The following is a 72,089-nucleotide window of genomic DNA, read 5'->3' on the forward strand; positions in this document are numbered from 1 at the left end:
AGAATCCCACAATCAGCCTAACATTCTCATTACCAGGATTTCCAAATGTGATTGGGGCACATGGAACTGATCAGAGTGGAGTTTGATCAAACATTATTTGGAAAATGTACCTCTCCTCCTGATGAATAATCAGACACAGTGTCTTCATCAAATATTTGACCTTCGTTAATATCTCGTTGGTCAGACACAGGTTCAAGGGATATGACATTCCCTGCAACTGACCCAACAAAAAAGAGGGCTATATGGAACATACCTATAGCACACATGGAGGACAAATATGCAATGACCATCCTTTACCTGAAATGAAGGGACCACTGCATCCTGCCACTGGTTCTGGGGAGGAGCTTCCCCCTGGAATGCCCTCAGAAACAGGGCGATGGGCATTTTGCTGGAGAGCCAACTCTTCTGCAGGAGTTAGGTCTGGACCGCGTGGACCTCCACCTGTTTTTTGCTTGTCTGCCTCCTTATTAGCTTTAAAATTAATGTTTTTTATATTATATATGATTCTTTATGTCAACAATTCTTTAAATAGTTATATACCAATATTTACCAGTTTGAAGTATATTCTTGTACTTCACTTTAACCTGTTCCCATGTTCTCCTTGTGCTCACGTTTGATCTGGAATTATGACATATTAAATAATAATTAATCTGACACATAGGAAATGAAACGCTGCATTCAGTAAGTACAATGTACACTACTTAGCGTTTAATTTTTTCGGCCACTTTTTGCCAGCCGTCTTTTCTGGTTTGGGCTGCTTTTGCGGTGTTACCCCTTGTGCATATTAAATCTTGAAATTCTTCGTGTCCTTCGAATAAAAGGTCTTGCGCCGCGTGTGTGAAAAAAGAATGCGCCCGTTCTTTCGTCATTTTGTTGCAGCCTATCAAAGACTTGCTGATCATGTTTTCTAGACTCAATATATATGGACTTTTCACTCAGCGCGGGCATTCATCTCGTATGATTAGATCCAGCTACACTAATCTAATACACAGCTGCGTTTGAAAAACCGACTTATCTGGATGAGTTTCACTGGCATTAACTCATTCAAGATGAGGCACCTGATCTCGGATGGTTTAAGCGACGTACGAAAAATACCCCCATAGTCTGCCAGCGAGCCCCTGTGCTCTGTCCGAGTGTCTTAGCAGCGTTCCCAGTGGACCGTCCCTTCTCCTGCCGAGAAGTTTAAATCTCCTTCACTCCCTGCCTAGATGAACAGGACGATGGATTAAACAATGACACATACCAAATTACCTGGGCTTAACAAATAATGTAAACACAGGTTAACAAAGTATTGTTGCCAACTATCAATGAGTACACATACGCTGATTAGAAACCAATATCCCCAGACTTATTCATTTCCAAGTCAGGTAAATACAAACATTTTCCAAGGAAGGAGCAGTTCTGTAATCACAATTTTGTAGTGTTTGTATGTTTAAGCAGTTCAAACGTCAAAGTGGGTGATTCTTTTGCAAGACAGCAAATCCCGATATCTTGTAGCAGCCATCACAATAATCAGTAATGGGATTAGCCAGGAAATTTGTCTTTCAACTCATCACCCCAGTCCGAACAATGGATGCCTATTGCCTCTTCATCTACTGTCTTTTAAATGTAATATTTACATGTTCCTTTGCCTAAGAGAGAAAAGAAGCCACCCAGTGTACACAAAATGTACCCCTCTGACAATCGTGCCCATCATTCACCGATGAAATGTTAAGATTACTTTCAATGCAAAATCGGTGATCATAGACAGTTATTGCAAGTGGCCTTCCCTGACTGTAGGCCGCTTCCTAAACATCACTATTTGGAGCACTATCCACGTCTAACAAAGTGACATCTGCATGTTTGGACCATGAGGTTTGAGGCTACACATCACTTTTTTTAAAAGAACAGTACAAGAAGGGCCCAACTTTAGAAACATTTTGAAGACACTTGCAGTTAGACATCAAAACTTGGCGGCGTTATCATCTTCATGCACCATCATTTTTCAAGCCAAAAATACAAACATTAAGTGTTGGGTCAGTTTTGGTATCATCACTACCCTAGTGACACAATCTACAGTACCAGAATAGTGACCACTGACGCCAGTGGAATGTTTGTATCTGCTGGATTTAGTGGGGGGTCTTCCAAAGTTGTTGAGAGCTACATAGTGAACCACATAATTTGTTTTCTTGGTCATGATTTTGACTTGTGGTATTCAGAACATCTTGCTTGCTATCAACGTCAGCCACACCCATAGGCCCTCTGAGCTCAATACTGTAGAACACTTTACACATTTATTTATACTGCACAATTAAAAAGACAAGTGTCAACCAAAGTGCTTCACAATAAAATCAACTAAAACAAACCAAACATTTAAACAAAAGAGTAAAAAAGTCATTTTAAAACAGATTAAGAAAGCAATGGAAGAAGAGAACAGCAATACAAAACACACCAAGACAGAACAGAGAGCTGAATACGTCTTTAAAATAACTCAAAAGCCTGTTTTTAAAATTGACTTAAAAATAATTAATGGGTTTGGGATGCCTTAATAAAAGATGGAAGACTATTCCAGAGTCCTGGGGCAGCCACAGAGAAGGCCCCATCATGTTTTTGAGGGCATGGAACAGTTAAAAACATCTGATCAGAGGACCACAGGGCTCGAGAGACAGAATGGAGGCTCAAAAGCTCAGGAGATATATTACAGCTATGCCGTGGAGGGCTTTAAAAAAAGAATCAAACCTTAAATTCGACTCTGGAGTTAACAGGCAGCCAATTGCAAGGAGTGATGCTCTCTCTTTTATTGGTAATAATAATTCATTACATTTATATAGCGCTTTTCTCAGTACTCAAAGCGCTATCCACACAGGGAGGAACCGGGAAGCGAACCCACAATCTTCCACAGTCTTCTTACTGCAAAGCAGCAGCACTACCACTGTGCCACCTTGGTATTGGTATTGGTACCAGTTAGAAGCCTCGCAGCTGCATTCTGGACCAAATGCAGGCATGATCAACGTCACTTACAGATAGCCAGGTAGTGAGAGAGTTACAATAGTCAAGACATGAGGAAATTAGAGCATGACTGACTATTTCCAGGTCCTTAAAAGGCATAATATGTTTGAGTTTTCATGCTGTACATTCCTAAGTTGAAAGAAGCTACCACGAACAACTGAGGTTACTTGTTTGTCGAATTTGCAAGTAGAGTCAAAAAAATAACAGCAAGGTTGTTTTTTTTTTTACATGTCTGTGTTCATTAGCTGACAACGAGCACATATCATTTGCTAAAACTCCGACAGAGTCAAGATTCCCAAATGTGATCATATCTGATTTGTCTTGGGTTAGTTTAAGAAAATTCTGTGATGTCCAACAATTTATGTCCCTTAAACAATTAAAAATGAGCTTCAGCTACCTGGCGTAAATGGAATGTATAACTATGTCATGTGCATAACAGTCACATATGTTTTATTTCTGATAAATGGACCCAAGAGGGAAAATGTACAAGGAGAACAGGACAGGGCCTAAGACTGAGCCTTGAGGTGTTCCCACATGGAATTGTTGCAGAGGTGGAGTGACCATTTCCCATTGTAACTGAAAATGTTCTGTTTTCCAAACAAGAGGCAGACACTTTAGATGAGTAGCCCGAAAGCCAACAAAACAGTGTGACAAACAGTGTGAAATGCTGCACTCCGATCCAAAAGAATTAAGATGGCACACTTTCTAGAGTCATGGCAATGCCATTTGTTCAACTGCCGTTTATTATAAAGAGAATGCTAGGAGCAGATGCCTGCAGCCCATCTCTGAGAAGTGGTGTGCGGATCACTTCCAAGGTGCACATGGTAGGCCTCATATGCAGTATTAAGTCAGTTAAGTAAGACATTGGCACAGGTTCAAACTGAATGTGGGAAAACAGAATAGACGGGTGAATCAAAATGATCATGGGACAAAGGTGGAATTTGTGCTCTAATACTATTAATTTTACCAATAAAAACAAACCTTCTGAAATCTTCACATGCCTGCGGTGATGCTGTGCAGTAGTACTATTTGTGTTAAACAGAACTTTTGGGCAACGTGAGTTTTTTGCAATAATTCTGGCAAAGTATTTTGCTCTTGGCACTTTGATGGTGGACTGCTGGTTAGGCATTCTCTTCAAATCTGGTAGGAGACATGAAGGTGATCTTTTTTCCATTTTCTGTTTGCATTCCTGTCCGAGAGCATGCATAACACTATTTAGCCTCGGTTTATTTTTTTTTTTACTTTGGGCCTTCTGCATTTCTGTGGAGCAGCTGAATCTATAATTTCAATACATGTTGAATTAAAAAGAGTAAGCAGCTCATCAGGATTACTGCACTGAGAGGGATCCTCAATGGTGAGGACTAGAGGAGGGGTACCATATGGAGAACGGACCAGCTGTCAGATGTGTTACAGTGTGTGTAGAACAGAAACTGACGGTGCTTGGGAGGTGAACATGAAAAAGTGATGTCCATCAGCATGGGTTTGTGATCTCCCACGTCTATACTGCACACTACAAACCTAAATGACAAAACAAGGTCTAGGGTGTGTCTGTGCGCATGCATAGGACCCTTTAACAGATTTAAATGAATCATGAAGTTGTAAAATTCCCCAACCACAGGTTTGGAAGGACAACAAATGTCCCTTCTTCTTTGATCCCTAGCTGGCACTTGGTTTAGGTCATTTCCTAAGCCTGTACACTGTTGTGGGTGCCAATGGTTGCTGGATTTCATTTATGAGGCATTTCCATGCCTTGCAGTCCATGGCCGCTGTTCTGGAATCATTAAAAGTGATTTGTCAATTCTTCTTTGATGTGTTTGATCAACGTTTTCTTTGGTGCCATTCGTTGGACTCTCCACTGTGTGGGTTGCTTTTGCCAGAGAAGTTGGTGTGGTAGCCATCTATTATAAATTCTACAAAACTGTCCGAACCATCGTAATCGTCATTTCTAAATTTACTCCCCAGTCACTGGCTGGTATTCACATCTGCGTCAAATATCCTCATGTTGAAGGCGGACGTAAAGCAAACTGGTGTAGGCAGCAAATTTGGAAGACCTCCAGTTTCGTCAGGCCTGATTTGAGTAGCGGCCAAGTTTCCATTCCATAGAGGAGGATCAGCAGGATTAGGGTCTGGAAGATGCGAGTCTTGGTTTTGGTGGAGATGTTGGTTCACTTCCACAGGCGCCACTTGAGAGAAGAGAATGCAACGGTTGCATAGTCAATTCAGGTGTGGGCCTCTGCTGTAGACGCTAATTTCTTCTCTTGTACTAATGAACTTGCTCGATTTGGACGCCATCGAGTTGAATGATAGCCAGCGTTCTGTCCATTGTCAGCATTGATACTGAGGCTGTATGGCTGGGTGACGCAGGCAATATCATAAAGGTTATTTGTGGCTTTGACATTGTTGTCGGCGAACATTAAATCTGTCATAAAATGGTCCTCATCCAACTGGACTACACGCCTGTTTTGGAATGCTTCCATCATAATATTAAAGAGCAGGCGGACTCCAGTTTGGATGTTAAATGCCTCTTAAAGCTCATTCTGGATCTGTACTTTGCAGGTCAGCAAACACGAATGTTAAAATCACGAAAAGTTTATCTGTGGTGGGTAAATTCACTTATGATAAAAAAAAAGAATTCATGGATAAATTCCGTTAATTTTCCTATACACTAGAGCACAGGTTGTGTTAATTTCATCATAACCAGCTATAATTCAAAACTTGTGTAATCTCTCCCAGTCAGCAATCGACATTTAAAAAGATCTCTAAAGATGGCTGCTAAGCCGCCCCAATGGCCAGAGGTCCTGGGTGTATTAAAGAAGTTACAGCTACCAGTAGACAACTCAACAAGGGGTCCTGAGTCACTGGTAGACAGCCAAGTTTCAGTCATAAAGGGAAAGTCCAGTCCATGACAGATGAAGAAGTCATTCAGTATTATTGTTACTCCCCACAGATCTAGCATTAAGTAGAGCTATTTTAAGTGGTGCAGGGTCCAAGCTTGATTGTGAAATATGGCCAGACAATGTGTCCAATGGTGTATATTCCAGCTGCTGGAGATTGCTTAAGTTGACACTCTGATATCGACCACTCAGCCTGGTTGGGAGACAACAAGGTGCTGACCAGACAGAAGGGATCAGTGGAAGGTGCTGACCAGACAGAAGGGATCAGTGGAAGATGCTCATCCACAGCAGTCCTTCCAGACACAAGCAGATTGCGACAAGGGTCTCAGTGAATGTAGCTTGGGCGTCGGTCTATTCCCATAGCAACGCAAAATGCTTGGGTCTGAGGCAGCAGCCAGGTCTGCACATTTAGCTGCAACAGTTCCAACTGTACATATTGGATCACTCCGCTGTTTATGTAAAGGTCCGAGAGGTACAGTTAGAAAAAGCCTTGTGATTTCTCCATTTCTACTCACAGCCAAATTAAAACCTCGTTAGCCAGCAAACCACTAGACCACCATTAAAACCCACAGTCTGGGAAAACAGTTACACCTACCTCCCAGACACCTTAAAAACCGGCAGCAACTTGAGGAAGTGGAGACTTAACTGAGTAGTGTTAGACAGCCAGGTAGAAGGGTCGAAAGGGGCCGTGGGGGCTCGTGTCAGGCTGGCGGCTTAAATCCAGAACAGGGAAACCAAATTTAAAATCCAGTAAAATTCCAAGTTTAAAAAAGGCCAATCCGTAGACCGTATACAGGTAAACTGTTCAAGTCTTAGATCTTCCATGCAATCTTAAAAACAGCATCAGTGGATCAGAAGAAAAAACATTCAAACAAATGCAAAGAGCAGCAGCAGAAAGACACGCCGGCATTCGCTCACCTGCACGTTGAAATATATACTGTATAATCATCTTCACATCCCCTGATCATAGCCACACTGATCTCGGTGTTCTTTCATAGGGTTTTAAAGACACTTTTCAAAGAAAAGCAGAAGTTAAGTTCATTTACAGCCTGGGATCACACATTTCTCCAGGTCTTAAAGACAAATGAACTTTTCCATCCCACCATTCAGCTTCTCTAATGGCAGCCTTTTCTCACCATCACTCACCTTTCTCTTTTAATCTGCCTTGGCTTTGTTTCTTCTTGTACACATTGCCTGCATTTTCCTTTGCAGTTGCACACCTGATGAATGCTGTACAGCTTAAACATTGTGTCTTTAACCTTTTCAGCATGGAAATAACCTTAAACCCGTTTTAAACATGCAATGATCTTAATAATAGCAGGAGATCCAAGGTTATAATGTCAGACTATTCTAGCGCTTGGAGGATTCACTTGAAGACTGGGGAAAATGTGCTGTGTATTTCAGGACAAACCATGAAAGGCAGAAACAGAACAGAGAACAGAGTCGAGATTTGCATTGAAGTTTGAATTGGGACTTTAAAAGCATTAAAAGAATGAAGACCAATTTAATGGCCATTGTAGACAAGGCTATGCATTCTCTCCCTGGCACACAAGCATTAAATGCTTTCATCCAACAAATTGTTCAGCAGAAGTGTGTCAAGAAATGCTACTGGGGCTCCTTTATACCAACAGCAAGATGTCTTTAAAATGACTTTGGCTGCTCATCTGATCTTTAGCCGTGTCAGATGTTTCAGTCTTTTTATTAATTCAGCTGTGTATCTCAGGTTTTTGGGGTTTGCTATAATTTTTTAAAATGAGGTTCTGTAAAAAAGCTAAATACTATAAAGTTCTATTTATCAAAAAGGTTAGTCATAGGTATATAAAAAATTAACACCATTCTTAAATCCACTTAAGCCAATTCAGGATTGCAAGGGCAGTCCCAGCACCTCTAGCCAAAAAGCAAGAAGCAACCCTGGATGGGGGGGTCAGTCCACCATCAGGTTTACTTACACACAGTACGAACAATGTTGCCAATTAACTTAACAAGCACGTCTTCTGGTATGGGAAAATATAAACATATTTATATGCAACACATGTAGTGCAAGTATTGTTGCATATTAGGCAGAGGACTAGGAGCACTTAGACAGCCTGGGCAAATGTGAATTTCAAAATGTTGGAACTATTTAAGTTCCCTTGCCTTTGAGTTGGGAATTACAAGATGAAGGACTAACACTAACAGTTCCTAGACAGCCAACACCATGTGTCCAGGAGCCATTTCAGCACAATTTGAACTGTCCTAGGACACACCTAATATAGGCACTGGACCAATCTAAATATGAATTAACGTATACTGTGGGGATGAAGAAGAAAATTACAATTTCCCCCAACCCAAAAACAAAAAAACAAACACAAAAACAACAATGACACCAGGACCAGGTATTACAGTCCCACAGCACTTCTCAACTTCTCACTTCACTAATGGGTTTCCAAAATCCAGGAAGATCGTAGTCTCAAATCAAGCACTAATCTTGCTTAATAAATGTGTAGAGAAACTGTCACCTTCAAATAAGTTAGCAAAGAGTAACCGTTTTCAAACGTGCCAAGTATAGTACCTTCGCATAACTCTGACTGCAAATGCACTCAAATCAATATTTAATGTGCTAAAGCTTGATTTCCAAATGATTTAGGAAACAATTAGAAATTAACAAAAACATATCTGAGTGGATATAGGAAAGACTGGTAAGCAAAACTGTCCTGAAAACAAACATTAGAAACAACTTTTAAAGACAAAAAAGCTTGAGACGTGTCAAATGCTGGACACATTTGAACTGAAGTTAGTGAAGGGCTGAATGAGCATGCAGCCACAAGAGAAAAAAGCACAGGGCTACTCTCAAGGTGAAAGAAAGAAGGGAAGGTTCTGATGAAGACTGCACACTCAAAACCTCTGTCTCTAACCTTTTTTTTCAGCATGGGAACAACTTTAACATTTTTACGAGGTTAAATTTGAAATATGTGAAACATGCTGTGTAAAACTGATTGTTCTTATCCTGGGAAACATGCACTATTAAAAAATGCGAGAAAATGGGATAATGATTTGCTCAAGCCAAGGAAATAGACATCTTTGGCAAAAGGGTTAATTAACTAATAAAAACACTGATTGGCTATATAAATAATACTGGGTCAAATATGACAACACAAAGTTAATTACTTGTCTACTCTTGTACTGACATTGTAAAACGTGTGTGCATATTTTTATACGGCATACAGATTTTGTCCTGTAACCAAAAATCAAAATAAGCAAAGTATGTTGTGTTGAGATATGAGAAATGATACGCAACGACAGAAACAGACTGCTCGGTGGTGGGAACACCCATCGGGGCTTACTTCTTCCTCTGACTTATCTTTATTTTTATACTCCAACTTGTTCTTATTGTTGGTCCATCCCAGTGTTCTTTAATTCCAACAAAGACAACTGTTTTTTTTTTCTTCAGAATTATAAGATAGAAAATAAACAGTAAATACCTATACACTTTAATAAGTAATATATTTAATTTTTAAGTATTTCTTTTGTTTACAAAATAAACATTTACAAATAAATATAAAATTAGAATATTGTGAAAAATGCTTGATTTTGCCAGGTGATCATGCATGATTTTTTTCCTATGAAAATGAGGAGTAAAACAGATTACCTACTTGGACAACTTTCAAAGCTCAGATGCACAGAAAGCACATCAATTGCAGTTATCCAAATTGATTTGAAAATGAATGCTTGGCAGGTTATTTTTTTTACAATATCCCACACAAATGCAGGAGAATATTTCAGTCTATTAAAGAGGAAAATAAATAGTTGTTATAGTGTATTTACTGCCCTCTAATTTAAATCTCTGTCTTCTGTTTGACTAGAATTTAAATCAAGATTTTCCTGTTATGCTTAACATTTCAGGAGTAACTAGGAAAAAAAATGGTTCCATCACTGAAGGATTCACACTGCTTCTGAAGCAGCCAAGTGCACACCATGTTACATTTATTTGTCAGCCACTCTGAAAGTTTAACTAATTCATTTTAACTTTGTTGTTCACAACGGAAATACTATTAATAAGAAGCAGATCTGAGCCCTTCTTTCTACCAGCTGTGGTTCAATAAGTGTCCAATTTCTCTACAGTACAAATAAATGAGCTAATTGGACCTTTTGTGAATGAAAATAAAAATATGAAAGATGTCAGACTGACACTAAACATACGCCAGTTACATAAGAGGTCTCCAGCCAATGCAGCAAGCAGTACAAACAAAATGATATTTCTACGAAATGGAAATAACCAATAAATGGTGTGTCTGGGTCTAAGGATTGCGCATTTATCTGTATAAACAGAGTGCTGGACATTTGTACATAAACATGTAGGAATCGCACAAAAGTCGCTCTACAAAACCATCTGCTTTTTCCAGATCACTTTTTCCAATACTACCCGCTGGCTTCGAAAGAAACTCTCCCACTTCAGGACAAGCTTTAATCTCTGGGATATTGTATCCATTCTCGCCCCCTGCAGAAAGAGAGAAAACAACCATGCTATCAAAACACACAAAGAAAAAATGCTTGTTATTGAAATAAAATAATAAAAATGTGCAAAATTACCACATCGGTCAGCCATGCTGTCAAAAAACAACCAGGAATTCTTCCCTGGCCCATACTTGACAAAGGAGACATAGTGACTGGTCTTTATGCACAACACTGCAAAGAGCTCCAATTTGTGTCTGCAAATTACGGCACTACTGGAGAAGTCGTTCATAAGGGGAAAGAAAATCTTTTGAGGGTGATGATGTTGCCTCTTCTTGTGAGAATGAACCTGATGCAGGAGAACATTTGTTATTAAACACACGTCTAAGCAAGTGAGGGCCACACTAACATCTTTAAAAGACACACACACTGAAAGAGGTACTGCCTGAACTCCTACTTGAAAGTGGTCTTCCATCCATCCATTTTCCAACCCACTGAATCCGAACATAGGGTCACGGGGGTCTGCTGGAGCCAATCCCAGACAACACAGGGCACAACGCAGGAACCAATCCCAGGCAGGGTGCCAACCCACCGCAGGATACACACAAACACACCCCCACACCAAGCACACACTACGGCCAATTTAGAATCGCCAATTAGTTTATTAGTCCTGGATTATCTTAAATACAACAGCCAGAAGATGGAAAGAAATGTTGCATTTTCTACTCTGCTTTTTGTACTGTATTAGTTTACATTGTTTGAAGCACTTCACATCACATTTGCTTATGAGTAAATCCAACATAGCAAATACCTTCTCTGCGTTTATTTACCCAAATATGACTGAAATCTTAAACTGTTTCGAATTGTCTGTAAGAATGAGATAAGAGTCTATACATTAAATTAAAATTCACTAAATTAAGAATTTGAATACAAAAGTGAATGCATTGAACACTTCTGCCTAAATAAGGAGTGACATACAGTTATTTATCCATGCACCATTTAATTTCTTTTAATAATTATGCCCTAGGGGCAACTACAACAAATTCTGATACCTGTTTGTCACACTTCTGGCAAAACTGCTTGATAACTCCCGGCATTAGTTTTGGATCTTGTAGACACTGGAGGCACTCTATCTCTGCAACAGAGCCACAGAGGAAGCATTCTCGAGGACCTGCATATTGAAATAGAAAGAAAATTCAGATGCCCTGAATTCAGTACGATGCCCTGTGGGATATCCTGAGACTTCGTAGAATCCTCCCTAAATTGCCAGATATTGTAGTCAGCCTGTACACTGGTATTGTGAATGCTGTGCAGAGTGGAGGCAGATGATTCTGGCATTCGTCAGGGGTGTGTTTTTGCTCCTACTCTGTTCAATGCTTGAATTGACTGGGTAGTGGGCAGGGTTGTGGGGTACCTGTTGGTGAAGAAATATTTACTGATCTTGACTTTGCAGATGATGCTGTGGTCTTTGTGGAGTCAATGGAGGCTCTGATCAGGAGTCCGAGTGTCTGGGCTTGAGAATGTTTTGGATAAAAACCAAGATCCAGACCTTTAATGATGTCGTAGGCACAGCCATCAGCAGTGTGTCTGTCTATGGAGAGAATGTTGACCATGTTGAGAGGTTTACTTACCTCAGCAGCGACATTCATGTCTCTGGTGACTCTTCCTATGAAGTCAGTAGACAAATTGGGAGAGCAAGGGGGGGTCATGAGGCCACTGGAAAGTGTGTGTCGCACTCCCGATATCTCTGCAAAGGATGACAGTCCAAGTCTTTAGAGTCCTGGTGCTTTAGAGTTTCTGTTTTGCTATGTGGTTGTAAGGCATGGATGCTTATCCAGTGACCTGTGATGAAGCGTGGACACCTTCAGTACTGTGTCTCTTTGGAGAATCCTTGGGTACCGCTGGTTTGACTTTAAATTGAACGAGCGGTTCCTCACTTAGTCCCAAATGAGGAACATTGCCTGCATTGTCGGGAAGCATCAGTTATGGAACTACGGCCATGTGGCGTGATTCCCTGAGGGAGATCGCAGAATCCTTATCGTTGAGGACATGATTGGCTAGACCAGACCAAGGGGATGCCCACATAACACGTGGCTGTGGCAGATAGATGGTCATTTCTGGAGGGTGGGACTGCACTACGTGTTTGCCTGGGGGTGGGGGGGATTGGTTGCCAACTGAGATCCCAAAATGTTAAGTTGTGTGGTGGATGCGGCAATGTGATGTACCAGTGTGTACACCCCAACCTGACCTGACAAGTACGATTTACAAGGTTGGCAATCTGATTACACACACAAATTCACTTTGTTCAGTACACACTGTTTGAACCAAAATGGTGTAAATTAATGGACCCAGGCACTCAAATGTAGCAGTTGCTGTGGACTTTCACAAGCATTTAGCTCATATATAAAAATAAATGTTTGTTTATTAGTGAAGAATTGTGTTAAGTATGTTAGGGTTCTGTGGTGGTGAAGGAATTTTTGCATTAAAATAGTGCAGCTCAGACACGTGGGTGTAGGTGTATGCTGAGTAAATGTATGGCCAAGAAATGCTAATAGGGGAATGAAGTATTTAGGTGCACACTTGCATTTGAGTGATTTGTGTACCCATCCCTTAATAGCAGTTCAGTGGGTCAATGAAGGCAGGACAAATACTCACAGTGATTAAAAAGTAGTCCAAGTACAGTGGAACCTCGGTTCACGAACGTCTCGGAACACGTACAAATCGGGTTACGACCAAAAAGTTCACCAAACTTTTGCATCTGTTCACGACCACACACTCTGTATACGAACAAGCCAGTTTTCCTTTCGCTTTGTGCGCGCCAATGATTTCTGCACATGTTCAGTCTCTCCCTGTGTATTCCCTGTGCAGCAAGAGAGAGAGTGCGACACACACAGACATACGCGACAGACAGACAGACACACGCACATGCGCGAACGAGACAGACACACACATGCGAGCGAGACAGAGAGAGACACACACACACACGTGCGTGCGAGAGAGAGTGCTGGCCGCATAAGGGCTTGTTTTTAAAGAGACTGATTCGAGCATTGTTTTAACCTCGTTGTATTTAATGAAGACTTTTTTCTATTGGATTTTAACCTCCACTTCACTTCTGTTTACAGCAATCAGTTCGTAGCGTGCATTGTTGCAATGTTACTTTTCTTGGTGGTTTATTAAATTACAGATTTTTCAAATGTTCACTTTTTTCCCTGTGCTTAAAACTTATTAAAAAAAAGTGTTTTTAGCGAGAGGTTCATAGCGCTATAGCACGAACTCTTGCAGTGTTAGGTTTTCTCAGTGTTATTCAATGTTTTTACATTTAGTTTACTATTACGCTGTACATTCTATGGTATAATTATCTATATATAATCTTTAAAAAAATATATTTACATACAGTTCGTACAGTCTGGAACGTATTAATTGTATTTACATACAATCCTTTGGGGGAAATTACTTCGGTTCACGACCAAATCGGGTTACAACCAGAGTTTTGGAACGAATTATGGTCGTGAACCGAGGTTCTACTGTAGTTGGTTAGGGGAGAAACAGAAGGAAGAAAAGAGAATGTATAACAGAGGAAAAAGGAGAGAGCAAGATCGGGCTGGAACCATTGCAGAGGACAGGAGGTGACATGGTCGCTATAGCGTTCTAGAGTGGATTGCCTCTGCTGAGCTGTGGAGCAGGAGTGGCCAAGGCTGATGTAAAACTCAAGATGCTGAAGGATGGCAGCAGAAAGATCCAAGCAGGTACTGACTGAGGTGGCTGGGATTAGAGGGAGCAAGACTAGGTCCTCACTGCACTAGTCAACCCTAGTCAAGACCATTGATAACCCAGGTTCAAGTAGGAGCCAAGACTTGGGGCAACCCAGCCATCATAAGGTGTTTACCCATTTGCACCTTAAAAAATAAAGCTGCCACTAAGAGCTCTGCATATCTTAAATGTATAAAATATTTCACTCAGACATTGATCGCTAGAGTAACTGGAGACCCTGAGTTAGCACTGTGCACATGAGCAATCCATATAACACACTGATTGTCACACTGTGTCCAGTGTTGCCAGTACTGACCCCAGCTCCCTTTAACAATGAACTGAATAAGCATGTTAATAAAATTAATGGGCGGCACAGTAGTAGCGCTGCTGCCTCGCAGTTAGGAGACCTGGGTTCGCTTCCCGGGTCCTCCCTGCGTGGAGTTTGCATGTTCTCCCTGTGTCTGCGTGGGTTTCCTCTGGGCACTCCGGTTTCCTCCCACAGTCCAAAGACATGCAGGTTAGGTGGATTGGTGATTCTAAATTGGCCCTAGTGTGTGCTTGGTGTGTGGGTGTGTTTGTGTGTGTCCTGCGGTGGGTTGGCACCCTGCCCGGGATTGGTTCCTGCCTTGTGCCCTGTGTTAGCTGGGATTGGCTCCAGCAGACCCCGTGACCCTGTGTTCGGATTCAGCGGGTTGGAAAATGGATGGATGGATGGATGTTAACAATTGGAGACATTCATTTTGAAATTTATGTTTGCTGCCTAATTAGTTTTCAGTAGATAGAAATATTAACACTTCTTGAAAAAATTGTGCATGCTGGTTTTGAAACTATTACAGGTACAAGATTAAAACAATTTTTCATTAAAATCTATCCATATTATGCCCGACTCCATAACTTCTGTTCATTAAATTTTACTTCTGTAGCTTTAATATGTTACTTTCACAAAAAAATACAAGAACTTAAAAAAAAAATCTCAACTAGGATACTTGAACATTCTGTAAGCCTCCTTGTACTCTAGCAGTGCCTGTGTTTCTTGACACATTAGCACTCTGGGTAAATTGTATGAAAATAAAAAAAAAGGTAGGATGCACTAGAAAACTGAGTATATTTAACTTTGCAGCCACAAAAAAAAAATAAGGTGTGTAAAAGACATAGCCTTAAATGTCTAATTGATTCTGAAGAAGTATTGTGGAAAACAATAGGATGAGTAGTCCTTTTTTGCCATCTATGTTGTATGGAATTGTTAGGACACAACTTAGCATACAACATTGCATGTTTACTGCCAACACAATTGCTTGATCCACCCCCCCACCACCGTAAGTGCAACCTTAACATAAATATTAATAAATGTACCTATATCTTTTTGTCTTTAATGTCAATCCTTTTCAGAAGATGATAAATCAAATTCTAGGTTCTTCCATTAACACTTTGAAAGTACTGTATTATAGAACTGCATCTTTTACACTTTACTAACACTTTAAATGAAACATAACATGTACAAAATTCTACTTCCTGTCAAATGTATTAAGTGTAAATGCAATTTAATATTAATTACTAGTGCACACCAAATGTATAGATTGTTCATTTTTTGTTTTAAGATGGAAAAATGTGTTCCAACATTCTAGTACTAAACCCTATTATTATTCTCATTTTTATCTGTGGAGCCCACACCGTAAAGTCATTCCCTAACAACTCAAATGAATTGAATAACATTTTTTAACTTATGGAAGTAGCATACATTTAGCTTCAAAATAAACATCTTCCAACATGGATCAATACTCATATTACGCATGCTTAGATCCATTTCACATATTACCCCATTAAAAGGTAAGAAAACATACCTGACAACCCAATCACATATTAGCAGACTTAGAGCAGGCTAATATAAGAACTAAATTCTTGAAACCAAGTTAAAAATAAAATAAGATTATTTTGCAGCTACTCAAGTTTAACTCTTTAAATGGCTGCATTTTGCACAGCTGATGATGCTACCGGAGGGTGCACACTCTCTAGTATCGTAATGGCAGCTCAGCTCAGCTGTCTTTTCAGAGCAGAAAGCAAGCTGTCCACATTTCTTGCTACAGGAACTTTTTCTTTTTAAGCTCTAAAGTCTGTTCAGGCATTTGACTCCATGTGGGAACTTATGACAGATTCAAACAGCTGCAAAATATAAGAGTAATCTGTCATGACAGGGGGCGGCACGGTGGCGCAGTGGGCAGCGCTGCTGCCTCGCAGTTGGGAGACCTGGGGACCCGGGTTCGCTTCCCGGGCCCTCCCTGCGTGGAGTTTGCATGTTCTCCCCGTGTCTGCGTGGGTTTCCTCCGGGCGCTCCGGTTTCCTCCCACAGTCCAAAGACATGCTGGTTAGGTGGATTGGCGATTCTAAATTGGCTCTAGTGTGTGCTTGGTGTGTTTGTGTGTGTCCTGCGGTGGGTTGGCACCCTGCCCGGGATTGGTTCCTGCCTTGTGCCCTGTGTTGGCTGGGATTGGCTCCAGCAGACCCCCGTGACCCTGTGTTCGGATTCAGCGGGTTGGAACATGGATGGATGGATGTCATGACAGGTGTGGAAGTGAACTTGTAATTTATTAAAAAAAACTTCTAAATTGCAAAGTGAGTCATATCTGTCAAAAATCAATAAATATTTTATCCTTAAAAATCATTTGCTTGTCCCAAGATATATTTATATATAATTTTTAACTGAACAGGGAAAACATTGAAACTCTGGATTTCCTCAGGATTCACTTGGCAACTATCTTTATGTTATGCACACAATGAAAAGAGCATCATTATTGCACAAAATATAACTTATAAAATTCTATTTTACTCTCAACTTTGTGATGGAACCAAAATCTATTACTTACTGTTATGCAGAAGGTCTGTAATATCCAGTTCTGTGGATGGAACTATTCTTGGAAACAATTTAAACCCTTTTCCAAATCTTGGCATCTGGATAATTAAACAGGAGGGAATCTACAAAAAAATATTTAAATGTCTGAAATAAGGCAGCACTGGCTGGTTAGCTTGTCTAATGTGAATCAATTAATATTCAAACAAATAGCTGGCAAGGTATAGCATTCTCCAGGGCTGAACTGAATATTTTAAAAGATGTACATATATATTAAATCAGAAACAATTGTAAGTATTTTAAAAGGAGCACAAAAGTGATCACCAGTCTTCTATACTTGAGAACTATTTTGCCTTCACCTATCTAAAACAATTACAGATGGGATTGGGATTGACAACATAACTATAATTTCCTACTGCAGCACAAATCTGAAAACTTAAGCTTCTATCTCACTTTTGTACAGATAAGGGGCTCACATAAATAGACACAAAGATTACTACCATATGAGTGAACTGCATTAACTTTTTAATACAGAGCAAGTTCTTAACCTAAACCAAATGAGCAGAACTACCACATGAGAAAGAATCAAAAAAGAAAATGATGGTATATTTAAACAAGACTAAAATATCTTATTAAATCAGTTTAGTTTCCACTAATAAGTTAAACCAGTACAATGAGATCAAGCAAACATACCTCATCAAACTTGAGATCACAGGATAAGAAGGACCTCTCTAGTAATGTTTGAACAGATGGAATCTCCAAGTCTTCTTTCTCCATGATGATCTGGTAGCTGTAGCAATCCTGAGTTTTATCATTTGACCTACAAACAGGGAACACTAAATTTATGAGACGGAAATAAGGAAAGCATCCATTCAACCTAAAAAATTCCATGTAAATGAATACAAATCAGTTATCTCATACCTGATTTTTAGTAGTGGCTCCACAGCTAAGACCTGGTGAAGAAGAACACTGAGAAACTCTTCTGGGTCTAAAATACATTAACACTGTACAATTACAGACAGTATTTACAGTTGCATAATGTGCTTCATAACTATAGTACTTGCTTGATATGCTTGATAAGAATATTATATCACTTCAAAAACAAAACAAGTTTTCTTTCTGGCAACCAATCTGCCTTGGCCATTGATTTATTTAAAACTTATTACAGGCAGTAATATTCTAAGAAAAACAATAACTGGGCTTTAAAAATCAACCAAGGAAAGAAACTGAGATTTCAAAGATTACAGTCAATTTCCAGTGATGTTTCTGGCACGAAAATTCTGCTGGGATCACACACATCTGGGAGATAGAGAGAGCAACAATGTCTATGGGCTGCTGGCAGGGGAGAAGCCATCCTGAGAAGCCTAAATATTCTGGCCAGAGTGTGTTGCCTTTGCCAAGTCTTGGTAAGAATCCTGGCATGGAGTGCACATGATATTGTCTCTGACCCCAGACGAACAGTGTGAGGTGAAACCGGTGGCATGAATGAGCAGGCAGGGAATGCAGCAGAGAAAAAAATCACTGAAAGATCATTGAAACTACATAGAAGGAGATGCAGAAGATTGTACTGAGACTACAGCAGCAGCATTAGAAGGGCAAGCTGAGGAAGGAGATGGTATCCACAGTACAAGAAAAGTATGAGAGATATCTAAGATAGTACAGGAAAGTAGGTTGAAATGGTATGGACAGGTGAGACAAAAAATATGTGGGCAAAACAGTGATGGTAATAGAAGTACAGGGGGAATGAAGTAAAGGTGGATGGAGTAAAGGAAGACTTGAAGGAAAAGGGTCTGACTGGAGAGGAGTTGCAGGACTGAACTGTATGGAGAAAGTTGGTCCAACATATTGACCCCACACAGCATTGGGAAAAGATGCGGATTAGGAAGAAGATGACAAAAGTAACATTTCAAAGCAAAACAACTAGAAACGTTACTATTTATTGCATGTACGTGGCCACAGAATACTGAATTGTCAGACAAGATAAAGCAACTTGCTACTGCTAATGACAAAATCCTTAAATCAGTTAATATAGGTTACTCAATTTGTAATTTACAAGGAGGGAAAGAACTGCAGAAGAAACGTTATTTTTAAATTGGCTTTTTCAAAAACATTATTCAGAGACTAAAAAACGGTTTACAAAAAAAAAGTGATACAAACTTATCACTTTCTTCCAGCTGTAATATTCTTACCCAAATTGATCAAGTAAAAGCATCTTTACTTCTTTTTGAAAATAACAAATAAACAGAAAAAACAGTCAGACAAAATTTATAACCAGACAGAAGGAGTTACCTTTCTCTTCTGATGCAAATGTGCTACATCCCAGTAGGTTTCTCAATTTCATCACATTCTCTGCTGGAACAAAGCCCCGTCTTTTAGAGAAAAATGGTAAATATTATATATAAAAGTCTTCAGATTGTATACATACTGCAAAACACATGTTCTTTGTTGTTTTAAGAAGGAAAAAAAAGCAAAACATGTTTGTGAAATTCAGCAATTTTAAAAGTGCCTTTCACTTCACTGATCGTTTTCCTCCCTGGTACCCTATCTATCTATCTATCTATCTATCTATCTATCTATCTATCTATCTATCTGTCTGTCTGTCTGTCTGTCTGTCTGTCTGTCTGTCTGTCTGTCTGTCTGTCTGTCTGTCTGTCTGTCTGTCTGTCTGTCTGTCTGTCTGTCTGTCTGTCTGTATCTATCTATCTATCTATCTATCTATCTATCTATCTATCTATCTATCTATCTATCTATCTATCTATCTATCTATCTATCTATCTATCTATCTATCTATCAGTCACTGGCAAACAACATTACTGACATTACTCAGCGTTGACGCTCAGATTACTGTCTCTGTTCTGTGGATGAGCAGACAATAATAACTGAAAAAAGTCACACGATCGCTCAACTTCTTTCACTATATGGAAGCTTATTTAATTATTTTGCAAAGATGTTGCAACTGCCTGTATAACAATGCACACGTAGGACATGGTAGTCCAGCAAAAAAAAAATGCAATGAAGAGAGAAGAACTAAACAGACATTACAGGTATACACTTAGTTTAAATCAGGTTCATGTTAATAAGTTTAGTATAGATGTTTTAACATAGGTAGAGTGGTAGTCCAGAGCTGCCATTCCTGCCTCACAGCACCAGGGTCTGCATAGAGTTTGCAAGATGTCTCTGTGTATTTACGTATTGATTCCAATCAGTGAGTTTATTCACTCAAAAATGTTGTCCTCAGTTCTTTTTTCAAGTCGAAATATTTGCTGATTCAAAACTGACATATTAGGTAGGTTTTAAAGTATATTTTCACATTGGAACCCTGGTACCCTTCACCTCTATTATAAAACACAAGAGCAGGCTAGTTTTTCATGTGGCAAATTAATGCTTACCATGATTGCAAAAACTTAAAGAAAAAAATCAAACTAATCCTTTCAAACACCAGCACAAACAAAAACTAGAAATAAACTTTAATTTTAAGGGTGAAGTATACATGGATTTGTAAACTTTTAACACAAACCTTAGTGCAATGCATTCCATTTTTTTTACAAGTTATACTTCTAATATCAGAATATACACATTTTTAAGCGGACTACATTTTAAACAATACTTGTAATATAGGTACTATAGAGGCACCTACAAGAATAATGTAACTTGGAACTCCAAGTAACCTTGCGACTTCCAAGCCAATAATAACAGTAATAACTAATACAGTGTAGCATTAATAGCTTTAACCACATTAATCATAAGTGCAGTTAGTTAACATTTTCATCTGAAATGTACAACTAAAAAAATAAATAACAATCATAACAAACACTGAATGACTATTATAAATATCAACACATATAATTTGACCCTCTTCTGAAAGTACTACACCTATGCACATCATATAGTAACTATATAACAGCATAACATAATGTTTGCAGTTTTAAGCTACTAGCTTCCTGTATCCATTCTATTATACATTTTTTGCATAAACAGTAAGAAGTTTAACCTGCACTGATGGATTAATGAATTATGTTTAAAATGTTCTACAATAAAAACTATAGTTTCTCAAAAAAATGGTACCATTTGACAATGAGGACACTTAGCGTGTATATGGTTGCCTTTGCCTGCAAAGCCAATAGGCAGCTGTGGGTGCTACTGGGCTACAGATATGTATCATGCATCACAGTCTTCTATTATTTTCAATCAAGATTGATTATTTTTGATCCTTGATTATTGTTGTACTTGATGTGTTAGTCTTCGGTCTCAGTGAGAAAAATTAATGTTTGTATTCTCTTAGCAGTCACTTGTGATACATAAGTGGATTGCTTAGCAATTTTCAATGTTTGTTTAGCACCTGAAATTGTGTTTCTAATATGTTGCTTCACATATATTTGCAATCACGAAATACAAATTGTAGATAATATGCTGTTTCAGCCGAAACTGAAAAATGAATATTATTTGGTCAATATATGGTTGTCTGTCACTATCTGCTGCAAAACACAATTTTTTATATATGCTTTGGCACTCTCAGAAGGTAAATAAAATGTGCTTGCATATTATTTGTATACTATAAACACACTACAAATTCAGTTGCATAAGATATTTAAAAAGAACCACATCACCAAATTGAATTTATAGGAACGCCAACGATTTTTCCTTAAACAATACAAAGTTTGGATGCTGTTTAATATGAGCTGCCACCTCATACAGCAAATCCTGTCACTGTGATGTCATGGTTCAAATGCCACGTGCATCATGTGTGTTGGAACCATGCAACATTGCGCAGACAAAATGGTTATGCCCTTGGGGACAAATGCCTGTGACAAACAAATATGGAAAAGGGTAACACATTGGTATCACAGAGATAACAATAACATATTATAAACAAATGAGAAAAGTAATAACTAAAGCAAATTCAATACACACATTTACAATACACTCATGACAAATACAATAGTAGGTCACATGTCTGACTGTTCTGCACATCTTTAAGTTTAGAGACACCTGCTCACTAACAAACTACAACCACCTATATTACCTTCGCAACTGATTAACAATGTCTTTTCTGAGCACAGTCTGAATCCTCTGTTCACCTACATTGGGGCAATGTAGGACACTGTCGAGAACATCACTGAAACAGAACAAACTGCAACAACAAAAAACAAAGGAGTTCAAACATGATCCACTAGAACACAAGATTTCTAAAGGACACTGTATGTAAAAATGATTACTTGGTACAAACAATTCAAAAATATTTTAGTAACTGATAAAATAAAGATATATTTGTTGCAATTAGCTGTTAACCTATAATCTGTTAACGTATAAATCTATATATAAACTTGCATGTCTTAACTTTCATTGTTTCAGCTGACTGTGTATTTTGGGGCTTTTGTATTTTAGCAACTTAGTTTAACTCTGTAGCTGGACAGTCCCATTTTATTTCATGGAGAATATACATTTGTTATGATCGAATGCTTTCTAGTGTGCATAATTAACAATGGTTAGCAGCTTAAAGGAAAATCTACTGGGAAGTGTTATCATTTCACTATTAACATGCTTCTAATTGTGAAAGAAATACTTGTTAGTTAGTGCTAAAATAAGCAATGTATTATTTTCACCACCATTTGACATTTTGAAATCTTGACATGGCTTTATTAACGCACACTGGGTGCAGTATATGTATTTTTATGGCTCTACTTGTTAAGAAGTAATAATCATTATTATTATTATTATTATTATTATTATTTTATTTCATTCCTTGCTCCTTTCTTACCATATTTACAGGTTATAGCCCATTTCTGTATTGGTGTGGCTTTTTATAAGCTATGGCAAATGCTTTGTTAAAAACTTCAACAATTTGTTTATTAAATGTACTCTTTTTGTAAACAAGAACTTGAAAGCAATGCAGATTTTAAGTTTTAGCGGCAAAATGTGGATCAGGCAAATAGCTGCTGCAAGAAAAAGGAAAGTAACCAATATTTATCTCAGGATATTGTTTATAAAAGTGTTAGAGGAGTTTGTGTAACCATTTCTTAATACTGTAATAATGGCTTCACATAAACTGGAAAAAAATGGCACTGTCTGTTAATGAGACTTTTAGTACTGTTCCAGTCCTCAAGATATGGTGTGGGTCCAAGTTGTTTAAAGCTGCAACCTATAGCAAAAAGTGAATGATTTGAAATCTGAAATGCTGGACAAAAATTATGAATGGAAACTAATCATTGTTTTTGTTGAAACTATTTTTAAAATCTATATACTAGTTTTACAGATTTTTCTTTTCACAAAAAAATGAAGAAAAAATAATTTTCAGCATGTCTCGGCTGAACATTTTATGGATGCTAAAGTGAGAATTATGTAGGAGTTTTGTAAAACCATTTGAACAGGTAGTATGTTATGAGTTAGATTGAATGGCAATACTAAAATGGTATTTAAACTGTTGAAGCCTTGCCCCACACAAATACTTCACTAAATCAAAGAAAATACAAAAAAGAAATAAAAGAACTTAAAAAAAAAAAATCAGTAAGAATTCAAATTAACAAAAATTGATAAAAAAATTTAAAGAGAAATGATTGATTATAAAACCACAATACCAAAAAAAGAAGAACAAAATCAATCCAAGGAAAAAACAGACCTAATCCCCTAACTATGTCAGAAAACAAGCGCTAAAGTCAGAAACCAAAACATCCAAAACAAAAATGATAAATTAACCAAACACTCACAAAAAGGAAGCTCATAAGGGAACAATGCAAGGAGGAATTGTCATGGCAAAGCATCTAGGGTTTCAAGTGATCAACAAAACCATACCTGAAGAGTGCCGTGTCAAGGTAGCAGGAGTTATAGTGGCCTTGAATTCCTTTCATTTTCCCCTCTAGTAGTTCTATTACCTCTGACTCAGGAATGGGAGGTACATCTGCTTCATTATTCTGAAGTTCTGCTTTGTTCATTACATGGACAACTGTAAAAAAAAGGTAAATAAATAACTAAAACATTTCTTTTTTCAAATTTGACTCCGGCACCCAGAAATCCATATTAAAGTGTAAACACATCCCTTGGTTCACAGAATATTTTAATAACCTCTGAAATGTGACTCCAAAATATGTAAAGTTGATGGTAAGAGATAAAGAGTCACATAACCAGTGTGTGGCACTATACTCTTCAAATACACTATATAGCTAAAAGTTATGTGGATACCCTTTCAAATTACTGGGTTCAGGTGTTTTAGGCTCCCCCATTGTTACAAGGGGCATAAAATCATACCCATAACCAAGAAATGTCTAATGACAAAAAATTGACAGCAGAACTGAATGTACTGGAGAGGTCAGTGGCTTTAAACATGGCACTGTTGTTATGTGTAGATCTGTTAGATCTGCCTCAGTCAACTGTAAGTCATGTTATTTTGGAATGAAAGTGCATAGATAGAAGCAGCAACCACTCAGCCATGAAGTGGCAGACCACATAAACTCACAGCACAAGGCCACAGAGTGCTGAAGTGCATAGTGCATAACAATCACCTATTCTCTGTTGCATAACTCTTAAAAGAGTTCCAAAATGCCTCTGGAAGTAACATCAGTGCAAGAACTGTGCTTGGGCACTTAATGAAATGCGTTTCCATGACTGAGCAGCAGCACACAAAACTAAGATCACTATACGCAATGCCGCACATTGACTAGAGATATGTAAAGCACACCACTATTGGACTGTGAGACAGTAGAAATGCTCTCTGAGTCATGAATCATGGTTTACTTTCTGTCAGCCCAATGGATGAATCTGGGCTTGGCGGATAGCAGAAGAACGCTACCTTCCAGACTGCATAGTGTCTAATGTAAAGTTTGGCAGATGAGGATAATAGTCTGGGGCTATTTTTCAGGTTTGGACTAGGCCCTTTATTTCCAGTGAAAGTACTGTTAATGCTACACCATACAAAGTCATTTTAGACAATTATGCGCTTTCAACTTGGTGGTAACAGTTTGGGGAAACCCTTTATCTTTTCCAGCATGACTGTGCCCCTGTGGCAAGCTCATAAAGACATGGTTTGACAAGCTTGGGGTGGATGAACAACCATATGTCTAACTCTAAGCACCTCTGGGATGAACTGGAATGCCACTCTTGTTTAAAGCCTTTCCAAAAGAGTGGGGCCCAATTTCATATTACGTTTATTTTTTTCATACAAAGAACGTAGCTCAAAGTGCTTTACAAGATGTCAAAGAGACAGTTTCAAGAAAAGAAAAACAAATTAAATTAGACAAGAAGTAAAATAAGCAACAAAAAATAAATCCACACTAACTAACATAACACAGATATATAATTAGTACAAAAGTAATGTCCTTATATATATATTTCAGAGTAATATGATGATAAGGTCAGGTGGCTGGGAGGACAGAAAAAGCAAAACTCCAGTTAAGTTGAAGGTTAAAAAAACAAAACAAAACACAAAATCTCCAGAAGTTCGAGGCCAAAAGACCAGCCAGCCCCCACTGGGCATTCCCAGTCTCATAAATGTGCTTAAATCACTCCTCAATGCTTCCAATTATAAATGCATATGGTTTTGGAATTGGACGTTCAACAAGGTCATATACTGCGGTGGGTTGGCACCCTGCCCAGGATTGGTTCCTGCCTTGTGCCCTGTGTTGGCTGGGATTGGCTCCAGCAGACCCCCCATGACCCTGTGTTCGGATTCAGCGGGTTGGAAAATGGATGGATGGATGGACAAGGTCATATAAGTTTGATGGTCAAGTGTTCACAAATTTATGGTCATATTGGGTGTGATTTACATTCAAAAAACAAAATGAACCAATTTGCATAAAGCCATGATGCTATAGCAAGAAGTTATTTTTATATACTACAGTTTTCTTACTATTTCTTATTTTATAAAAGCCTTAAGCCTAAGTAGTAACGATATCCAGTTTTCCCATGCCCCTGCTGTTACGGTTAAGAAGGTGGATGCATATATTTAAATTTGGGTTTAACATACTGTATATACTGTACAATATCAAAATTCAGTGTTGCATATGTTAAATAGAAGCTTACAATTTACAATCTTTAATTAAAGAATACACATTTCTTGCATAAACACAAACAATTTATTATTTTTCACCATGAACTCACTCACCTGAGTAGTGGTCTACACATGGTGGTTCCAACTGTGAAGTTGAGGCTGCAAAGAATCTGCTGTCTGGTCGACATTCCTGTAGTTTCACAAACATGCCTTTGTTGTCATCACAAGAGAAGTACCTTTGGTTTTCAAACAGTCCATCAGTACAATTCTTCAGCTCATAATCCTACATAGAATAAATAGAGTTTGATGATGCATTGATACCTTGCCTGCTCTAAATAGAAAAACAGCACAAGCTCCAAGGAGAGACTCCTTTGTCATTGTATATGCTGTGCTTTTGTCTTTTATTTTGGTTCTTCTTCTGTCTGCATCTATAAAATGCAACTGTCGGGCTATTTCTCCTGCATTACTGCACTATTCACATTGTGCCAAAAAATAAATTATAGAAATTCTCAAATATTACAGTTGTTATCAAAATATCAAGAAGTGATGTGCTGGAGTCCCATGCACACTTAAGTTCATTTCCATGACCTTGAACTGTAGAAGCAGGATAGAAAATGTCTAGTCTATATACATTTTACATCAAGGAGTTATAAAAACCTTATCTGACAATGGTGTTTAGTTATTAAATAAATTATGTAATTAATATTTTCTATTACAGAAATCTTTGTTACATTTTTGAGAAAGTGCAGAGTATGTGTCAAAGTTGTTGGCAACTTTCTAGCATTTTCATTAGTTTATTGTTATACTGTTATTTGCTTTACAGGCGTGAAAAAATAAATTAGGTCATTAAGTATATGTAAAATGTATACAGATTTGAACAAGTATGTCTATGTTCAAGACCCATGGATCCAGTCACTGTTTAGCATATTTTGTAGACACACATTTAAGAACAACTTCTCAATAGATACATTATTTTAAAACAACTCACTAGTTCAACCCCAGCCCACAGCTCACTCTTGCCGGGTGGAATTCCAATCCATCGTACCACTCCATATATAGTAGCTCCATTTCTGGCCTGCAGCTCCACCATTGAGCCAGCTTCAAGCAAACCATCCTGTTTTAATATCATACTACTATTTTCTAGCACTGTATTGCAAACAGATGGGGTAGATGACTTTTCTGGATTTTGTTCATTTTTTTTGATGGAGTTCTGACGTGGTATTTCCTTGAATTTTTGAGCTGAAAAAACAAATGAGTAAGAGTTTTTTTAGTTGTTTCCAAACTTACAAGTAAGGATAACTGGCCTTATGACCAATGAACAATGCAAACAAAATCAATATTAAAAACAAATGATTCAAATTTTAAAAATAAACTCAATGCATTATAATACCATTAGACATTATCACATATTAAAAAATAGCATTTTTTCATAGCTGTGCAATCTTTTCTCAAAATGGAACCATTTGCAGTTAGTTTTATCTTTAATCTATAACAATAAAAGAAAAGCTCTTTATTATATGTGATATCTTCCATATGCACTTTTTGATTTAAATCTTTTTGAATGTTGACAAGAAAACAATAAATATAAATGGCAAAAGAAAGCATGGTTTTTAACATTAATTTTGGTCACACTAGGCACCCAGTCATGTTCTTCCTCTCAAAACAAGGGTTGTATAGGTACAAATCTCCAAAGATAGGCAAGCTAAGCTGTTTGCTGACAAATGTCTAATTTCAAAAAATGTTTTAAACTATTTTAGAATTATACTCATGTTTGACTATTAAGAAGTTAATTTATGTGTATGAAATGAAACCAAAAGGCTTAAACATATAGCAAATGTTTTAGAAAAATATCAAAAATTGATAAACTAATTTAGGTTCAATCAATCCAAATGCTAGTTCATACAGAATGTCTGTCAGTCATTTTCCAACTCGCTATATCCTAACATAGGGTTACGGGGGTCTGCTGGAGCCAATCCCAGCCAGCACAGGGCACAAGGCAGGAACAAACCCCGGGCAGGGTGCCAGCCCACCGCAAGGCACACACACACACACACACCACGCACAGAATGTACAATATTTTAGAAAACATATTCACAGACTGTAACAACTGTGTTAAATGAGGGCCTTCATAACAGCTCTCTGTATATAAAGACTAATACCAAGAAGATAAAAGGTTAAAAAAAGGCGTTTTTACTAATAAAATTACTCAAGTGAGGACACAAACAAAGAACACAAAGTGCAAATAACAAGAAGGGTAAGATACATTTCTGCTACCTTTCTGGAGCCTCATTTAATTGGTGTGTTATTTCGCCTAAAACACTTCCTTTCCCTTTTCTTTTTCACAAAACATTCTGATCATGGTCTCCCTTCTTCTGGCTAGCTGAGCTTTGCTCAAACTCTTTGGACTCCAGACTCTAAATGCCTATGTCATTTTCACGCTAGCTCAATCCCTGGTGTACGCAAGTTCTCCACTCGGTTTTGCAAACTGACACCACCCAGCGTCAAAGCAGTGCTTTTGTTCCAGTGTGGTTTCCCTTTCTTTTTTAGATGCACATCCCCAACGGCTTAATCAAATACACTGAAATTAACCGCATATTGTTTATTAGTTTAAGGCATCTGAATGGCCAAACTATTCCAAATACCATAGCTGCTTTAGCGTTGTTACTCTCAAGTATTTATCCCACTGTATCTGAGTGTGGAATCACAGCTCTCAGGCAGCTGAATGGAAAGAGAATTATCGGGATACAGCATCAAGCACACGCTGCCTCAGCCATGCGCTATTTGAACTGCTCCCATACAGCAAACACTTCAAAGCCTTTCCTGTAGAGACCTCGCGGTTTAGAAACAGTTTCATTCCAAGAGCTCTAAACGCACTCAATCAGTCCACCAAGTGCTCCTTATAGAACGGTTTGTACTTATAAGTACAATTACCTCACTTTAAACTTACGATACAGTTATAGTATTGCACAACCTGAGCCACTTTATAAAGCACGTATTTACATATGATGATGATATCATTTTTAAGATGAAATGCAGCAAAATATTTTTTTTTATTATACACATACAATTTTAACATCATTTAAATAAACTATATTGTTAATAATTACACATGTGAGGATAGGGGTTGTTCCTGCCTCGCACTGTATTCTTGCTGGGACTGGTGCAACACTGGATGGATAGATGGATAGAATAATTAAACATGTACTATGAAGATATTTCAATGTTCCTTAAAAGTTTTGAAGAATCTGCATCCTAAGCTTACAGATGGCTTGACATCTATTACAGAGCTGATTGTGTGGCGATTGGGTACTTGGAGAAAGAAAAGGAAGGACAGGAATTGGGGGTTAGTACATTTGAAAGAGACAGTACTGCTGCAATAAATTATTTAACGAAGCTAGCGCACAGCGTAGCAAGAATCTTGCGGGAGGCAGGAACAATCTCTGGACTGGGCGCCAGCTTGTCACTATCACTGCGCCACCGTGTTCCCATGTTTAATAACATGCTTTAATTCTTATCATCATGAATATTATATGAAGTATACATCTCAGTATTTAATTTATTCAGAGAGCTGTAATATCATGAATGTAATGGATTCTGTGTCCTGTCGGAGGAAGAGAAAGCTAGTTTAAGAAGCATGTAGTGATTCACACACATACAGCACATAGAAGAACAAATACAATACAAAGCATTTAATGTCCTACTTTAATTATGATGGTATTTTAGAAACTAGTAAATTAAACGATTTTAAGATGAAGTTTATGATGTTCTACTTTAATGACAAAATAAACTACGTGATTAAAGTGGAACTATCGAGATTAAAGTTGACATTTCAAGCTTTTTTTTTTCCACTGTGTGCCTATTTTTTGTCTTTTCTCTGTATTCTAATAAGCTTCCATATGACTCTTAGGTGGTGGGCTACGACTCGCCTTTTCACGGCGACTTTGATATCTGACTTCTTTTTTATTTTGGGCACTGTGTGACTTTGCCTCCACTTGTTATTCGCTGAACTTGTTCTATTTTCCCCTGTGCTTTTGCCATTGTCTTTTCACAGAATGCTGAGCTTAAGGGCTATTTATATTGATTTGCATATTCAATTCATATTTGCAGTTAATTCTGGGAGGAGTTGGGGAGTGGCAGCAGGCGCGTGCATTACTTTTCATGCTGACCAGGATTTATGTAGCAGAAGAATGTGGAAGTTGGCGCACACATAGATTCATGCATATGGATTTTTTTGTGCGTACGCACATTTCCGCTTTTATCCATACACCATGTTTTAGTTTGAATTCTACGCATGGCATTATGCATGAGGCCCCTGGTGTCCCTGCACCAATTTAGTTGCCCTTAAAGGGGCACATATCCAAGGTAGCTTCCCAACTTTGTGCTCTGTAAGACAGACAGAATGGTACCATACTTTACCATCTAGGACTGCTACTGACTAGAAGATATTTCCACCCTGAACTGTCTCTCTCAAGCGCCTTTTCTCTTGAGAGAGAAAATGAGGGGAGTTTGGTTATGGGTATGGTGAATCAAACATTATTTGTGATTTTTGGTCATGAACCTTTGGGTGTTTATGATAACACTTCATGATTTCACCCAGGCCACCACTCTTTTACACCTGACCTGGTGTCCCTACCGAATGCCTTTCCAGCAGCACGTCTCCTGCTGCTACTCTAGCTCTCCTTCTTCTTCTTCCTGCACTGTGCCATCCAAGTAAAGACCCTGCTGTTCTGGGAATCTTTTGCCAGACAATCAATATCTCATATAATCCAAAAAACTAAACAAACAATAAAGGCCACCATATCTCAATAATAACAAAAGCTGGTATATAATATACTTTGTGCATTCATGGCAGCAAAAGGACGAATAAGTCACACATTATAGCACCTCTTAACCTAGTATTTCATCAAAGAATGAGGATTCATATTTTTGCTACGGAGATATGTTTATTATTATAAGTTGATCCATGTTTCACATGTAAATCAGAAAAGACATAATAGAACTTTTATTTAGTTGAGATATATGAGAAGTAATTTGAATTTGGAATTACAACATCATTTAAAGGAGTTTACAGCCTATTTCTATCTTATCTCCAGCCAATTCAAAACTTAATTGCACAATACTAAAAAAATTAAATACAATTAGTGTTATCACCTGTTTAAACATTTTAATTAAATTATTTTAACAGGATAAAATACTAGAAGAGAATTTGTTGAATAGAATATGAATAGATTTTTGTATACCTGTAATAGGTTAACGTGAAAAAAAAAATCACCTAAAACATCCTAGTTTTAGGTCTGCTCACAGATATATCAAGTGTTTGGGTAGATTAGTTTAAAGGGTATAAGTAGCCTATTTACATAAGCAATATTTAAAATTAAACTTGAAGGTGAAGTACAATACAAAGATCAAAGTTTACATATTACTAGCTGTGTAAGCCCGTGCTGTAAAGAGCACGGGGCCCTAGAATCTATTGAAATCGTCAGGAAAAAAAAAAAATGAAATGTAGAGATATCAGGTAATTGAAAGGAACTGCTCTGGGCTTCTCTCTTCCTAGGAGGTTTTGTTTTGCCAACATGCTTGCATCATTTTGAATTAGCAGCTAGGTGACTGTCTTTCTTCAGATGTTTCATTTTACTGACGTGCTGACCTCGTGTGCAAATCCTCGGAGGTGGAGCCCTTAGCCCCACCCCACCTCTCACTTCTGGGCCGGACAGACACACTTCCACGCGTAGACGTTTATATACAAGATGCTGTATATTGTCACCATGACTTTGTACGTTTTATCATTCCACATACTGACAGAAAGTAAATTTTGTTTTCCTAAATGAATGACCAATTTACATTTATGTATTGTACCACAGTCAATTAAGTCTTTGCATAAGACAGGTTCTTTGTAAATCAGCTGTTTTTGACCACTTTCAAGCACCTGCAACTTCAACCTACACATGGCAATTATGCCAACATATATTGTATGGGAAATATGTTTTCTAGAATTGGTTATTAAACTGAAAACACAAACCTAACTTTTCAACATTAAATAAAGCATTAAAAATCAAAAGTATAACCAAATTACACTTCAGTGTATTCAGTGGTATTGCAGTTTCCGCACTCATCCTCAAGACTTGCAAATTGCATTCATTAATGATTTAAAAATGGCCCTATGTAAGTGAATGTAGATATGTTCATATCATGATTTTGTTTCTGCTTGCATGCTGATGCAGAGGTTTCCACGCGAGCCTCACTGGAGTTGCCGAATGGGTATTGCAGCAACATTTACTATCATTTTATCTTCGACAGTGATATTTTATTGAAGTCATTCTGCAATAAATACTCATCTTTTTTTCTGTAAACGAATGTCACTTCCAAATTAAAATGAGAGAAATACATACCCTCTTTATGGTCCTGGACTTGAGGATTGTTGTCAGAACTGACACTAATTATTTTCTCTGCACTGATAATGACTCTGACGTTTCCTTGCTCCTATAGAATTAAATTAGGAATATTAATAACATTTCACAAGTGGTATAAAAGAAATTTGGCCAAGTGGATAACAATGACATTATGGTATTCTTAAGGGCAAACACAAAGCTCAGCATCTGGCAATGTATTGAGGGAGATATTTTTCAAAAACATCATTAGTTCTGAACTCTAACTGAAACAAACTCATGCTACTCAATGCTAAACACAGTTATAGTGAAATGAAAGAAGAAACTGCATGAATCAAGACAGCAAATAGCAAAAGAACATTTTCTAATTATCATTTTTCTAATATGTTTTCCCATTACTTTATATTTAAAATTAAGACATTTGTGTAATGTAAAAATGCTTTTGGTTATCTTTTAGCATTTTGTTTTTTTAATCCCACGTTTTTTTTTATGATTCTATTTCATAACTTTGTATTTCATAAACAAATCTATCATTTGGTGTTTTAATGTGAGACATTAGTTTATCCAGTGTTACTAACTTGATCTGTTCTGTGCGATTATTCCTTTTGTACCCGTTTAACTATTTGTGTAGCGCACTGAGTGTGGAAAAGGGGCTATACAAATAAAATGCTTTATTGTAATTATAAACTGAAATTAATATAATGTGGGCGGCATGGTGGCGCAGTGGGTAGCGCTGCTGCCTCGCAGTTGGGAGATCTGGGGACCTGGGTTCGATTCCCGGGTCCTCCCTGCGTGGAGTTTGCATGTTCTCCCCGTGTCTGCGTGGGTTTCCTCCGGGCGCTCTGGTTTCCTCCCACATTCCAAAGACATGCAGGTTAGGTGGATTGGTGATTCTAAATTGGCCCTAGTGTGTGCTTGGTGTGTGGGTGTGTTTGTGTGTGTCCTGCGGTGGGTTGGCACCCTGCCCAGGATTGTTTCCTGCCTTGTGCCCTGTGTTGGCTGGGATTGGCTCCAGCAGACCCCCGTGACCCTGTGTTCGGATTCAGCGGGTTGGAAAATGGATGGATGGATGGATTAATATAATGTCAAATCAATCTACTTTTAAAATTGTTAGCATAAACTATTAATACTCAACTAATTTTTCAACTACAACCTGCAATATCCCCCCTTATAATGTATGCTCATTTTATTACTTTATGAATTGTTTTGTTGTGGTGGTGCATGGTGTCCTGTAAGCACATGGCTGGTTCATAAAGTGCCACTTTTTGATAACTGTCACCTGCAGATATTTCTGAGGTAAAAGCACATTCTGTTTTGCAGCTTGCATCGTATCTGATATTGCATCATTAGTTGAAGATGCATTTTTTTTTGCTTTTTAAATTAAATAATGAAATAAACTCTCTCTCTGGTATGTAAGATTAAATTATACCAGTTAAATGTCTATCTTACACCTGGAAACGTTCTATAAAATGACTGTTATTATTTTATTTAGAATGGTAATTATTTAAAAATACACATATTGTGTAATTATGGTATGCACATATGAGTGGGACACTAAAAACTCAAATTAAAAGATACTTTGTTAATTAATGCAAATATGTAAATGTCACTACAAAAATCATATTTCGTTAAAATTGTTCAGGTGTAAACTCAACCAACATACTGGTTAGAATACATTATCAAGGTTAGATTAGAAAACATAGTTTATTATACTATAATGTGCATTTTGATTTTGGAATGGACAGCATTTTTCAATAGAACAAGTATAGCATTCCATTGTGTCTAGCAGTCATGTTTGCAGGCAATGAGGTACTTAAATACTTTTAGTTTTTGTTAAGCCCATGCTTATAGCTAGAACCACTGAACATAACAAAACACATTTACTAAATATACTATTCAACTTAAAAGATAATAATTCTTAAAGCCATACTTACTTTCAAAAGTTCCACATCAAAAACTATACCATTTAAGAGCTGGCTGCTAGATGTCTTTCTGATTTGCTCCAAGACATCAACCACCAAACCTGGCACTTCACCGTTTTTTTGTTTCACTACCACCAAATCATTCTGATGAATGGTGCATATTGTCCTGAATATTTTGCTTGAAAACACAGCAATTCTGATTTCCAGATTTTCAATACCGAGAAGAATCTGTGCTTCCCTCTTACTAATCAAGTTCACATTTACTTTTTTCAAGTTTTGATCCTTCTTGTATGTGGCAGATTCCAAAATAGTTGCTTTGTACTCCTCTCCAACCTCATTCTGAACGACACCTATGGTTCCTTTATTAAAACGTGTTTTGTTTTTTGCAGTGTTAGTAACAATGAAATATATTTTTACTTCCATGTTTTTCATCTTCCAATCATATTCAGCCTTTCTCAGTCCTGGGAAGTAAATGAAAACAAGTTATTATTAGACAAAAAAAAATACTCAGTTTCTTATGCAAGAAAATGACAAAAAAAAAGTTTATATTACAAGAGCACAATGGAGTGCTTTCATTGCTTAAATTGAATACTGTCACCCAGTGTGTTGTTGTAACACAAAAAGGGCAAACTTTATAGAATTCACCCAGTTATGAATATCAAGAGATACAGAAATCATATTTTTGTTTTGATTTCTGGATTATTTGTTTTTATTGCACTTAGACTTTAAAATGGCATTGGTTTATGAAACAAAAACTCACATATAACGGTATATTATTATGGATTAAGGTGCGTCTTATTGCTGTACACTTACATTACCCAAATGTATGCATTGTAAATACACGATTTATAGAATTATTTAATTCATTCTAAAATTAAAATGCATCTCATAAAAACTCAATACATGATTACAAATGGAAGAATCCATTTTCACATACACTTGACTCAGTAATAGGGATTTGGAAGGCCACTGCCTATCCAAGCAGCATCCAGCAAAGGCAGGGGCAGAACCTTGGATAAAGCACCACCTCATCATTTGGGGCAACCAGGATAATGCTGACGATAAACCTAAATATATAGAGAACATTCAAATTCCAAACAGACAGTAACCTGGGGACAGGGTCCAAATCCAGCATACTGCACTCAAGGTTGCTCTGCTTACTGCTGCATAATCATGCATTGCACCCAGTGTGCTGCAAATAAGCTGCTATTTCACCAGTTAACAGCCCATTTGCAAATTCATACTCTCTATATATAAAATCCTAAGGCTAAAAGTGCAACGATTTTATGTGACATTTTGTCATGCTTTAAATTGGGCTTATTTTTAAACCTACATATATATGTTTGGTATCATTCTTTTCATAATTTATCAAACTTTAATGTTTTGTTATTAGATTTTCAGATTCTTATTCTGTTTTTAAATTATAAACTAAAAAATATCAAGAGCTCACGTCCAGTGAGACGAGACTTTGTGCCAACAGATTTAACCACGCCCAGGGCTGGAAATAAAAGACAAAGAGTAGATTGCAAACACAGCTGCTGTACAGGCTTTTAAATGTTCGAAGCGCTGCGCGAGATGCAGATCACGCGGCACGGTAGCAGCAGAAGCAATCCAGCAGCTGAGCGAGCAAAGAAGAGGTAAAAAAAAAAAAAAAAAAAAAAACTGCATTCGTTTCCCATTGTATCACTGTTTAAGAGGTGGTTTTGGAGGAGCGACTGCATCTCCCTGGGGTGCGTTCAGCCCCCCCTCTTCACAACACGAGCGGCAGAGACACAAAGTGGCTGGCGCATAGCGCAGGCAAAGGGGGATTGGCAAGCGAAGAGAGCTGGGAGTAAGCCCCCTAGTATTTTATAAAAATCGCACATAAAAAAAAATGTTGCTGCTAAAGTGTACAGTAAAAATGAAATTAGAAGCAAGACACAAATTATGTCATTTCTGTATTCCCTGTACAGTTATATTCCACAATTAAGAAAATGTTGTTGGAAAAGCCTGTATTCATATATACATTTATTTTAGGGGTAGGTGATAAGACCTGAAACAGATCACGCTATTTTTCACAATCCTAGCAATACTGTATCACAACATGAAAAAATAAAACATAAATAAGCCCTTCAAAGTTAATAAAATTATAGAAATAAGCAGGGTGAGATACTGTTTACAGCTGAAAATATTTTATTCCTTTATTGTGTAAATGCTTTTGTGATAAACTTGAGATGGAACATTATAAGCATGAATCATAAATTAACCAAATAAAAAGAAAACAAAAAAATACAGTAAGTACTTGGAATGTTATGAAAATCGAAATAATTACAGCTACACTTTTTTTCTTGATTACAAAAAGTACAAAAGATACATTTTTAAAAAGAGTGATGCTAATTATAATGAATGCAGAATTGTAAATTTTAAATTGCTACTGAAAACTGTTATTCTCACTTTGTGTTCTAGAACTGGAACTTTTCAAAGTTCTTTTAACACTTAAAATTCACCAGAATATTCTTTGCAAGAAACACCATCCCTCTAACAGTTTCTGGCTTCAGTGCTGCCCCACGCTATGTGACCACATTTCTCCCGGTGCTGAATGCCCTTTTAGAGGGTGAAATTATCACAAGCTCAAAATAGTTAATTTACTACAATATGTAGCACTGATACATTGTTCATATATTTTACATAATATTTATTTATATAGTGCCTGAAAATAACTTGTTTCTTTATAAGGTTGGAATGTTTACAGAATAATTCATTTATTTTTAAAAGATACATATTGAACATAAGCAGACTGATGCCTAGTGAAACCAAAGTCTAATTTACTAATAATAAATTTAAAAATTCAAGCCATGTTGTGGTTTGGATGTTAGGCTAGCACATAAAACATTTGTATGCTTTGATTCAAATAAGTGCTGCGAGGAATACTGGGTTATGTTGTGATCTGGCCATTTAAATTTACCAATAGCAATGTGTAGACTGTGTCTGAAACAACCCCATCTTGTCCATTGGTTCAATTCCAACGCCCAGATTAGGTTCGTTGTTATTTACAAAAACTTGCGAGCCCCAAGACGCATGAACCTCCCTTAGCTTTCCAGAAATGATTTCCTTGCTGTGATCATTTGTAAAGTAAGAATTCTGAAGGCATCTATTTTTCGGTTTCAGTTGTAGTCAAAATAGTGAATAGTGAGACTTACTGTACAGTAAGGTACAGTATAGCTAAGTGGTCTGACTTAACGATTAAGTCAGTCGTTGGGGAAAAGAATGCAGCATTACTTATTTCATTCATAACCCAATTACGACATTATGTATGGAGTTCTGGTGTAGACATTTGACTAAATTACTTACAGCTCACTATTGCATACCTTGCGTCTGTGGTTTGAATCAGCTTTCTGTAGCCTTCTTAATGAACAGTCTGGATAAGTTAAATGACTTTCATTACGCAATTGCACATTAAATCCCACCAATGTTTCATCTTTCTGTCATACGGTTTTCTAGCCAAAAATTATGCCTTGATTGACAACTGTTTGTCATTTTAGCAGTATAGTGTTACTCTCCAAAATTTCAACACATTACTGGTGTTCATGTTGGATTTCTCTTTAAACAGGTTTGTACAATTTTACAAACTCTCATTTTCGGATATGGGTCCTGTGCAGCACTCTATTCTACATTGTCCAGAGTGAAGTGTCACAACTGAAGTTTCAGGAAAAAAAATGTGTCATGCGTGTCGTGTGTGAGATATAATTTGTACTTTTTTCAAGTTTAGAGAATTTGTGCAAGTTCACCTTTTGATGGTCATGAAGAGGTTATTTGCAGTTCGCCAATAAAAAGCTTATCCTGGTATCACACTTTCATACCAGTATACCGCTTACCTCTTTTATATACACTTACTAATTTACCCATCAACAAAAACACAATTTTCTGTTTAGTTAAAATGCTGAAATTTGGCACAATTGTATATTCAGGTCTGTAGTTATCCGCCACAAAAGGACATTTCGATAGATCAATATTTAGGGATAAAAAAAATATACAATAGAACAACTAAATACCACAAAATCTCAAAAATACTTGGACCAATTTAATTAAGAGTTGGTGAGTGGGCTATTTTAAGGAAATCCATTTTTCTCACACAATGCAGACAACTGTCAGTGTCACTGCCAGTTGAATGCCACCAGTACAACAACGCCACTTGCCAATAGCATGGATAGATGAGTGAACAACCACAGACATGGTGACAAAGAAAAACAGACAGAAAGATATGCAGCATGAGCTTAAAGTAGAAGGACATTTTTGGGATTTCATCCAATTATGATACTGAAAAGTAAGTGCAACAATAAATAACTATTGTTCAATAGTGAATTTCCCCTTGGAAATAATAAAGTATCTATCTATCTATCTTCAAAATCCTCAGACCTAAGTAACAATATAATGCCAGCATAAACGGGCACAATCTCAGTAGACTGCTTTGAAACTCATCTTTGGAATTAGCTGCTGTCCCCCACGGCCCTAAACAGGATTAAGAATTTAAGAATGTTGTGCTATGTCCTCTTCTTGGCAGTACTTCTCAAAGTGGCAAAATCAATGGTGGCATTTGGGATTTTGTATAAATCATTCTTTGTATCATAAATGTTTACTTGATTGACCATTACTTATTATAGCAGATGACCACTATTCAACCATTCTGTAAAAATCAAATATTGTTTAATGTTATTCACTTTTGATATTATCATTTTCTTATGTCTATCAATTCTCTATTATCTTTTTTTAGATTAAATGCCACAAAATACTGTTTGGATGGGGTAAACTGTTTTAGTATATACTGTATGTTGGCTATACAAATTCAATCACCCATCCATTTTCTAACCCACTGATCCATTTCAGTATGTCAGAGTGCCATTTGATTAATCGCCCGGTGCACTGTACATAGGGTTGCTAGACGTCCCTTATATACGGGACATGTCTCATATTTGATACATTTGTCCCCTAATCCCGCACTGACCTTTCAGGGGCACCCAAATGTCCCGTATTTAGTTCATTTTCAAATTTCGTAATAAAAATATATTTTTACTTCCTTCTTACGGTACTTTGTTGTAACTTTATAAGTATTATACTTTTTTTTTTTTTTCTCAGATTCTCTTGATGAAAAAAACCCAAATGTAAAGAGGAAACTAGCATTTGCTGCCTGTTTGCAACTTGTTCAGTTGCTATGGTTTGCTGAGGACAGCGACACTGTTATAGTTTTACTCTCCTGGCGCGCTGCAGTTCTGTATCAGCATTGCAACATACAGTGTCAACAAAGTGTGTTATTACGACTTGCCTGTATTAAATAATAATATTTCTGTATTAAATAAATATTTTCAAATGATTTCACTTTTACAGATTTTTTTTTAGCTTGTATTAAATAATTTTCAAATGATTTTACTTTTGTTTTTCTCATAACCCATTAAAATATTTGCTTTATGTTTTTATATTAATGTCTCAACTGTTATATAATATATTGGTCTCTGTGTGTGTAGGGGGCATGTATAAATTTATATATACTGTATAGTAATATAGAGAGAGACTTTAAGAGTGTTCCGTATTTCTAATCTGGCAACCCTAACTATACAAATACAAGATAGTTAATTTAGGCGCAAAAACAAAAACGTTAATGATGAACACACAGATCACGATAAAATACGTATATGTCGATATACACATTTTGCATTAACTGTATGTATTTTTCAACACTTAAAAGATTCTCAGTTATGTTCTATGTGTACTAAAAGTGTTACCTTGAAAGTAAAGTTTGGTATGAAATCTAATTAGAAAACTGGTCATCGACCTATCAGTTAATTTTATAAAACGCGAGGTTATGTAGGCAGCACCATATAGTAAATATGCTTACATTATCAATTATCTAAAAAAAGTGGTGTCTTTATTCATTCCATGCAAGTATAGATTTGTTTTGTCATATTGACGTACGTTCTCGTTATGTGTACTCATTAGTATTCATTTTGTATTTTAAACACAGACACTAGTCATCAGTCATTCTAATTTTTAGGCATGTGAAAAAAACAGGCAATTTAAATATCACTAAGAATTGTTAACATGTAGTCATTCACACACAGCATGACGTTTAAGAACTGCGACAGAAGCGAGTGTTATGCTGAAGAAGGGTTACGGTATTTCAGACCATTTCTTGACAAAATTTAACTGCACTGCACAATTCACGGCACTTTAATTTAAGAAACACTGTACAAATTTAACATACCCGTGAATTAGTATGCCCGACATGCTTTTCGAGCATAGTTAACCTCTGAGATTTACGTAGGTAAGAACAAATTACATGAAAACCAGCTGGCGATAACGAAAGCGAAAAAATGTCCACTGTCTTTCTTGGCTCTGTAGAAATCTGTTGGGAGCCCTGGCACTCGAAAACCGCGATAAGATGTTATTTGATTTACAACTGTGTATTCAGTGAAAGTTGCTTAAAATTCTAAACTTACATTTTCTCAAGTCAATATTATTAGTGGAATACCCATCTGCAGCATTACAGGAAATTGTATCCACGCTGAACTTTCAACTTGACAAGCAGCCTGGGAGTAAGGGAGTGTCTCTAAATAAAACAAGAGACTAATTGAAAGCCCAAACAAAATGCGATTATCATTGTGACTTGGCCACGAGAGATTTTGTATGTTCACATAGTTTATTATAATGATGTTCATGCATAAAGAACGCAAATATACACGTTTACCCTTTTAGAATATCTAGATATTATTGTTTCGTTTTTTTGTAAATTTGGAATGCACAGTTATTCCCTAACTTCATTGGTCCAATTTTTACTTCCATGTAAATAGAAGTGAGGAGATGCAGTCTAAAATTCACGATCGAGTTAAGTTCACATTCTGATTCTACGATGTTCAAAACACCGATAAAACGTGATTTTAGCATGGAGTTTGTGAAAAATCTAAATTGATTCTTTTTTACGTCGGAATAGTATGCGTTTTTTTGCGTTGTACATAGCTCGTGGAAGCAAAGTTACTGTAGCGTCGGCGCCGATCGCTGTAATGAATGGAGTCTATTTGAGGTGTCGCACTAGTTGAAAAAAAAATGCGAATTTGCAGTCTTGCCACTTATATAGGAGCCCCTGCCACCGGTGATGTAATGGCAGCTCATATTCGAATGACTCATCCCTGGCACAAACATTTACGAGCGACTTCCGAAAAATCCTCCTTTAAATGCCGAGACCTTGAACAATGTATCGACCTATCTATCCTCTTCAGATAAGTTACATGATGTTTGTCTTGTTGCAGGCTCCATTCTAATTGTTTTTGTGGTCCTATATTCTTTAAAAACGGATTGACCAGTGCCAAACGATATGCGCCGTGGGAACTGTTTAGTTTGACTGGAGTTTTTGTATTCTGCTTTGTTTAGTCATAGAAATAGCAGGAATACTGATTTGCAATTTTTTTGCACGAGTAATGTTTTCAGATACAGGAAAAGTTGGAATCAGTAGCTGGGAGCAAGGAAGTCTTTACTGCAAAAGCAGTAAATACGAGATGAAGTAATTTATTTAAATATACGTGTACAGTACGTATACGCGGTGGCGCACTCAGGCATACATACATACATACATACATACATACACACTCTCAAAAATACAGTATAAGTGAGGATAGCTGACAGCTTATTATCCTACCAGAGCCCAAGCTGGATGATGATAAAGAAGTAAGAAACAAGCACAACTTATTTGTACCGGCCGTTGTGTTGCCTTTGTCGTTGTGTTTTTTTTTTTTAGTCTGTACACCTTTTTTGCTCTTCTGTGACCCATTTCACCATATTTCTAAGTTTTGACGATTTAATTATTTTACACATTTATTTACCTTCCTCCTTTCATACTGCACATTATTACTGAGTTATCTTTTTCCAAAATTAACAGTACTTTCTGTTTTGTACCTTTCTTTAGTCTAATTTTTTTTAGGAATGACGACTGACTTCTCTCTCTCATGTCCCACAAGCTGCCTGTTCTCATTACTGTTGCTTGACAGTCGTAAATTCTGTTTCCATCAGGTCCATCTTAACGCATGGGCACTCTGAGCAGTTGCCAGGGGGCCCCATGCCAATCTATGTATGTTGTGACTTGCCAAGTAGTTGTGTTGGTAGAGGCCCCAGTGCACTACTTTGCCCCGGGGCCTATAATGCTCTTAAGATGCCTGTGGTTTCCATATTATATGTACTATACATAATAGGTTATTCTCAATACTTGAATTATGTTTATTTTATTTAATTGCTATATTTGTTCTAATTGATAGTTCAATTAATTCTGAATCATTTGTTTTAATAATTATGAAATTATGTACACACACACAAGTCAAAACGGCTTTTGAATTTTGTAGGGTGACACTTATTTAACACACCCATGTTTTATAATTTCAGAGTCCTTCTACTCAATTTATTCTGTCCTTAAAACACATCTGTACCCTGTTTTCTTAACTGCTCAGTAGTCTCACTCCCAAATGCTTAATTGTATGTATATTCTCACAGATATCAACTGCTACCCATGAAGTGACAGGAATAAAAAAATACATACAGTACTGTGCAAAAGTTTTAGGCAGGTGTGAAAAAATGCTATAAACAAAGAATGTTTTCAAAAATGGAAGTGTTAATCATTTATTTTCATCAATCAACAAAATTCAGTGAATGAACAAAAGAAATCTAAATCAAATCAATATTTGGTGTGACCACCCTTTGCCTTCAAAACAGCATCAATTCTTCTAGGTACACTTGCACACAGTTTTTGAAGGAACTCGGCTGGTAGGTTGTTTCAAACATCTTGGAGAACTAACCACAGATCTTCTGTGGATGTAGGCTTCCTCACATCCTTCTGTCTCTTCATGTAATCCCAGACACACTTGATGATGTTGAGATCAGGGCTCTGTGGGGGCCATACCATCACTTCCAGGACTTCTTGTTCTTCTTGACACTGAAGATAGTTCTTAATGACTTTGGCTGTATGTTTGGGGCTTTGTCCTGCTGCAGAATAAATTTGAGACCAATCATACGCCTCCCTGATGGTATTGCATTAAGGATAAGTATCCGACGGTATTTCTCAGCATTGAGAACACCATTAATCCTGACCAAATCTCCAACTCCATTTGCAGAAATGCAGCCCCAAACGTTCAAGGAACCTCCACCATGCTTCACTGTTGCCTGCAGACACTCATTATTGTACCGCTCTCCAGCCCTTCGACGAACAAACTGCGTTCTGCTACAGCCAAATATTTCAAATTTTGACTCATCAATCCAGAGCACCTGCTGCCATTTTTCTGCACCCCAGTTCCTACAGTATGTTTTCGTGCATACTTGAGTCGCTTGGCCTTGTTTCCACGTCGGAGGTATGGCTTTTTGGCTGCAGCTCTTCCATGAAGACCACTTCTGGCCAGACTTCTCCGGACAGTAGATGGGTGTACCTGGGTCCCACTGGTTTCTGCCAGTTCTGAGCTGATGGCACTGCTGGACATCTTCCGATTTCGAAGGGTAATAAGCTTGATGTGTCTTTCATCTGCTGCACTAAGTTTTCATGGCCGACCACTGCGTTTATGATCCTAATCGTTGCCCGTTTCTTTGTGCTTCTTCAAAAGAGCCTGAACAGCACATCTTGAAACCTCAGTCTGCTTTGAAATCTTTGTCTGGGAGAGACCTTGCTGATGCAGTATAACTACCTTATGTCTTGTTGCTGTGCTCAATCTTGCCATGACATGAATCTGTCTTCCACAACCTCACCTTGGTAGCGGAGTTTGGCTGTTCCTCACCCAGTTTTAAGCCTCCTACACAGCTGTTTCTGTTTCAGTTAATGACTGTGTTTCAACCTACATGTGACATTGATGATCATTAGCACCTGTTTGGTATAATTGGTTGATCATACACCTGACTATAATCCTACAAAATCCTTGACTTTGTGCAAGTGTACCTATAAGAATTGATGCTCGTTTGAAGGCAAAAGGTAGTAACACCAAATATTGATTTGATTTAGATTCTTTTGTTCGCTCACTTTGCATTTTGTAAATTGATAACAATAAACAATCATTTATATTTCTGAAAGCATTCTTTGTTTACAGCATTTTTTCACACCTGCCTAAAACTTTTGCACAGTAATGTACATTCTTATTTCTCCTCCACATGAGAAAGTTAACATAAATCAAATGTAATTTATAAATTAAGAGAATTATTTATGTATGAATTATATATTCTTTTAATTTAAAGGAGTTTTCCACCCAAAAAATCATTTTTTTCATATGTTACTTACCCCATATAATTTGTACTGATGGCCAAGAATTTACTACAATATTGTACATAAATAATTCCAGAAAATGAAAGTAGTCCACAAATGGGAAGCCCCTTCACACAGGGTCGAGCTTTTGAATTGAAGGCAAGGTTCTTGACCAATGAGTGAGGAACTAATATGGTGATAAATGTATATTATCATCTGTGTAGTACACATTTGGAATGCCTGAGCTACTCATCTGCTGAAAGATGGCATCCCAAAGACAGAGACAGACGACAGAGCATGAAGCTAGTGTCAGAGAAATACTGAACGAGATGACTTGAAATATGGATTACACAACACGAGTACAAAAAGCAAAATGAACTACTAAGTGACATATACTTGTTAAAGTTTTTTTAGGACTGAACAAATTGTAAAGTACAGTAAATGTCTAGTGTAATAAGGCTTTATATTAAATGGGCAGGGAGGAGAGGAAAACAAAAACTCCAACCAGTGAGGATGATGGAGAACATAAACCATACAGACCCTTCTGGGTATTCTAACATACACAAATGTGTCACCAATTATTGATTAAAAGAGATATGAGTTATAGTCTTGGGTAGTAAATCTGGGTCCTGGTAATTGACAACTAAAGTACTAAAATGATGTGTTGAAAGTTTTATGTGTAGGGCAGCAGAGGGAGGTTATTTCATTGAATTTAGTAAAATCTGAGCCATACTGGCTAGCTCTTCTGTGGTTCAGTTCCTATGATATCACATCTATAGCTCATTTAGTCTGCAGTAGGCCTATTCCTAGCCTTTCAGTGTTTTCACATTCAAATGCAAAATTGTAATGTTCATTATTCTCCCCTGTTCTTTCCCAGCTTCACTCGTTACCGGTTCCGTCAAGGATTAAATTCAAGATTCTGCTTCTCACCTTCAGAGCCCTACATAACCTTGCCCCCCTCTACCTCACTCAGCTACTAGCTCCTTACACTCCTTGTCACTCTGTCAGGTCCTTGAGCAGTAATCTCCTTACTGTCTCACGCACCACACTCTCCACCTTGGGAGGCAGGTCATTCAGTGCTATAGCACCTCAACTCTGGAACTCTGAGATTGCTCCTGTTTCTGCACTTTTAAATCGCAACTGAAAACTTTCCTCTTCTAAGAACTTTTGTCATCTGTGCAATTTCTTTTTTTTTGTTTACTCTGTATGTAAAGCGACCTTGGGTTTGTGAAAGGCGCTCAATAAATGTAACCTATTATTATTTATTATTTATGAAAAATAACTAACACATTTTAATCATCTTTTAATATAGTGTTTTTGTGAACTGAATTGGAACTGTCTTGAATTTTATAGTCATATGATAAAGTTTGGGAACCCCTCTTAATTCTTTGGATTTTTGTTTATCTGAGCTTTCAAAGTAGCAACTTCCTTTTAATATATGACATGCCTTATGGAAGCAGTAGTATTTCAGCAGTGACATTAAGTTTATTGGATTAACAGAAAATATGCAATACGCATCATAACAAAATTAGACAGGTGCATAAATTTTGGCACCCCAAAAGAGATATTACATCAATACTTAGTTGAGCCTCCTTTTGCAAATATAGCAGCGTCTAGACGCTTCCTATAGCCTTTGATGAGTGTCTGGATTCTGGATGGAGGTATTTTTCACCATTCTTCCATACAAAATCTCTCCAGTTCAGTTAAATTTGATGGCTGCCGAGCATGGACAGCCTGCTTCAAATCATCCCATAGATATTTCAATGATATTGAAGTCAGGGGACTGGGACAGCCATTCCATAACATTGTAGTCCCTCTGCATGAATGCCTTTGTAGATTTTGAACTGTTTTGGATCATTGTCTTGTTGGAATATCCAACCCTTGCGTAAATTCAACTTTATGACTGATGCATGAACATTATCCTGATGAATGTGTTGATATTGGGTTGAATTCATCCGACCCTCGACTTTAACAAGGGCCCCAGTCCCTGAACTAGCCACACAGCCCCACAGCATAATGGAACCTGCACCAAATTTGACAGTAGGTAGCAGGTGCTTTTCTTGGAATGCAGTGTTCTTCTTCTGCCATGCAAAGCGCTTTTTGTTATGACCAAATAACTAAATTTTTGTCTCATCAGTGCAAAGCACTTTGTTCCAAAATGAATCTGGCTTGTCAAAATGAGCATTTGCATACAACAAATGACTCTGTTTGTGGCGTGAGTGCAGAAAGGGCTTCTTTCTCATCACCCTGCCTTACAGATGTTCTTTGTGCAAATTGCGCTGAATTGCAGAACGATGTACAGATACCCCATCTGCAGCAAGATGTTCTTGCAAGTCTTTGGAGGTGATCTGTGGGTTGTCTGTAACCATTCTCACAATCCTACGTGTATGCCGCTCCTGTATTTTTCTTGGCCTGCCAGACCTGGGTTTAACAGCAACTGTTACTGTGGCCTTCCATTTCCTGATTCCATTCCTTACAGTTGAAACTGACAGTTAAAACCTCTAAGATAGCTTTTTGTAGCCTTCCCCTAAACCATGATACTGAACAATCTTTGTTTTCAGATCTTTTGAGAGTTGCTTTGAGGATCCCATGCTGTCACTCTTCAGAGGAGAGTCAAAGGGAAGCACAACTTGCAATTGACCACCTTAAATACCTTTTCTCATGATTGGACACACCTGTCTATGAAGTTCAAGGCTTAACGAGCTAATCCAACCAATTTAGTGTTGCAAGTAATCAGCATTGAGCAGTTACATGCATTCAAATCAGCAAAATTACAAGGGGACCCACATTTTTGCACAGCCAGTTTTTCACATCTCTTATATATATTTCTCTTCTGGTTTGTCCTGCTTCCACTTCAAAACTGGTCCCGCCCACACGCAGCCGACACAGCATTTCTCGATTCCTATTCGTCCTTTTCCATGTCATGCACTATACTGGCCTGCTGAGCTTAATACATCCAACAAGTACTTGAGGTGCTGCCACAGCGGTAAAGTAGCTTTACCACCTTTGCGGGAGCCACTTGTGTCTTTACAACAGCTTCTTACACAGCAAACATCAGAAGCTAAAAATTATCGTGAACACATTTGAGAATACAACTCTTCTCTAGCGTTTGCTTCCATGGGTGCACAGATAACTCGACCTCCTGGCCACGGACCGTACTGTTTTAAAATACACGGGCAAATTTATTAACAAATCTCTCCACTATACGCTAACACTTCTACCTCTCCAGGATATGGACAGTTGTATGTTTTTGACACTGTGCAAGCTACTGAAGTACGCTTACAAAATAAAGCAAACTCTGCATGCAGCGAAAATGTACTTCTCCAGCTAGATTCCATGCTCAGAACCATCAACCCCTTTGCTAAATCATACAAACACATGCATGAAATCGCTCAGTCCAATCCAACAGCATCTGTACGAATGGTTTTCAAGGAAAACCCTAGGCAGGATTTATGACGATACAATGCCCCGACATGTCACACCGACGTTGCAGCGATTTTCATCGGAGAAGATGGCGAAACACCTGCCGAAAGGGACTTTTGCATCTATCCCATAGGCAACTCCTGTAAACAGATTTCCACACTCAATATGAATTGCGATCCTATGGTTTACCCACTTTTATTCCCTTACGGAGACATTGGCTGGCACAAAGATGTGCATGTTCCTGATAAAAGAACCGCCACATGAATAAGGCTTATTCAATGCCAATTTTACATGTACAGATTAGCAACGAAGAATACATTTAGTATTTTGCACTCCAGCGGCAAACTATTCCAACAGTATGTCGTACATGCATATGTTAGAACAGAGGGCGCACGTCTCAACTATCTCAGATTACATCAACAAGATCTGTGCGTGGAACTATCAGACGCACTGCAAGCAAACGCTGAAAATAACAATGTATGTGTAGGCAAAATGATCATATTACCAACCACATTTCCAGGAAGTCTAAGATACATGCAACAAAACTATCAGGATGCCATGGCCATAGTACGTAAATTCGGAAAGCCTGATTTATTTATCACTTTCACATGTAATCCTGCTTGGCCGGAAATTCTACAGGCACACTGCGTCTTTCAAGAAGTATTTATTTCTTCTTGATTTCTGAATTCCTTTCTCACCGTTTTCCGTTCCTATTCTTACTCCGCCGTATATTACGGCGGGTGTCAGCTAGTTTGATTTAATTTCATACAACTAAATACTACTTCACTAAAAATCTTAGTTCAGAAAACACTCCAGTACTCACTCAGATGTTCCTAGGAAATGAAAGACATACATACCACTGTTATCTTTTTTGTTGAAAGTAGAGTAAATTATTATGCAGACTGAGAGGGGTTCCCAGAGTTTTTCATATGACTATGTTTTTGTCTGTTTAAATAAAATAAATGATAGTACTTTTTAGATATATGCTCCTTAGACTCATTCTTCCCACTTGTGGTTATTTATTTACTTTTCAATCAATCAAACAGTTAATTATAAGCATTTTGTTCCTGTTCTTGGTTTGTGATCTTAGAAATACCTACTATATACTGTATATATTTAAAAGATATTCAGGACTGATAATGTGGGTTTTCTTCAGATAATGTTTACTTTTAAATGTATCTGCTTAGCAGACACTTTTATGCCACGTGGCTTACAAAAGAGGTGAACATAATCACGTAAACATCAATATCTGGGGTATTGTTTGGGAACAAGTGCTACAGAACAAGGGTACAAAATTGATCACCACAAGTGAAGAGCTCAGAACAAAATACAAGCACATTCCAATTTGTAGGTTACAAAAAACCCTAATACACAGAAATTCACCAAACAAGAGAGTCTTCAGATGCTTCTTAAACACATTGAGGGAGTCAGAAGTTCAAATGGAGGTGGGCAACTTGTTCCACCAGCCAGGAGCTACACAGGAGAAGAGATATGATACTATGCAGGGGTGGCATCACCAAATGCTGTTCAACAGCAGTAACTCAGAATTGTCTCCATATATGAGGATGTTGACCCCTAGTCTACTCTGTAGGCATGCATCAAGGATTTGAACGTAATACCTACCACTACAAGAAGACAGTATAGTGATCTGAAGAGGAGTGTGACATCTGCCCACCTCGGCTGGTTGAACAGCTGATGCTCCTCTGCCATTTTGAACCATCTGCAGCAGCTTTGTGACCCATGCCGGTGCACCTGCCATCAAAGAGTTGTAGTGGTCCAGATATGACACGATCAATGCCTGGACCAGTTGCTGCGCTTCATATTCTGTCAGATACAGTCTTATCGTGCAGATTTTGCATAGAATGAATATACAAGACCGAGAGACAGTAGCAAAATGGTCCATAAAGCACAGCTGGTCATTGACTACCACCCCAAGTTTGCTTAAAGACTAGACAAGTGTTAGCGATAATGGGCCAAGCTGAACAGAAATGAGGTGTTGAATAGATGGAGCAACTGGGTTTACAAGAAGGCTCATGTTTGCCAAGTTGAGCTGAATATGGTGTTCCTTTATCCAGGTTGCAATGTCAGTGAGGTATGCAGAGATTCTAGTTCATACCATGCTATCCTCTAGAGGGGAAGACAGGTACAGCTGTGTAGCTTTGGTATAGCACTCATAAGAAAAACCATGGGGCATGGTGATAGGGCCTAGTGAGGAGGTGTATAGAGAGAAGAGGGGGATCCAGCACCAATCCTTGGAGCACCCCTGTTCTTGCCTGTTGTACCCTTGACATCTCTCCTTACCAGGTAGAATCTGCCCAAGAGGTAGAACCACCAGAGGACAATCCCAGTGATGTTATGGTGAGAGAGGGTGGCAAGAAGGATCTGGTGGTTGACTGTCTTGAAGGCAGAGGAGCGATCTAGTAGGAAGAGGACAGATGACATGTTGGGACCTTTGGCCTGCTGTAACATGTTGACAGCAGTAAATAGAGCCATCTTGGTGGAAGTGGCCCTATGGATTTGGATCAAGCAGTTTGTTCGGTTGAAGTAAGGAAGGGACTTTATTAGACATTCCATTGTTTTGGATAAAAAGGAGAGGAGAGACACAGGTCTGTAATTAGCTAACTGTGATGGATAAATTAATGATAAATGACAGGATAAATCAATAAATAAAGGTAAAGTAGAAGCAATAATGTCTATCAGGAGAAGTACTAGTGTGAAAAAAATATATGATTTTACAAAATATTAAACTATTCTACTAATGCTGCACTGAAACCCTTGAAATGAATAGTTATGAATGAGATGGCCAAAGTTGGACAGAATTATTATTCATTAGCTGCAGTTTTTCTTTTCTTTTTGGTTTTCATAGCAGATCACACTTACTACATAGCCTTATCTCATTTCATGAAATTACTACTAACTTCTACTAGCTTCTAACTAAGAGTGTGTTATAGACCACCCAATGCAGACAGTAATTTCAACACACATCTTTTTAGTAATATTAAAAAGGCAAACTTACAAGGGGATATTATAGTCGTGGAGGGCTTTAATTATCCAAATAACTGGGATAACCTTGTAAAAGGAGGAGCACAAGAGCAGGAGTTTTTAGAAGTATTCAGTGGCAGTTTTTAATGCAGTATGTTAAAGCACCAACGCGGAGCGAAGCTTGTCTGGATTTAGTATTTTGTAATAATCAAGATAGAATTGAGGGTGTAGAGGTGATTGATCCACCACGGTCAAGTGACCAAAATATAATACTGTTCTCAGTGTTTTGTAAGAGTACAGATGCAAAGACTAAAATTGTTAAGTTTAACCTTGGTTGACCAAATTTTCAGGAGATGCGGCAAAGTCTAAGGAGGATAGACTGGGATAAGCTTTTAAGAGTGGAGACAGTCAAGGAGCAGTGGAACAGGTTTAGAAATGTTTTACATGTCATGCAGGACAGGTAAATACCTAAATTTGGAATTAATAGGAAATTTTTAAAAAAAACCCTCAAATTTCAAATTTATAAATTTAAAAAAAAAAACAGTGGGATAATAAAGAGTGCGGTGGGTTGGCACCCTGCCCGAGATTGGTTCCTGCCTTGTGCCCTGTGTTGGCTGGGATTGGCTCCAGCAGACCCCCGTGACCCTGTGTTCGGATTCAGCGGGTTGGAAAATGGATGGATGGATGGATAATAAAGAGTTACAATAGAAGCTTCAAAGGAAAAAAAACGCTTCATAAGGCATATAAGACTAATGACTGCAAAGTGAATCGTAGAGTGTATGAGAACATGAGGGCCACCATTAAGAAAGATATCAGGGAGGCTAAAAGACAGTTGGAGAGGAATATAGAAGATAAGGGGAAATATGACCCAAAGGGATTCTACCAGTATTATAGTAATAAAACAATAGTCAAGGAGGAGGTTGAGTGCATCAGAAACAGTAAAGTGGAATTGAAAGATACAGACAGTGAAATAGCAGATGCCCTAAACTTGCCTTTTTCTGAGGTCTTCACAATTGAGGAAGTGGATGACCTCCCAGCAGTAAACATTTTATGAAGTTTTGTGATCGTGATACTAGGAAATTGACCAGGAGCTGTTTGGGTTTCACTTCTAGGGTCAGATGTGTAAAGTTCTTTTAAACACTTTCTTACTATCCAAATTTGTGTAAAATTACAAAAAATATTGTCTGTTTATTTAGTTATTGCTCCTGGTAGATTACTTCTGATCTACATACAGTATTTTCAACTCTAATTTTGTTGTCTTTGATTTTGGCTTTACCATAGTGCTTATTTGACTTCCCGATTATGAATCTTTGCTTGTTTTTATGACTGACATCTCCATTTCTGGTCTTTTATTTAAAAATGTTATTTTTCAGTGAGAAGTGCTTTATTATTACTACCAGTGTTTGAAATATTTTGTGGTAATTATGAAATCCCATTAGTGCTACACTTAAATTTACTCTGTTACTCTGGAGCATACGGACAGCTTTATAGAATGTTGTCATTTAAGACAAACATATCTTAACTAGAGGAATCATATTTGAATTGTTGTAAGCAGAAGTCATTAACATGGCAAAAAGTGTATTAGGCCTACAAAAAGCCTTCAGTAGGCAGCCCAGAAGAAGTTCATCTCAACCCAACCAGTACCTGTTACCTGAGTCTTCACCTAGGCTAGGCCCAAAGTGGGGGAACCTGCTTTCAAGTTCAAAATGCTCTTAACATTCGCACATTACAAAAAAAAAATCTCATAAGAGAGAAACTGTGAAAAACTCTGGCTTATAAAGACAAACCAAATGATGAACCTTTATAAATTGAAGATTTATTTTATTAAATAAGGAAAAGAATAGACAATGCTCAAAATAGCAAGAGTTTCCTAAAAGATAATACAAGAAAAAAACCCCAATATGCAAAACCCAGAAAACAAAAACAAATAAATCACAAAAACCATGAAATGCAAAGAAATAGCAATACTCATGAAACAGACTCCAACCAAGTGCAATGAACTACTACTAGTTCTCTCCTCACAGCCCTGTATAGATGGAGGGTGGATCTAATAGCATTGACGTCAGGGTGCCCCCAATCTCCCCAAAGCACAGAACATGGCAGCACATATAAAATACAATTATAAACAATGGAATACATAAAAATATGAAAAACAATAATTAAGTGCTGACAATAAAACACAGTACATATAAATACATTAAATACCCTGACACCTCTTAAGTTTGAACCCAGGCTGCCTAAGGTGCCAAGGCCTGAAAACTTGGTGCAGACCTGCGGAGTTTATAGCAGTTAGGGCTTTTGTTTTTCGAGACCTGCATCCTTTTTTTGAGCCTTTGTGTAACAGGATTATGTCATTTCCACAATACTCTCAGGTGTACAGTACAACTAATCTCATAATCACATAATTGCTACAATTTATTGAACTCTTTGTTACATTTTTCCTTTGCGTTTCTGCATTCAGAGTGTCAATAAACCTTGAACCTGAAGTTTGTGTTTTGGTATTGTGAGGAATTTGGTAAACTTGCTGAAGACTTTTTGTTGATAGAGTAGCATCTTGATTTTCTGGTACACTTGTTTTCAGATAGTTGTCTACATAATTCATTATCTGTTCAGTTCAGATGTGAGGAATATGTGGTTTACATATCCTCAAAGCTATTTGGCCAAAATTCTGTTTTAGAATCTCTTATTCATTTATAGAATTGCAGCATATGGCAAAAATGAAATAGACTAGTAACACTTGATCCTCCGGTCCTCAAAGAAAGGTTTCACATGAACTTCTCATAAAACAAACAGACCAGGCCACTTTGTTGAGACTGATGCAATGTCCTTCAGTGCTATGCAATGTAGTAGCAACTCTTTTCCTGACACACATGCAGTGTACATGTGTGGCTGTTGTTTTTTAACACCCATTCGCTGTGCAAAGAACCCAATGTCCAATAATGTGGCAGAGAAAGCCTGCACCTCTAATTCTTTGGTCGTGTATTACTTTGTGTTGTACTCTGACTGGCGTTTGTAATGAAAACTGTATTTCACTCTCAGAAGAGCTTGCCACGGTTCTTTTCCTGTCAGCAATGCTGGGTTCCCACACCACAGTTGTCTTCTTTTTCAACTCCTGGGTTACATTACGTGGAGCACAGCAGAAGCTCTCGATTGTGATCAAGATTAAGGTTTAAGGCCCAGTGGTTTGTGACTTTTTGCATGACAGACAGAAAACCCTTAGAATTTTAGACATACTGTATATATTGTCATGTGCATGCGCTTAAGGCTCTGGTCATGGTAATTTCCTCTCGCTCCATAGGTTGTCACTGTATACTAATACATTTTCTCTTCCTCTCTCTACAGGCCAGAAGACTGATGGCTTTAACACCAACAATGTCACTTCCAGTGTCTGTCCACTTGGACTTGCCATTCCTGACAGAAGTCCATAAAGACAGAAGATCCGCCATCTTGGGTATTCAAGATTTAGACTTGCAATTGAAAGCATGTTTTTTCACAACGCCGTTTGTAAACCACATTTATTTTTAATCATAATTATATGGGGTGTGTCTACAGGTGCCCCAAATCTTTGTGTCTCTGCTTACTTTCTTATAATGTACTGTGACCACGAGAGGGTGTTACAGCACCCCAAACCCCAGACACAACCTCACAAACACAAGTCCTGGTTTAAATAAAAGGTTTATTCTCACAATTACCTTTTCAAAAAGCTTCAACAGTGACATAAACACAAATACAATTCTTATTCCTGTCTTTTGTTCTCTTCTGGACTCTGGACTAGCCTTTTCCATACCCCATACCTGACTCCAATTTGCCCAGATGAGGTTGAGCAGCTTCTTTTATCTATGACCCAGGAGTACTTGCTATGCTAGGGTATAGTCCATTGAAAGCACTGCCAGGTTGCACGGAAGTCCCTGAAAGTAGAGATTGTGAATCCTGGCAGCTCCTCCTGGAAGCCCACAGGGCTGCCTCATGGAACTACAGTTTCCAGCATGCCCTGTGGGTGTCTGTGTGGGAGTCCTAATCTTTCCTTGTCCTTCCTTTGTAGTGGCCTCCCAGCCAGGTATGGTCCCTTGTTCAATCCTGGCCCGGATGCTAGTCCATGTGTGCCATCCATTACTATATACAGTGGAACCTCAGGTCCCGAAGTAATTTCCCCCATAGGATTGTATGTAAATACAATTAATCCATTCCAGACTGTACGAATTGTATGTAAATATATACTTTTTAAAGATTTTTAAGCACAAATATAGTTAATTATACCATAGAATGCACAGCGTAATAGTAAACTAAATGTAAAAACACTGAATAACACTGAGAAAACCTTGAACAACAGAGAAAACTAACATTGCAAGAGTTTGCGCTGTAGCGCTATGAATGCTCGCTAAAAAACTTTTTTTTTAATGAGTTTTAAGCACAGGGAAAAAAATGAACATTTGAAAAATCCGTAATTTAATAAACAACCAAGAAAAGTAACATTGCAACAATGCACGCTACGAACCGATCGCTGTAAACAGAAATGAAGTGGAGGTTAAAATTCAATAGAAAAAAATCTTCATTAAATACAATGAGGTTAAAACAATGCTCGAATCAGTCTCTTTAAAAACAAGCCTGGCCAGCCCTCTCTCTCTCGCTCGCTCCCTCTCGTGTGTGTCTCTCCCTCTCTCTCTCTCGTGCGCGCGCTTGTGTGTGTGTGTGTGTGTGTGTGTGCGTGTGTCTCTCTCTCGCGCTCTCTCGCTCACTCCCTGCACAGGGAATGCAAAAGGAGAGACTGAACACGTGCGGAAATCATCGGCGCGCACAAACCGAAAGGTAAACTGGCTTGTTCATATACCGAGTGTATGGTTGTGAACAGATGCAAAAGTTTGGTGAACTTTTTGGTCGTAACCCGATTTGTACGTGTTCAGAGACGTTCGTGAACCGAGGTTTCATTGATATAAATATATATATATATATATATATATATATATATATATATATATATATATATATATATATATATATATATAATATATATACATTATAAAAAGAAATCCTGTCCCCTGTCCTGATAGTCTATGATACGTGATCTTTCTCGGAAGATAATTTAAAGACCCGCGAGACGAAAGAGACCTGCCACAGTGCGTCTCACGGGAACATAGAACGAGAGTCTTGCAAGACACACCCTACTTACAAGCAATATCAAAAAAAACAAATCAGTAGTGTAAAGGCAGTCATGCAGCACACACAGCTCCAGGGCTCTCAGTGCATATAAAGTGTATAAGGTCAATACGGTAGGAATGAATAGGGTAGAAATGAATAGGGTAGAAATAAAACGTCGACGATTAAACGAAGAAGAAATAAAAGCACGGAGAAAAGATTCTCAAATGCGTTGGACAGAAAAAAGAGCAAAAAAGAATAATCGAGGTGCAAATTCAGAAAATAAGGAAAGTAATTATCAGCCCGGAACAAGTGGAATTGAAAAAAAAGCACGTCCGATCCGGTTCAGAATTAAATGACAGTGAGTAAAAGACAAAGTAGAACTTCATAGAGATGTTTACAAACGTTGGCGCTAAACACATACAGAGCAGGTTAGAGACTATGAAACCAGGGAAATTAGAAAGGCTCCACAAAAAAAAAAAAAAAAAAAAAAAAAAAAAAAAACGTTGGCGCTATACACATGTGGAGAAAGTTAAAGGATATGAAAGTAGGAAAATTAGAAAATATAAAAAAGTAAAGATTGCAGTAGCGCAAACAAACAAACTGCCTCATTTAACTATGCACCAGTCTAACTTTGGTTTTGCACAATAATTACTACACTATTGCACCTTAACACTTAATTCTACTTTATTCACATAATTTTACTTATATATTATGTTCTACTATACTGTTATTTTTCAATCTATGACTTTTTGTTACTCTAACTGATATTCTTCTAACTTTGCACAGTTTTTGATAAGCAGATCAGGATGCATTTCACTGCGTGTTGTCCTGTATAACTATGCATGTGACAAATAAAGAATCTTGAATATTTCAGAAACGGAGTTTACTGCACATGCATTTATTGGTTACTTTGTTAGTGTATATATATTTATCTGTCTGCTTATTTAAAAACTAAATTTACCCCAGGAGTCAAAAACGTTCTGTCTAGCCCTTGTACAAAAACCTAGACAAAAGCTGGGGTATCACCTTGGTAAACCCATGTACTTTTGGAACTGTGAGAGGAAAATAGCACGACTTTACAGACAGGAGTCCAATGCAGAACTCTACTTACTTTGTTATTTTGTAAAAAAAAATTATTAACTGCTGATGATGTAGATCGTTTTGTCTGTGCTGAAATTCCAAACAGAAAAACCTATCCTGACCTCATTAAAAAGATTCAGCATATTGGGACTCACAAGATTACAAATATTGTTTTTACAGAAGTTCTGAAATAAAAGTGAAACTAATGAAATAGCAACAATTCAAAGAAAAAACAATCTTAAAAGTGTGTATCCGGAAAACCAAATACAGGGGTTGGCGAGCGAAGCCCCCTAGTGTATATATATATATATATATATATATATATATATATATACACAGGTGCTGGTCATAAAATTAGAATATCATGACAAAGTTGATTTAATTCAGTAATTCCATTCAAAAAGTGAAACTTGTATATTAGATTCATTCATTACACACAGACTGATGTACGTTGTATTTCAAATGTTTATTTCTTTTAATGTTGATGATTATAACTGACAACTAATGAAAGTCCCAAATTCAGTATTTCGGAAAATTAGAATATTGTGAAAAGGTTCAATATTGAAGACACCTGGTGCCACACTCTAATCAGCCAATTAACTCAAAACACCTGCAAAAGCCTTTAAATGGTCTCTCAGTCTAGTTCTGTAGGCTACACAATCATGGGGAAGACTGCTGACTTGACAGTTGTCCAAAAGACGACCATTGACACCTTGCACAAGGAGGGCAAGACACAAAAGGTCATTGCTAAAGAGGCTGGCTGTTCACAGAGCTCTGTGTCCAAGCACATTAATAGAGAGGCGAAGGGAAGGACAAGATGTGGTAGAAAAAAGTGTACAAGCAATAGGGATAACCGCACTCTGGAGAGGATTGTGAAACAAAACCCATTCAAAAATGTGGGGGAGATTCACAAAGAGTGGACTGCAGCTGGAGTCAGTGCTTCAAGAACCACCACGCACAGACGTATGCAAGACATGGGTTTCAGCTGTCGCATTCCTTGTGTCAAGCCACTCTTGAACAAGAGACAGCGTCAGAAGTGTCTCGCCTGGGCTAAAGACAAAAAGGACTGGACTGCTGCTTTCTGATGAAAGTAAATTTTGCATTTCCTTTGGAAATCAAGGTCCCAGAGTCTGGAGGAAGAGAGGAGAGGCACAGAATCCACGTTGCGTGAGGTCCAGTGTAAAGTTTCCACAGTCAGTGATGGTTTGGGGTGCCATGTCATCTGCTGGTGTTGGTTCATTGTGTTTTCTGAGGTCCAAGGTCAACGCAGCCGTCTACCAGGAAGTTTTAGAGCACTTCATGCTTCCTGCTGCTGACGAACTTTATGGAGATGCAGATTTCATTTTCCAACAGGACCTGGCACCTGCACACAGTGCCAAAGCTACCAGTACCTGGTTTAAGGACCATGGTATCCTTGTTCTTGATTGGCCCGCAAACTCGCCTGACCTTAATCCCATAGAAAGTCTATGGGGTATTGTGAAGAGGAAGATGCAACACGCCAGACCCAACAATTCAGAAGAGCTGAAGGCCACTATCAGAGCAACATGGGCTCTCATAACACCTGAGCAGTGCCACAGACTGATCGACTCCATGCCACGCCGCATTGCTGCAGTAATCCAGGCCAAAGGAACCCCAACTACATATTGAGTGCTCTACATGCTCATACTTTACATGTTCACACCTTTCAGTTGGCCAACATTTCTAAAAATCCTTTTTTTGCATTGGTCTTAATTGATATTCTAATTTTCCGAGATACTGAATTTGGGACTTTCATTAGTTGTCAGTTATAATCATCAAAATTAAAAGAAATAAACATTTGAAATACATCAGTCCGTGTGTAATGAATAAATCTAATATACAAGTTTCACTTTTTGAATAGAATTATATCAACTTTTTCATGATATTCTAATTTTATGACCAGCACCTGTATACTAGGAGGCTTTACCCCCTACTTGCTTTGCTCGCTCACCCCCCAATGCCCCCTCGAGGCACATGACACGCTCGCCACTTCGTGAATCTGAAGGGGGGGGGGCTGAGCACACGCTAAGGACATGCGGACAGATCAGCTGCTGCTACTGAGCTTCGTGATCTGCAGGTCTGTGTCTGCAGGTGTGTCGATCATTTAAAAGTCCCACTTTCTTGTCTCATGGGATGTTAAAGTGTTTGTAAGTAAGGTATGATGTGCAAGTAGTCTTGCGAGATGATCACATCTCGACCCAAGATTTTTTTATATAATAGATAGATATATAATTTTTTTTCTGGGATTTTCCCTGGATACTTCAGTTTCCTTCCATATCACACATATATATTAAGGATAGAATGTTATGTTGCAACTCTAAACTAGCCAGTTCCAACTAAGTGTGAGTGTTTTATATCGTATATTGTTTATTCTATTCTCGCTAAGTAATTGAGTGCAAGGTAGGGTCCACTTGGAGGATACAAAGTGCCCTTGGTATAATACTCGTTTCAGAAATAAACAGATTAACAAGGTATTAATTTATCTGATTGTGGAACAGCTGGTTAGCAGCAACATGTATTATCCAATGTTAATTGTAAAAAAATTATGATAGGCGGTTGTTAAATGGCCTTCAGACGAAAGCAGGAAAAGCAACAGAATGTGATGAGTTGTTAGTATTTAACATTCGTTTTACTAGTTCCTTGTTAATACACCATCTATTATTCTTTCATGTCATCTTGCTTACAGATTTCCTGCAAAACAGAAATGAATTAATCAAGTTACCTCAGTAATTAACATTAATAAGTTAAATAGTCAAGCTGAAGAAGGAGTCCTACAGGACCCTTTTGTCCTGTGGGACCCTGGAGGCAGCTGATAGGTACTGGCAGGCCAAGCGGAATGCGGCTTTGGTGGTTGCTGAGGCAAAAACTCGGGTGTGGGAGGAGTTTGGGGAGGCCATGGAGAACGACTTTCGGACGGCTTTGAGGAGATTCTGGTCCACCATCCAGCGTCTCAGGAAGGGGAAGCAGTGCAGTGTCAACACTGTATATGGTGGGGATGGTGCGCTGCTGACCTCGACTCGGGACGTTGTGGGTCGGTGGGGGGAGTACTTCGAAGACCTCCTCAATCCCATTAACATGCCTTCCAATGAGGAAGCAGAGCCTGGGGACTCAGAGGTGGGCTCCCCCATCTCTGGGACTGAGGTCACCGAGGTGGTGAAAAAACTCCTTGGTGGCAGGGCCCCGGGGGTGGATGAGATACGCCCGGAGTTCCTCAAGGCTCTGGATGTTGTAGGACTGTCTTGGTTGACACGCCTCTGCAACATCGCATGGACATCAGGGACAGTGCCTCTGGATTGGCAGACCGGGGTGGTGGTCCCCCTCTTTAAGAAGGGGGATCGGAGGGTGTGTTCCAACTACAGAGGGATCACACTCCTCAGCCTCCCTGGAAAAGTCTATTCAGGGGTCCTGGAGAGGAGGGTCCGTCGGATAGTCGAGCCTCGGATTCAGGAGGAACAGTGTGGTTTTCGTCCTGGTCGCGGAACAGTGGACCAGCTCTATACCCTTAGTAGGGTCCTGGAGGGTGCATGGGAGTTTGCCCAACCAGTCTACATGTGTTTTGTGGACTTGGAAAAGGCATTCGACCGTGTCCCTCGGGGAATCCTGTGGGGGGTACTCCGAGAGTATGGGGTACCGGACCCCCTGATAAGGGCTGTTCGGTCCCTGTACGATCGGTGTCAGAGCTTGGTCCGCATTGCCGGCAGTAAGTCGAACCCGTTTCCAGTGAGAGTTGGACTCTGCCAGGGCTGCCCTTTGTCACCGATTCTGTTCATAACTTTTATGGACAGAATTTCTAGGCGCAGCCAGGGCGTTGAGGGGGTCCGGTTTGGTGGGCTCAGGATTGGGTCACTGCTTTTTGCAGATGATGTTGTCCTGTTTGCTTCATCAGGCCGTGATCTTCAGCTCTCTCTGGATCGGTTCACAGCCGAGTGTGAAGCGGCTGGGATGAGAATCAGCACCTCCAAATTCGAGACCATGGTCCTCAGCCGGAAAAGGGTGGAGTGCCCTCTCAGGGTTGGTAGCGAGATCCTGCCCCAAGTGGAGGAGTTCAAGTATCTCGGGGTCTTGTTCACGAGTGAGGGAAGAATGGAGCGTGAGATCGACAGGCGGATCGGTGCGGCATCCGCAGTAATGCGGGCGCTGCATCGGTCTGTCGTGGTGAAAAAGGAGCTGAGCCGCAAGGCGAAGCTCTCAATTTACCAGTCGATCTATGTTCCTACCCTCACCTATGGTCATGAACTATGGGTAGTGACCGAAAGAACGAGATCGCAAATACAAGCGGCTGAAATGAGTTTCCTCCGCAGGGTGTCTGGGCTTTCCCTTAAAGATAGGGTGAGAAGCTCAGTCATCCGGGAGGGGCTCAGAGTAGAGCCACTGCTCCTCCGCATCGAGAGGAGTCAGATGAGGTGGCTCGGGCATCTGATCAGGATGCCTCCTGGACGCCTCCCTGGTGAGGTGTTCCGGGCACGTCTAACCGGGAGGAGGCCCCGGGGAAGACCCAGGACACGCTGGAGGGACTATGTCTCTCGACTGGCCTGGGAACGCCTTGGGATTCTCCCGGAAGAGCTAGAAGAAGTGGCCGGGGAGAGGGAAGTCTGGGCATCTCTGCTCAAGCTGCTGCCCCCGCGACCCGACCTCGGATAAGCGGGAGACAATGGATGGATGGATGGATGAAGTTAAATAGTAATATTTATGCAGTAACACCATTTACCGTCTTACATTTAAATTGCTTATACATGATGCTTGTTATCTAGAATATAATTTATGGTTTCACAATGCCCAGTAAATACAGCAGACTTTGTTGATTTAAAAAAAGTTCAAACTGACAATATTGAATGCATTTGCAATTTTTATATTAAAAATATGTTCTTTCCAATCTTTTCTTTCACATTTTTCATATTAAAAAATCAATATTCATATTTTTCTTATCTGTTCTTAGGTCCACAGTGTCCAGCATTTCATTGTTAAATGACTCTACAGTATTGTAAAAAAAGAGAGGGCATACACCATATTGGCTGATTCCCCAACTTGCTTGTAAAATGCTCCTTGAACAGGGCAGTCTCATGAACTTAATAATCTGACTGTTGTCATCTAATTATAGCAGACTGGACTGTGAACAAACAGGGTGATAGGTTTTACACATGTGGCTCAATAACATGGGGCATTTTTCATAACTGTTTACCAGGACAATGTTAGTGACCACACAATATTAAACTACCTGGTTTAACATATTTTGTAATGTCATGTTTATTTATGTACATTAAGTAAATCAAGGGTAGTGTAGTACAGTTGGAATCCAAGCATTTATATGGGGTGAATAAAACAAATCTAAAAAAGTATATTTTATCATATACTGTATGCTCCAAGCCCTGTGTTGGCTGGGATTGGCTCCAATAGACCCCCGTGACCCTGTGTTCGTATTCAGCGGGTTGGAAAATGGATGGATGGATGTATGCTCCAATGGTGGCCCTATTTTCTCTTTATTGTGTAGACCTTAATAAAATGTTTAAATTCCCATACACTTGCCACTCTATGATCAGGTAAATTAGCATTTCCTCCCCCATTTCCTTTCTACATCAGTAATGTCAGGCAATTAAACAGAATAAGTAAACAGGCAGGAGTTAGGTTACACATTTAATTATGCATTATTGATAAAAATTCCCAAAAATATTAAGGAAGCAGAGTACTATGTGAATACTGGTAAACCATTCCCTTACAGCCTAAGTAGTAGTGCATCCATAGGCAGTTTTAGGATTATCTTCAGTGTAGCTTGCTTTGCTACCATATGGCCTTTAAATGGAGTATTGAAACAGGCCACATGCCTATGGCTGCCAAGATAGAGTTGTCTTCATCATTATTTTCTTTTCATGGCCAGATGGTGAGAGAGAGAGAGAAGTAAAGGCAAGGTAACCAACTTTATACCATTCTTACCATAAAACACAAACCAAAGGGGCGTTGCAGTACAGAATGGCCTCTAATTCAAAACCAATCATAAACAGAATTACTTTAGACCAATAGAATTTGTTTGTCTGTCCCATCTTCCGATAACAGTGCTTAGGTACAACTCATTTACTTTGTTTAGTCAGTTTATGGCCGTCCTGCAGGCAATGGCTCATATTTTGCAAGTCCAAACACAGTCACCCTTGCCATGCTGGTCTGATGCTCTATCCCCCTCAATATAAATTTCACATCCTGAGTTCATTCTAAAGAGTGGGGGAGCGGCTAAGGGGTTGGTTAGGTAAACATCAAAGCCTTGTTGTTCTCATCAATGAAGTAAGGCGTGCCTCCTGAAAAAATATCTAATACTAGCCGACTCCCGCCGTAGCATACAGCAGTGTAAGAATAGGAACGGAAAACGGTGAGAATGGAATTCAGAAATCAAGAAGAAATAAATACTTTTTGAGCTTAATCCAAAAGACTCGTACTACAATATTAGGTCTGTGCTCTGGTCTTTGGGTATTCGACAGTGCATGTAGAATTTCTGACCAAACAGGATTACATGTGAAAGTGATAAATAAATCAGGCTTTCCAAATTTACGTACTATGGCCATGGCATCCTGATAGTTTTGTTGCATGTATCTTGGACTTCCTGGAAATGTGGACATTAATATGATCGTTTTGCCTACACGTACATTGTTATTTTTAGCGTTTGCTTGCAGTGCGTCTGATAGTCCTTTGTATTGTTCCACGCGCAGATCTTGTTGATGTAATCTGAGATAGTTGAGACGCGCGCCCTCTGTTTTAACATACACATCTACGACGTACTGTTGGAATAGTTTGCCGCTGGAGTGCAAAATACTAAATGTATTCTTCATTGCTAATCTGCACATGTAAAATTGGCATTGAGTAAGCCTTATTCGCTTGCCGGTTCTTTTAGCGGGAACAAATTGTAAATCTTTGTGCCAGCCAATGTTTCCATAAGGGAATAAAAGTGGGTAAACCATAGGATCGCAATTCATATTGAGCGTGGAAATCTGTTTACAGGAGTTGCCTATGGGATAGATGCAAATGTCCCTTTCGGCATCTTCTCTGACAAAAATCACTGCAACATTGGTGTGACATGTCGGGGCATTGTATCGTCGTAAATCCTGCCTAGGGTTTCCCTTGAAAACCATTTGTACAGATGCTGTTGGATTGGACTGAGCGATTTCATGCATGTGTTTGTATGATTTAGCAAAGGGGTTGATGGTTCTGAGCATGGAATCTAGCTGGAGAAGTACATTTTCGCTGCATGCAGAGTTTGCTTTATTTTGTAAGTGTACTTCAGTAGCTTGCACTGTGTCAAAAACATACAACTGTCCATATCCTGGAGAGGTAGAAGTGTTAGTGTATAGTGGAGAGATTTGGTGATAAATTTGCCCGTGTATTTTAAAACAGTATGGTCTGTGGCCAGGAGGTTGAGTTATCTGTGCACCCATGGAATCAAACGCTAGGGAAGAGTTGTATTCTCGAATGTGTTCATGATAATTTTTAGCTTCTGATGTTTGCTGTGTAAGAAGCTGTTTTAAAGACACAGGTGGCTCCCGCAAAGGTGGTAAAGCTACTTTACCGTCGTGGCAGCACCTGGAGTACTTGTTGGATGTATTACGCTCAGCAGGCCAGTATAGTGCATGACAGTGTTTGCACTGCTGGTCTGGAGTCCCAATGTTGTACTCTTGGACGGGAAGACAGGAATGATGTGAAGAAGTACCTGTGGTAACGGGAAGAGGATTGTGTGTATGTCTGCTGAGACTGCGCTGGTTTGGAAACGTTGCTTTGCAGATGTCGCATTGCAAGACTTGTGAATGAGTTTTGTTGTGTTTAGTCAGACAATCCTTTGTAGTGAACTTCTTATTGCATTTCTGGCACTCATATAGTTGTTGGGAAGAATGCCTTTTCTTCTGTTTAGCAAGTGAGGCTCGCGTTTGAAAAGTTTTGTTGCAGGAATCGTATGTGTTACTGGAGTGGGAGTGAGGTAATTTTTCAGCAGAGTGAATTTTTGTGTGTTTGTGAAGATAGTTCTGCGTTGTGAAATGTTTTGAGCAAGTGTGACACTGAAACAATTTGTCGTTGCAGTGAATTTTCTTGTGTTTGGCAAGGCTGGGTTTTGTTTTGAAAGGTTTACTACAAATGCCGCAGAGGAAGGTTGCACCAGTAGACAAAACTGTAGTGTTCTGTGGAAGAGAAGAATGACTGAGGACTGATGTGTTGCTGTTATCAGACATTATATGATGCTGTGGAGACATGATCAGAATCGGTAGGAGGGCTTCATAGTGGCCATTGTCCAGTTGTCCTGAGTACAGAAGGTAAATGAAGAGAGTATTTCCAGAATTGTAAATGCAAGGCGGGATGTTGGGGTCGTGTTTGAAGTAAATGACAATGGAGAATCTCTGAAAGAGCTTGAATTTCAGCTTCACCACCATAAACTCCAGATGTTGCCATGTATTGATAGTACTCCTGACTTGTTGTGAAAACTCGATTTCGTTGGAAAGAACAACAGGAAGAATGTCTCCAAATCTATCCCAATGTGATGCAACAAAATCTACTGGCATATGTCGTAGTGAGAATGCATTGCCTTCATCAACCATTTATGTCAAGAAATAACCGACTGATAGGAACAGGCAGTTGCCGGATCCTGGAATAAAGATGACGTTGTACAAAAACCCATCGACAGAGAAGATACTGTCGTTCATTTTATAACAAAGGCTTAGGAAACAACCGTCGTATTATAACGAAAATAGCAAGGTGTATGAGAGGCCGCAGGCAGCATGGGGAAGGGTTTGGAAGAGGATGAATAGGAATCGAGAAATGCCGTGTCGGCTGTGTGTGGGCGGGACCAGTTTTGAAGAGGAGCCGCAGGCAGAGTAGGGTAGGGTTTGGAAGAGGATGAATAGGAATCGAGAAATGCCGTGTCGGCTGTGTGTGGGCGGGACCGGTTTTGAAGTGGAAGCAGGACAAACCAGAAGAGAAATATATATGAGATTACATTTGCTTTGTCTATTTACAAATAAAGACACATAAAATATTTATCAACTTATATGTTAGAAATCACTCCATCACAAGTATGTTAATTTTACTTAGTTTTATAGTAAACGCACACAGTGTAGCTAGTCAAATTTTAGCACTTTATACATACTCCACATTTTGTTTTGTATTTTTGTCAGCTCTTACTTTATATGCACTGTACCTATTGTTAAACATTAATACAGTATGTTCTTCGTGATATATCTAGTGCTTCTCAGCTATTTATAACTATAAAAAAACACAATGCACAAGCATTACAATGAAAGTTCTAAAATGTATTTATGACAATCCAAATACAAAAATACTACACTAAATTAAGGTGGTAACTCTCTTATGTCGCAGGTGGCTGGGGGGCGACCCGGCTGGGACACCCCGGAGGACCGGAAGAGGGCTTACGCCTTCTCCAGGCCACATGGGGGCGACCGTCCTGGCGGCTATGGGGACCACGGGTACAGAGCTTGGAAGCTCAACCCTGTAGGGGCCGGTGGTCACCACCAGGGGGCGCCCCAATGCCTTGGGAGCCCTGGTGTGGTGGAAGTGCTGGGGGGAAGAGGATCAGGGAGGGACACCCGGAGTGCTTCTGGGTACGCAGCCGGCACTTCCGCCACACTGGGGAGTGACGGTGGAAGATTGCTGGGAAGCACCTGGCACACATCCGGGTGATTATAAAAGGGGCCGCCTCCCTTCATTCAGGACTTGAGTCGGGTGGAAGCAGGACGAGGTCTGGGAGAGGAAAGTGGCTTGAAGGAGAGAAGGCATTGTGTGGTGGCCAGGACTTTTGGGGACTTGGGGTCTGAGGAGCACTAACTGTAAATATGCAACCTGTAAATAAACATGTGTGGGGTGATTTGAACGTGTCTTCCTGTCTGTGTCCGGGTCATGTTCCACAATGGCGCCCAACGTGGGGCCCTCTGCCTGTTCCAAGGCAGGGACCACGAAACAAATATTTTGTGGACAGCCCAGAGCAGCAGGTGCCCCCGCACATGTGCCGCGGGTGCGGAGTGCTCACGGCCCCGAGAGAGAGGGAGCGAACCCACAAACCGCCATCGGACCGCGGTCAGAATCCTCTTACCTAGTGCAGAAAAGCAGCGACGCGTGTTACAGGAGTGCAGCCGGCTCCTATGGGTGTGCTGCCGCCGATGGCGCTCGGGATGCTGTGGCGTCTAGGAAGGCCATGCTGAGGCCGCTGCCTTGGACAGACGGGATCCGGGAGGTGAGTTCCCTGCTCGCCGGCAGCCAGCCCTGGGGGGCTGAGCATGTTCTGTGTTTTGCAGGCAGGGACTGCCCGGGTCTGCGTCAGTAGGAGGAGATCCAAGATGGCCGCAGACCGGAAGTCCCTCCCCGAGACAGGCACGGGATTGGAAGGTGTGTCTTGCGTGCCCGCCGATGATTGGATGGAGGTGGGACCAAGGAATGTCTGTCATGTGCCGGGGAAGGACCCAATTGGGCCGGAGGAACAGGAAGCAGTCACTGGCTGGCTTTCTGTGCTTGCCTGTGGCCCTGCGCGAGCTGGAGGAGTGCCTTCAGCCCACAGGGCCATTATTACAGATTATGAGTGCCCTCCGTGTGGAGTTGTAGAAGCTGGAGGGGAAGGCAGTCGTGTTGATGATGTCACTTCGTGAGAGGGCAGAACGGCGCAACGTTGGATCCTTTGGCCGGAGAGGCATGGCGGGGACGGTGAGTAGAGCTGACCCCGTAAAGCATAAAGGAGATCCCACCGAAAAGGCCTGTGATGTGAATGATTGGAACCGAGTAGGGGGTTCTCTGACAGTGGACGCGGCGGCAAGTGCTGCATGCATGGTGAGAGGAGAGACAGCGAGAGGGCTGGCAGGACGCGGGCTGATGTGTGCCCCAGGTACTAGCGCCTTACGCCCTGAGCCGGCGGTGGCTTTGCATCGATCTATAGGGACGCAGATGGGACAGGATCTGTGCCTTATCCATAGGCAGACCCAAACCGTCATGGCATCCCAGAGGAAAAGGAGGAATCGAGGGAAGAATGCCGGTTCCTCCGATAAGGGAGGACATGAGGCAGGACACTCACGTCCGGAGAATTGCCGCCCTCTGCGGAGGCAGAAGGAAGCCCCGGAGTTGGCGGAGGTGTCGGAAGAATGAGCGGACCTGTCTGTTCCTCGCAGACGGGCACGGAAACCGTGGAGGGGGTGCCGGTCGGAGAGGGGAGTGCTGCCAGTGCGTGGCACGGAGGGATGCCAGGTGGTGGTGTCCAGGCAGCGTCTCTGCCCCTCTCTCTGTTTTGATTGCAGGACTGGACCCTGGATGCACAGTAGGACCCGCTTTGTTGGAGACCTGCCCTCAGTGGATGGTCTGCTTCACCGGATGGCGCTTCGCTGGCGATGGGGCGCTACCACAGCTGGCGGAGGCTATGGAGGTACGAGCAGCTCCAATCAAAGGGGCACGGAAACCTCGGAGGAGGTGCCGAAAGAGTAGGCCCCGGGGTGCCGGTAGGAGGGGGGAGTGCTGCCTGTGCGAGGCACGACAAGACACCAGGTGGTGGTGTCCAGGCAGCGTCTCCGCCCGTTTCTGTTCTTTGTTTAGCAGGACCGGACCCTGGAGCTTCGAGAGTAGGACCCACTTTGGGGATGAGCTGCCCTCGCAGGACGAGCTGCTCTGCCCAATGGGTCTTCACTAGAGGTGGGGCAGTGTCGCAGGTGGCTGGGGGGGCGACCCGGCTGGGACGCCCCGGAGGACCGGAAGAGGGCTTACGCCTTCCCCAGACCACGTGGGGGCAACCGCCCTGGTGGCTATGGGGACTCGGGTACAGAGCTTGGAAGCTCAACCCTGTAGGGGCCCGTGGTCACCACCAGGGGGCACCCCAATGCCTTGGGAGCCCTGGACCTCAGCACTTCTGCCACACCTGGAAGTGCTGGGGGGAAGAGGATCAGGGACACCCGGAGTGCTTACGGGTACGCAGCCAGCACTTCCGCCACACTGGGGAGTGCCGGTGGAAGATTGCCAGGAAGCACCTCCGGGTGATTATAAAAGAGGCCGCCTCCCTTCATTTAGGACTTGAGTCAGGTGGAAGCAGGACGAGGTCTGGGTGAGGAAGGAGGTGGCCTGAAGAAGAGAAGGGGACTTGGGGACTGAGGAGCACTAACTGTAAATATGCAACCTGTAAATAAACGTGTATGGGGTGATTTGAACGTGTCTGCCTGTCTGTGTCCGGGTCATGTTCCACACTTGTGAATAAATCTTAGTTTTGTAATTTTACTTCTGCTACATCCATCCATCTACATCCCATTTTTAAATAAAAAGTAAGTCATCTGCATCTGCAGCTAATCTTTTCAGCCAATGGTGATTTACTGTAGTATTCAATATGTATTAAGCAAACTAGATATTTCTAAATGTTCTAAGGATTGCACTTTAAACTGCAATTCTATTGTTAATCTTGTCCTACAGCAAAATTAAGCAAAAAAGTCAACAAACCTGTTAGACAGAAAAGTGACACCAACCACTTAAAGCAAAGGGTTGTCATACAGTTTCGCCTAACAGGATCTTTGTAACCACAGACATTAATGACTATATGTGCTTTCTTTGTTCCTTTCTTTCCTTGTATAGTGAAAGCTATAAAGAACTTGGTTTTTGCTTAATACAAAAACTATCTTTGTGTTCTACAAACATATTTTTAGAATAAAAATGAAGTGTATTTGTACTTAAAAATGCCATTTTTTACTATTAGATGATACATGTTTATTATCTGGTGGTATAGTGTAATGCTAAAAGTTTTTGTGTATGTAAATGCATTCATGTATCATCATCATCATCATGGCAAAGAAGTAGAAGATTACACATTAGTCAATATATTCAGCATTTCAAATCATGACTTACACCATGCAGTATAGATGAATAGTAGTGCCTGACAGCTGACTAGCTGTGTGAAATTTGAATATTCTGCCTATGTCTGTTTTTTCTAAGTACCCTGCTTTCTCTCCCACATCTTAAAGGCATGCTTTTTAGTTTAACCAGCTCTTCTAAATTGTCCTGTTGTGAGTATGTGTGTGGCCTTGTGAATAAGTGAGGTTTATGAATGCAGACAAATGGCTTTCACTGTGCTATTTTCAACTTTTATGCAAATCTGTTATGAATCGTTACAGAAAGTTGTATTTTTGCAGCAATATAAAAGCCATATCTCTCTGTAACAAATCTAGCAATCCATTCTTAACATCCTCACTAAGCTGTATGCAGAACAGAGTTCATTTATGGCCTAAAACAGACTTTGTAAGAGTACATTGCCGCACCCAAACTTTTTATGGCTCTCACCATATCTTCAATTCTAGTATACTTTTCTTATTTCATATGGATCAAAAATAAATGCCTAATTAAAATGTGTGACCCTGGCTGTCATGGTGACAAACCTATGCACCTTTTGGGTTGGTTGAAGGAGCACTATGTCATTTAAAGGAGTCTTAGGCATGGAATCACAACTTTGATCCAAGTCACCCTGACTTTGTATATACTGCAAATGAGACCTAGAAGTTCAGAGACTTGTGTTTTAAACTCCATACTGCAGCAAATATCTTACCATTAACACGTTTAAGAGCTAGATCAAGATACTCCAAATGTTTTTTTTTTTTTAAATCTTAGTATCAGAAGAACCTGTAGCATGTCCTTGCTCTGTTGCCCACTGTCTACCCTAGCCGTTGCCAATGACTTCTGCTTGTTGTTATCTAGTAACCACTATCACTTAGCCATAAACTAAAACCAATTTGAGAGTACTTGCCAGCTGTACTAAACACTTAATGCATATGTTACTTTTACAGTTCAATAAAGATGTGATTAGGAAATGACTACACGTGAATCTAATCTATATACTGTGAAATAATCAGCCTCAATACACTCAAAAAGGTTTGGGGCAGCCACGCATATGCAGTCATGGCCGAAATTATCGGCACCCCTGGAATTTTCCCAGAAAATGCACCATTTCTCCCAGATAATTGTTGCAATTACAAATGTTTTGGTATACACGTTTATTTCCTTTATGTGCATTGGAACAACACAAAAAAACAGAAAAAAGCCAAATCTGACATCATTTCACACAAAACTCAAAAACTGGGCTGGACAAAATTATTGGCACCCTCTACTTAATATTTGGTTGCACGCCCTTTGGAAAAAATAACTGAAATCAAGTGCTTCCTATAACCATCAACAAGCTTGTTACACCTCTCAACTGGAATTTCCGACCACTCTTCTTTTGCAAACTGCTCAAGGTCTCTCAGATTTGAAGGGCACGTTCTCCCAACAGCAATTTTGAGATCTCTCCATAAGTGTTCAATCGGATTTAGATCCAAACTCATTGGTGGCCACTTCAGAACTCTCCAGCGCTTTGTCTTCAACCATTTCTGAGTGCTTTTAGAAGTATGTTTGTGGTCATTGTCCTGCTGGAACACCCATGGCCTCTGACGCAGACCCAGCTTTCACACACCGGGCCCTACATTGCACCCCAATATCTTTTGGTAGTCTTCAGATTTCATGATGCCTTGCACACAGTCAAGGCATCCAGTGCCAGAGGCAGCAAAACATTCCCAAAACATCTTGGAACCTCCACCATGTTTGACTGTAGGTACTGTGTTCTTTTCTTCGTAGGCCTCATTCCGTTTTCTGTAAACAGTAGAATGATGAGCTTTACCAAAAAGCTCTACCTTGGTCTCATCTGTCCACAAGACGTTCGCCCAGAAGGATTTTGGCTTCCTCAAGTACATAAGTACATTTTGGCAAACTCCAGTCTGGCTTTTTTATGTTTGTGTCAGCAGTGGGGTCCTCCTGGCTCTCCTGCCATAGCGTTTCATTTCGATCAGATGTCAACGGATAGTTCGAGCTGACACTGTTGCACCCTGAGTCTGCAGAACAGCTTGAATATGTTTTGAAGTTGATTGGGGTTGTTTATCCACCATTCGGACTATCCTTTGTTGCAGTCTTTTATCAATTTTTCTGTTCCGTCCACGTCCAGGGAGATTAGCTACAGTGCAATGTGTTGTGAACTTCTTGATTATGTAGAACACAGTGGA

At 39.3% G+C, this 72,089-nt stretch overlaps 1 protein-coding gene across 1 annotated transcript; it reads right to left on the reverse strand.

Moving 5' to 3' along the window:
- Window positions 1-9,346: 9,346 nt before the first annotated feature.
- cyldb (cylindromatosis (turban tumor syndrome), b) lies at window positions 9,347-40,749 on the reverse strand. The gene is made up of 14 exons (XM_028811770.2): window positions 40,667-40,749; window positions 34,209-34,657; window positions 32,278-32,368; window positions 26,877-27,127; window positions 26,003-26,171; window positions 23,698-23,848; window positions 21,932-22,039; window positions 19,198-19,277; window positions 17,830-17,896; window positions 17,602-17,728; window positions 16,925-17,033; window positions 11,366-11,484; window positions 10,452-10,662; window positions 9,347-10,359 (listed from the first exon to the last, which is right to left on the reverse strand). The coding sequence occupies exons 2-14, from the start codon at window positions 34,626-34,628 to the stop codon at window positions 10,175-10,177; spliced, it is 2,088 nt and encodes a 695-aa protein (XP_028667603.1). The 5' UTR covers window positions 34,629-34,657; window positions 40,667-40,749; the 3' UTR covers window positions 9,347-10,174.
- Window positions 40,750-72,089: the final 31,340 nt, after the last annotated feature.

The sequence above is a fragment of the Erpetoichthys calabaricus genome, chromosome 10 (genome assembly GCF_900747795.2).
Source record: "Erpetoichthys calabaricus chromosome 10, fErpCal1.3, whole genome shotgun sequence".
In the NCBI taxonomy this organism is placed as follows: domain Eukaryota; kingdom Metazoa; phylum Chordata; class Cladistia; order Polypteriformes; family Polypteridae; genus Erpetoichthys; species Erpetoichthys calabaricus.

Excerpts from the sequence above, each read along its gene's own strand:
- cyldb (XM_028811770.2), bottom strand. The coding sequence starts at position 34,628 with ATGAAAAACATGGAAGTAAAAATATATTTCATTGTTACTAACACTGCA. Across the intron at positions 32,369-34,208 it reads TTGATGTGGAACTTTTGAAA|GAGCAAGGAAACGTCAGAGT; the intron begins GTAAGTATGGCT and ends TTAATTCTATAG. Across the intron at positions 17,729-17,829 it reads GAGCCACTACTAAAAATCAG|GTCAAATGATAAAACTCAGG; the intron begins GTATGAGATAAC and ends CCCTGTTTGTAG.